We start from the raw sequence: 69,320 nt of genomic DNA, 5'->3' as shown, positions 1-69,320 counted from the left end.
CATGCATTTTTTACAAGTAAATTTTCTTGTGTGCTTTTTAAAGGCATTCCACCATAATTAAGTAAAGAGGGGTATATGGTCCCTCGGATTCGACTTTGATGAATCGTTAAGAAGCAAAATGTAATTAACAGATCACATCACTGTGTTACGCATGTGTGAAAGTGAAACCCTTCGGAGTCCTCCAAATCGAGTATGGTCATCTGTCGTACTATGTTTGGTATGTAAACGGTATGGTATGGAGTATGGTCCTTGAGGTAAAGCAACGGACTTGGATTAGATCATTGTCAATCTTCAAAAATTGGAATCTTATGTTTTTTAAATGTCAAACTAAATCAAATTTGTTTAAATGTCAAACTAACTCAAATTTGACTACCATCAATTGCCTAAATTTGAGATCTAGCTAGGTATATTTAGCTTATACATTGAACGGTTTCCTTCACTTTTAATAAACCACAGTAAATTTGGCTCATCTGTACTATTGTATCCCGGTTGGTCTCTAGTCATAATAAACAAGTGTTGTTTTGGACAGCATGGTCGCCATTCATACTATTAGGATCCTTTTGGGGGCCTCCATGTTAATATGCATGCGGCACACTATAAAAGAATAAGTCATAGAAATTTACACAAAAATTCATAAGCACCTAACCACAAATCCAACATATTATAATCATCTTGGGTAATAATATCCATAGGATTTATTATGTTTTTTTAAAGAATCGACATTTGCCATTATGAAAAACAACCCCTCATCTTATTTTCTTATGTTATTATAGAAAAATAATATAAAATACATCTAAGTGTGTATTAACATTACATACATATTTATTATACTTTAATTATATATTTTTGTCATAGTTAATGTAGAAAATACTAGCATTAGGTATACATGCATGATGTTAAGGATAGATTCAGTATACCGACTTTTGTGTTAAATTCATAATTGTAGTTAAAGATTCAGTCAAACTAACACATGTAAACACATATGAGGTGTGACGAAATATAAAGAAAACTACAATTGTGGATGAAAATTGTATCTAACAAAAGTCTATAAGTATACACACGCGCAGAGAGAGAGAGAGAGAGAGAGAGAGAGAGAGTCTTTTCATGAACTTCTACTACTTATTACTCCCTCTGTCCTTAAATATGTGTTGTTTTAGAAAATTTTAGATACATTACTCATTTTAAGAAATGACTTTGTTACCCCCCCCCCCAATTATTTCTAGCAATTGTGATTAAAAATCGTATTATTTATTTGGTTTTCTAGATCCTCAATAAATGCATATACATTGGAACTGGGAAAGTAACATCTACTAAATATTTGATTGGCTCAATGTGTTTTCCTGTAGAATATTTTCTTGGTATTTGGTATTACTTTAATTAGATGTATCTCATTACAAGCTAAAACAACACCCTTTGTCGGACAATATTTGGAAGCTAAAACAGTAGCTATTTTATGTTTTCTCCAAGTCAAACCTTTTAAACTTTTGCCTGAAGATGGTAAAAAAAATTAAAAATATTAACAACATAAAAGTGGTACTAGTTTATTCACAGTAAAACCAACTATCATAACATGTAACTTTTTGTATTTAAAAGTAATTTTTTGGAGATATTGTTGATAAAAAATAAAAATATTTGACTTTGACCAAGTCTAAAAAGTTGTTATATTTTGAGATTGAGGTAGTACTTTTAAAAAGCCACTGCGCGTCCGTTAAGTGAGCCTTTCAGAACTTTGTACCTAACTTAACGTACCAGCACGCTCAATTCATTTATTTTTCGACTTTCCAATCAGCAAATTTTACAAGACTGTCGAGCAAGCTGACACATGATGGGCATGCAGCACCACACAAGATGAATCCACAGCACGCTAGCTGTACTCCGGGGGGGTCCAAAATAATAGCTTGGTACCAGCAGCAAACATGAGCGCGACAAGTGCCCCAGCCTTTGGCGGCCACACGCTCCAAGAAAAACGCACGAAAAGAGCTGCCACGCCACGCACCTTGCTCGCTCCTTGATGAGCCATGCCGATTGCCGATGCGTGAGCGGTGAGCTGCTCCTCCCTGAGCTCTGATGGATACCGGCCAGAAACTGATGAAGCCGCTAAAGGACGGCGGCATGGTAGGAGTAGCTGATGGCTACTAGGCAGGCAGCGAGTCCATGTCCATGCCCAAGACAACTAGTCTAAGCGCAGGCCGCGGGCCGGCCGTGGCAGCTTTAATTTATGTGTGCCCATATATATCACCACCACAGCCTTTTGTTTGTAGCAGTATGAATGCGTGCGTGCTACTACTCTATACAGTTGGAGCTAGCTAGGACACCACACTACACTACTCATGATGCTATCTCTATCTGTTGTGCACTTAATTACCTGAACATGGCTAGTTAACATGAAGTTAATCTGATGATGATGATGCATGTATCTGAATCTGATTATCTTCAGTGTGTGCCGCGTCAATCGTCGTGTTTTTATCTCATGTCGGCAAGCTTAAGGGATCTCGCTCTCAGCAGCAGCTCGATCACATGGCAAGCCGTGTACTTATATTAACCCAAATTGGGACCGATCCATCCAGCGGCCTGATCTATGTGTCCAATTAACACAGTTGTTTATGTCCCGGTAAAAACGAAAGGCCGCGGTGGTACACGTACGTTACCCAGGAGGGGGAGACGGAGATGATGCATGCACGTAGCTCGGCTACTCTGTACATTTACATTTACCGAACCCAGCCTACGGGCCTGCTGCAGGCAGGGTCGTCCCGATCGATCGACCGGCCGGGGGAGCAGCAAGCTGCAAGCGGTTGAATCCTGACGCGACGGCAGTGCTAGAGACAAAGTCGCATGGCACTGCCGCTGCCGCAGTGCCCTGTCAGGGCGCGCACCCAAAGCCAGCGCTGGCGAACACGCCCGACGCATGCATGCACACGCCTGCGCCGGTCAGGGCCGGACGCATCATCACACAGGAGGAGACAGCGAGATCGATCGACGACGCGGGCTGGACGGATAGCAGGGGATTCCAAGCCCACGCCGCGCAGGGCGCTCTCGCTCGATCGAGTGCTTGTGCTGCCTGGCCTGGCTCTGGCTGTGCAGTGCGGTGAAAAGCTACGGGCATGGAAAGTTTCAGGGAGCCTTTTTGCTCGCCATGGACGGCTCGGCCACGCGCGGGAGGGGATAACGAACGCGGCACGGCACGGCTGCCGATCGAGATTTCTTCCGGCGAACAAGACGAAGAAAAGAGAGAGAGAGATGAGGAGTAGTATAAGTGGTAACAAATTTAAATGCAGCTGCGAAAACGACGGCTCGGGAGAAAGACGGGGGAGGCCGCCAGGTAAAGGCTCAAAGCAAGCTAGATCGAAGATGCCACGAGCAGCAGCTTGGGGTAGCTGGAGAAGAGGGGCCATCTTCGAAAGGCCTAGCCAGGGCCTGACACGTGGGGCCGGCCCGGAGCAGTCGGCGGCAGTGGTCCTAGCTATCTCTCGTCTCTCCTTCCTCCTCGTCATCAGGAAGGAAATTATTGGGGAACGCAAGCAAGACGCGCACAGGCTGGGCCTGTGGGTAGGGAGAGAGTCGCTCGATCCACTCTTGGTCCATGCATGCCATGCGCTGCAGAGATGGGCCAGCCAACACATCATGCTTCAACATGTCAGTATGTGCGGCACTGCATACTCCTGCATTTAATTTAATTTGCGCCATCAAAATTAATTAGTTACGAAAATCCTCCCATGTCACCTGCCTACTGCTTCCCCGCCCATGTCTGGCAGCTAGCGAATCCTCAGGGGAGAGAGAGCCCTGCAGTAGTGCAGCGTGTGCGCAGCAGGAAGCTTTCTCCCAACACCAGGTTCAGACGCGGAAGCAGCCGCGCTAATCGAAGCACTCGCACATACACAGTGCCGGGGCATGGTTACAGGTTGCGGCGACGCCCTTGGCATGCATGCAGCGCAGCAAAGCCATCAGGAACCCGGCCGTGTTTGGTTTAGCCTGAAAAAAATTCGCGAAAATTATTTACATCTTTGACCACTAATTTAGAGTATTAAATAAAGTCTAATTACAAACCACCTGCAGGAGCTCTAGTAAATTCACGAGACCAATCTAACGAGGCATTTGACCGCACGATTAGAGGATGGTTACTATAACATAATTGTAGCAAATTATAGATTAATTACCGTCATTAAATTCGTCTCGAAAAATTACACCCACCTATGAAAAAATTTCGCAAATAAATTTTGTTTAGTACTCCGTACATGCATTCGTCTTTTTGTGAAAAAATTTTCGTTTAGGAGGAGCCATGCATGCGCCGTTGCTTTCATGAACAGGCGTCTCGCCGGCCTGATCCGGTGATCCCCCTCCTGTGCTTTGCCTCCTCTCGCCCCCACCTTCCCCCCTCCCCTTTTCTATTAAATCCGGCCGCTTTTGAGCTGTTCGCGTCGCGGCCGCAGCCCACCACACAGGGGGGCGCCGCGCCGCAGGCTTTTGCATGCCCCGCGCCCGCGCGCGTGGAAAGCGCAGCGCGGCGCGGCCAGCCACAGCCCGGCCAGGCGCCGCGGCAACAGTGCCGGCGTTGCCCACCGGTCCGCCCCCGATCCGCTTCTCCTGTGCGGGGGGCATTCGCCAGCGACCACGACGTACGACGCCTCTCCACTGCTGCTGCTAGGTCATGGAGCGAGCGATGGCCTGCAGCTGCCGGCGGGGCCGGCCGTGAGGGCGACCGGTGCGCGCGCACAGGCGCCACGCCTATCAGGCCAAGTGCGACCGCGACGCCACGCGCGGATGCAAGTGCGGCGTCGAGCTCAATCGGACGCGACCCTAGTGTGGTTCGATCCGATGGTCACAAGACGCGGCCGGGAAGGATCGTCGCCGGATGGGCGCAAGCAAGTGCGGCAGCGAGCGTCCCCCATCCTGGCGGGGGAAAGCAGCGACACCCTTCGCTGTCGTGCCAGGGGATCAGGGGCTAGCAGTGGCGGAGGACGGACAAAAATTAAGGTGTGGCGGAGTCAATTGATTCTCAAATAATAAAACTCGCAACATGTTGTGCGTCATAGTATAAGTGTAGAAGTGAACTAGAATTTACAGCAGTGGACTGCCACGGAAAAAAACAAGGTATGGCAGGCGCCATACCCGGCCACCATGGTCCTCCGCCACTGGGGGCTAGGCTACGCCTATGCAGGGCCAAGATTTGACACGGGGGCAGGAGGGGAGATGTTCAGATGGGATGGGACTCATGGGAGCTCGGGATCGCCGATAGCAACGCGACATTCTCCAGCGGTAGCGTCCAAGGGCTACCAGTTGACGCGTTCCATCGCTGTCCCCGGTCGACGCGGACACGGCGGCGCCATCGCTGTCGTGCTACGCGGCACTGTGTCGGTCTACGCTTGCCACTTGCCCATTTGCCAGGTGGGGGAGGAAGAAGCGGAGCAAACGGGCCATGAAATCAGGCCGGGTTTAAATACGAATCTCTCTATTGCTTTTAAGCCCACAAGGCCCAGTACAAGATGGTCCATGGGGCTCGGCCTGCACGATGCCGTGCCGCCGTGTGGGCCCTGGGCTCTGGCGTCCTGGGTAATACAAGATGTTTTTGCAATAAGTAATCGGTGAGAAATTTTTATGCATTATTATTCTTGAATGTTCCTATCCATGACCTGTTGCTGCACTTGGCTTTTACATTATTCTGAATGTAGGCAGGTATTTATTTTCTGTAGTGCTAGCTGTAGTACCTGTAGGTGATTCAGGCTGTTGGAAACAGATGTTTTGCAAAGTGTGTGACCAAGTCTGGTACAAAGCCTTAGCAGAAGTGAGGGGAGTTGCGTATCCATACTGCATCAACAGGTGCATCGAGGCCACTGCCATTATTAGCCGAGCTTTGTCCAGGCCCCAGCATTATGAAGCCGCAGGGATTCAATTGCTGCACAAGTTAGTTTGCCGAAACGGCGAAACCTGATGTGTTTGCATACTTAGCTTGCAATGCTGGTAGGACTTAAAAGGAAGTGCAGAGATAGATTGCATGGTACTAGTTTAAAACTGGACAAGGTTGATAAGTTTGCTAGTGTTTTTTAGCGCTTTTCTATCTAAATGTTTTTATCTAGAACTATACTGATGTTTCTGTACTGTAAGTTTTGAATGCAAATCTTGTGACATGTTGATTCGTATTACGAGCTCCCTGTCTGTTCTTTTACTGAATCCGAGCACGAATTCCATGAATTTGGTTCGTACTATTGTTTGTCCCATGTAGTCTGAATTATTGTGCACGGTTGTCTCATGCATTTAAACTTTCGCACGAATATTGCAAGTACCTGCACTTGTAAAGACTGCAAGTGTCTGTACTCAATGTCTGTAAAGATTGCTACAGCTGCCTTGCCCAAGAAATTTTTCGCGCGCCACTATGTACAAAGAGCCAAGTTACATATTCAGATGGAAGTTCTTGGGAACCATAAAGATTATATCACATTGACTGCATCGTAAGGCGTCTCCGCAGGCATCACACGGCGTCGGGGTACTGCTCTCAAGTGCAGTAAACATTTGCCAGACGCCCGATTGGTTACACTGTGCCAACCAAACATTGGCACGAAATCATGCACAAGACTCTGAGACAGCAGATGAGCAGAGCTGTTTCAACAGGGGAGAGGGCGGTCTCTCTGAGACCTGCTCTGGGTATTAACAGGTGGATCATCGTTCGCCTTCACGGAAGATGGTGATGCAGCGTGTCCGGCGACATGGAGATCATCTGCAGCAGGCTCGAGCTGGAGAACGTCTCCTCGAGGGAGATCTCGATCTTGCTGCTGCTCCCGTTGTTGTCCCTGAGAATGTGCATCAGCTCCTTGGCGACGGCGAGCATGCACAGCCCGTTCTCGGCGCTGGACAGGCACCGGACGGCGAGCTCGAACACCTTCCTCACCTCGTCGTGCGACGCCGGCAGCTGCTTCCCGGACAGGAGCGTCGGGTCGATGAGCTCGTGGAGCCTCCCCTCCCTCACCTTGGGCGCCACCGAGTCGAACGGGATCTGCTGCCTCAGCCCCGTCAGGAGCTCGATCAGGAGGTGGCCGAAGTTGCAGACGACGTCCTGGTCGTACGACGCCGAGTAGTACGTCGCCGGCCTGGTGAGCTTGTAGCCGGCGATCTTGGCGGTGAAGTCGGCGTCGAGGAAGATCTCGCCGGACTTGAGGTCGTGGAGGAAGGTCGGGGCGGTCTCGTGCGCCTGCAGGTACGTGAGCGCGCTGGCGAGCTCGATGGCGATGCTGACTCGGTGGTACCAGCTGAGGACGCGGCGCTTCATCTGGCGCAGGTGCTCCTCCAGCGTGCCGCCGGCGAAGTGCTCGTGCACCAGCAGCAGCTCGTTGCTGGAGTCGAGGCAGAAGCCCACGACACGGGCGATGTTGGGGTGGGAGATCTCGGACAGGAGCTCGATCCGGTCCAGCACCAGCCTCAGCTTCGCCTGCGTCTCGTAGCCGATCCTCTGCACCGCGACCAGGGAGCCGTCGTCGAGCACGCCGGCGTGCACCGTGCCGTCGACGGTGTCCACGGCCTTCTCGCTGTCGAACCTCTTCGTTGCCTCCTCCAGCTGCTCGTACGTGAACTGCTTCGCGTCGCACACGCTCCGGAGGATCTTGGGGATGCACGCCGGGTCGAGATCCCACCGGCTGTCCTTGGACGGCTGCCTCAGGAACAGCCAGAACGAGACGGCCGCCGCGAGGAAGAACAGCGAAACGAAAAATCCTGTGCACATGCAGCGGAGAAATCGGTTGAAAATCCGGCTGATCAAACAGGGGGGGCAATGTGTATGACGACCGCGTACCAGCAAGAACAAGTGCCTTCTTGGAGCAAAACCGTCCCTGGCAACAAGCCCTGTCGTCACTTGCTTGTCCACCATTGCTGCAGGCTGTGTACACAAATGCACACACTTTTGAGCACTGGTTTGTCGACATGGCACGTCGATCCTACCTACGAGCAGCAGAGATCGATCCAAGCAGCAGTATACTTACATGTGCCTTTGGAGCAGCCTGTGCCCTGTGCGAAGCCGTCCCCGACGAGACCCGCCGCGCACACGCACCGTACGCCGTCGTGCAGCGCCGTGGCATTCACAAGCGCCGCGCCGTCGGCGCATTTCGCCATGGCGCTGCCCCTCGGCACGGCCCACTCGACCTCGATCCCCCTCACAACCCCGGCTGCCGCCCCTGCCGGCGCCGACCGGTTCTTGACCCAGCTCGAGAAGCCCCGGCACCCGTAGTCCGCGAACACGCCCAGCCCATTCCCAGGCTTCCAGACGCTGCCGTCCGACAGCGGGTAGCAGCACCCGGACTTGCCGCCGCACGTCGCGACGTCGTCGCAGCCGGCGCGGCAGAGCGAGGAGTCCTCGCAGGCGTAGAGGCGGAGCACGTTGGCCGGCGTGACGGCGAGGAAGGGCGCGGCGTCGATCGAGGCCGCGGGGGAGGTCGGCCGCGAGAATGGCGCGTACGCCGCGTCGCACGGGGCCGGCGACCTGGGGGCGTAGTCGAGGAGGAGCGACCCCGTGGGGAGGAAGGCGAGGACGCGGAAGACGGCGGAGCCGAGCGGGAGGGTGAGCGTGGCGTTGGCGCTACAGGAGAGGCGGAAGTGGGAGGAGTTGGCGCCGGCGCCCCCGCAGGCGGAGGAGTTGAGATGGAACGGGAAGGGGAGGACGAGGTCGCCGCAGCGGTCGGCCCCGCCGCAGCCGCCAGTGTCGGCGCCCTGCGCGGCGGACGCTGCGCGTGCCAGGAGGACGAGAAGGAGGAGGAGGCGGCAGGGCGGCGGCAGAGGAGGAGCCACCATGGGTGGCGGTGGGCGGTCGCGGACGCGGACGCGCGCCATGCTGCTTGAGCCTTGAGATCGAGTGCTCCGGCGTAGTGTTGCCGGGTAGTAGTTGTAGCCTGTAGGTGGACGGCGGAGCTGGGGGCTGCACTTCGGTTGGCGCGCAGGGCTGAGGGAGCGTGGAAGACCTGTTTCCCGGCTGGAGCTCGAGTGCTCGGCAATCAAACGGCCAACGGCTGCCAACGACTGTTGACGCCGGATTCGGCGCGGAGCCCACGCGCCAGCGGGTGGGGTTGCTTGAGCTTGTTTGGAGGCTGAGCTTGCGCATTTCCATGGCGCCCCGAGATAGGTGCCGGAACAGTAATGGTGGCTTGAGTCCGAAGGTTTTCTTTTTGATCTTTTCTACTGTGTCAGAGTTTTACAATTCTCAATATGTTTCCCCTGTACTCCATATACGAGTTCGAAAAATGCGGAGAGACACATTTGGTAACCCAGCATACAGTACATTGTTCTACATTGTAGCTTAGCTTAGCGCAGTAGAAAATTAAGTCAATTTCTTCAACATATTAATGTAATCCAGCTATGCATTTTCCATGTGCAACGGTCCACACAGAGACGGAAGTGTACATGTATCATGTGTATGTGTTCTATGAGACGTGCAATTCTTCGGCTCTTCGCATATATATGTTTGTTGAGTTCTATTAAAACCAAGGAGAAAGGTATTCTTCAAAAGTTGGAGTTGTCTCATCCAGACGCAGATTCAGTGACATTCCACGGTGACATCTTCGGTGGTGTTGAACCACTGACGTGTGGGATCCGGAAGTGGATCCCACACGTTAGTGATTCAACGTCACCGAGAATGTCACCATGGAATGTTACCGAATCTCAATCCATCTCACCCTATGTTTTTTATGATGCTGATGGTGGCCGGAATCTCCATCTTCCTCGACTCCGGCTCCGGCTCCAGCGAGTTGGGCCATATGTTTGTGACCGAAGTAGATGATTGTGTGTAGGAAATTAAATGTTTTCTCTCACGGTACTTTAGGCAATTCAATCAAGTTTCATAATTGTGCTTAACGAGATGCGCTGCGGAGGTTGGTTATAGAAATTCCATCAACCATATGTTAGAAGGGCCACAGGATCAAATTTGGTTACCTTGCGCCTCATTGGTATGCCCCGGGGCTCCAACTTGCACTTGAAATGGTGGTGATATTTCTAGATCCTATGGAGCACTGTACATCCCCAGGCAACCCTTCTCTCTCCCTCCTTACTAGTATTTCCATTGGTGCTGACCTATTTACGTCCACCCAAGTGCTGTTCGCGTCAAGGTTCCAGGTAGCGCGGAGGTCCGAGCTGGGGAGAACACCGAACACGCCTATCATATCACGAAAAGGATCCCAGCCTCGCCGCAATGATTAGCGGATCCCTTGGCAGCCACAGATGTCGCCGTCGTCCGTCCCGCCGCGCTCGTCGCGCGGTGAGCAACAGCAGCAGCCTCCCATCACGCGAGCAGAGCGCAACGCTTACCACTAGTAGTAAACTCCGGAGGGGGATCGGGGCGCTCTCGTCTACAGGGAGGGCTACAGGGGTAGCGGAGACGACGAGCGAGCGTGTGCGGAGGAGCGAAGCCGAAGCGCGGGCCGAGGCGGGGGCGCGGGGGCGCGCGCGGGCTGGCGTGGGGCATGTCGGAGACCGGAGCCGGAAAGGCTTTTTCTAGCGGCCCGTGCGCGCTTCTCCGAGGGGGCCAGTTCCGGAGCGGCCTCGAGACCGGCACGGCCGCGCCGCGGTGCCGAGGACGACACGTCAGTCAGGGGGGAGCCTCAGCCTCGCGGCGCTCGTGCCCGCCGCCGCCGGTGGGCAAGTAGGCGGAGGTGGGCTTTGGTCCGCGCGTTGTGTGCGCCTCGCGCGCGCGGCAACTTGGTACGGCACCCTTGTTTTTCAATTGATGATGATGAGGAGATGAAATGATTCGTACGCTATCGGGGCGCGGGATCTTTCGGCCACCAAAGACTCAGGCCCAGTGTGGGACGCTTGTGGGCTGGGCTGTGGGCCTCTCTCCCGTGAGAATGAATACATGAGGCCTCTCTCGTTGTTATGTCCGGCGAGACAAAAACGGGCCTGCACTATTTTTTTAGCTTTATGTTCCCGGGCCAGTTTTTTTTCCGTAGAAAAAAGTCATTTTTGTCTCCCTGAATTTTGGGCCGAGTCCGTTTTTCCTCCCTGAACTTTGAAACCGTCGGACCAGCCTCCTCGAACTCCCAAAACCGTTCGCACGACCTCCTTGAGCGGGTTTGAAGGCGGTTTTAGTATTTTTCTTTTATATTTATTTTAATTGAATTTTTGAAAAATCATAGTAAATCATAAAAAAATCATAAAATAGAAAATCCAATTTTTTGGTCTCCATATGAGTAGATATACATAGTAAACACATTATATGGTATACTTTAGTACAAATTTTTTTTGCTATAGCTTTAGATATATACTTTTCTGTAATTAATTTATAGCTACAGTTTTCTTTGTCCAATTATGGTGAAATTTTTATGGCGGTTTAATCATTATATGATTGAGCTGTAGTAAAAATTTTATAATTATTGGATAATTTTTTACTGATATATAGATTTATCTATATAAACTAGAGAAATCTATAAAAAAATTTAGACGGGTCTATAGATAAACCTAGATAAATATATAACTCAGTCATACATGATCCAATAATTATAAATTTTTTACTACAGCTCAATCATATAATGATTAGCCCACCAAAAAAATTTCACAATAATTGGATGACGGAAACTGTAGCTATAAATTAATAATAGAAAAGTATATATCTAAAGATATAGCAAAAAAATTTGTACTAAAATATACCATATAATATCTTCACTACGTATATCTACTCATGTGGAGTCTAACAAAATTAGATTTTCTATTTTATGATTTTTTTATGATTTACTATGATTTTTCAAAGATTTAGTTAAAATAAATATAAAAGAAAATTAGTAAAACTGCCCTCAAAACCGCTTAAGGAGGTCGTGCAAACGGTTTTGGGAGTCCGAGGAGGCTGGTCGGCTGGTTTTAAAGTTCAAGGAGGAAAAATGAACTCGGCCCAAAGTTAAAGAGGTAAAAAAGACTTTTTTTCTTTTCCGTACCATTGCAAGTGGCCCATCTGAGACCAAAGTTCCAATACATTAGGCCCAGTCGACACGCCCTCTCTCTGGGTGAGAACGCAAGTGCACCCGGCGGCCACAGCCGGTCGGTGCCACACTGCCACTACAACAAATGTTTGAAATGCGGGTCACCAACCATCACCCACCGGGGCCACCACTCTCATTTCTAGTTCACATATCAATATTTTTCATTTCATTTTTTTGAGGATTCTTTTTCCTTTCAGCAGAACGAATACCATGTTTTCCTCGGAGCGTTGGGAGTCGGCAGCCAGACCTGTCGATTTCATTTTTATCAGCATTAGTACGAACACAGAAATATTAACCGTCCATTATATTTCACGAAAAGCAAACACAAAGAAAAAGAGAGGCTCCGACGGCAGCGGCACACACCTATCACGTTAGCATTTGTCCATTCTTTTAATTTTGCGATTGATGTTTCTTGAGAGAGCACCGCACACATGTCTGGTCTGGATATGCTGTGCTTTAATTTTTCGTATTCCCTGCGCATGAAAACCTCAAGAAAGGCGCCGATAATTTATATAATATATTATATGGTTATTAAGTGGGTATATCGTCATGAAAGGGAAAGGACAGGCCCTGGCAACACTACTATATGTTCGTTGATCAGGTAGCATGTTTGTACGTCCATCGTGAGGTGCACGGGCCCACCGTAGTACTACAACAAATTGCAAAGCGGACTTGCATGAAACACGGTAGCGGCAAGATGCTTAGGTAAAAGAATCAGCTTATACAAAATCCAATCAAAGAGGAAAGGTAATAATATTTTTTCACAAAAGATGGCTGCCATGAAACACAAAAAGAGAGCGGAAAGCCAAAAGGTATCTCTCTCGCTTTAGCAATCCCATTGCAATTCTCTTCTTTTCAGAGAGTGCCCACTCAAGATGCCACTGGGTATCTATTATCCACAACCGAATCCATATCCGCACTATTTGGATAGGGTAGAAATTATCCATCTAAATGTGGGTATGGGTAGGACATTACTAGATAATACCCATTTTACTCATATCCACCCACAAAATAAATAAAAAACAGCAACCAGTGTCCGTCTCGTCTTCAACCTCCCGTTCCTTCCTGTCCCTCCCTCCCTCTCTCTAGCTTTAAGTCCATCATCGCCATTATTAATTGACTCAACCAGGGACAACTCTGATCCCCTTCCTCCCCCTGTTTCTTTCTCCTTCTCTCTTGGCCGCGATTGATGAGTGCTTTAAGTGATTTAGAAAATGATAAATCGCAGCTGCAGTAAGCTGCTGATGCTGTGCTTCCATGGTGGAGAGGCCTGATGCTTTTTGTGCTGCTTATTAGAACGAGCAGATGTAGGAGCGCAGGAAGAACGGGGAGGGCTGCTGCAGATCCGTTAGGAGGGTGGCCAGAAGACGTGGAACAGATGAAGATTGGCGATTCCGGATGCGGCCGCCTCCTCGTCGATCTCGTGTGTGTGCACACAGCCGAATTACAGCTATACAGTATACCCGTTGGGTAACCCATACGGGTATGGATAAAAACGGGGATGGGTAACATAATTGCAAATGGATATGGACAATTCTGGATATGGGCACGGATTAACCAAATCCTCCTCAACGGCAACGTGAGTGCCCACAAATATAATTATGCAACTGTATATTTGACCTCACAAGTAACGCATGCGTTCGTAATTGTTATCGCTGAATAAAAAGCAATGGCTACTGCTGGTGAGGCAACACCTGACACTTTTTTCCCCCCACAAAGCTGACGTCCCGTGCATTTCTCCCGTGCCGACCAAAGTGCATGATATCCGAGAGAATACGGCAAGGGCACCGCTCGCTACGGGCCTATGACTCTGATCATTCAACCACCGAATAATCCTACGGAACAAAATTTTCGTAGCATCGATCGCTGGGTCCGATCAGCTCTATATCTTTCTCCCCGTCTGCTGAATGACAAGGGAGATTTTTCACGACATTGGAACGATTCCATTCCACGGCCGCCTCCCGACTACCTTTGGCGCGCGCGGAATGGCCGAACGCCGCCGGCGGCGCGCGCGCGGGGTAGGAAAAAGGAAGAAGTGGTGGACCATGGACGGAGCTGGGCAAAGCCAAGCCTTGCTTTGCAGCGCCGGCCCGGCAGCACTGGCGCCCGCTGCCGTAAAATAAGCCGCCGCAATTCGTGTTGGAAAAATAAAGCACGAGGGGGGAGGCGGCCGGTGTTGGTGGACTACTAGAGCCTCCAAGTAATAGTAGGCAACTAGGCATCGGTGGTGGTCTGTCGCGGGAAGGAGAACGAAGGCGCAAAAAAAATTGTTTGTGAGCCATGATGTCACTAGGCAGACGTCACCGGGGCTGACGGCAGCTGGCCAGCATCACACCCTGTACGTGGTCCGGTCTCAACCCGAGCAACCCGTGTAACCGACCCATGTTAAACCGCTTCCGGAGATCATGCACGGGCCGGTTTGAGTCTGGTTTGAACCGTTTAACCCGTTCAAAGCTCAAGTAGCACTAGTAGCTCGTACACAACAATCTGCCTTCGCGAGTTTGTCTCCATGCATGCGGCGCCTTGTAAACACCATATTCAAGTAGCATTATATGCATGTGGCGTCTCGTAAACACCAGTAACCTCACGCCACGCACTTGCGGCTGCGTCATCATCAAAAGATTCGTTCCCCAGTGCAACGGCTGGTGCCGCCTCGCTGCCCCTAGCAGCTATTTTGCTCATGTAATTATGTTTTCTGCAATTAGCGGCGGGTTAAACTGGTAACCGTCCAACCCACCGGTTCGACCGCCAACTGCGCTCCCTCATGGTCTGGGTTGGGTTTTAACCAAAAGCCGGTGAAACCGGACCATGTACAGGGTCTCCAGCAGCATCCACGGAGCTCAGCATGACAGCATCTCCGTCCTTCGCCGGGATGGCAGCTAGCCTGATCGCGAAGCGCCCGGATCCGCCGGGCAACCTCCGTCACACGTCGGCAGATTTGATGTGGGGGCCTCGCCGCGTCAGTTTGCAATCAACCACGAGTAGATGACGCCCTCTGCTTGTTGCCTCCACCTCGGCACCTCCTCCTACCGTCCTGGGGCCGCGAAAGATCGAATCGCGATCTTGAGGCCAGCCGCGCGCGGCGGAATCGGCCGGCCGCCCGGCGCCCGCGGCGCGCCGGAGCGCACGCCCGGCCCCCGCCTCTACCGGCCCTGCGTTTTGCGGCTGCGGCGCGGCGTGCGATGCGTGGCGCTAATTTTTTTTTCTTTTGTCTTTTCCGCGGGGGCGGGCCATATGATCGGCGCCGATCATAGAAAAAGGCCGCTGCAGATGCGCGAGCGGCTACCACGTGAGAACCGCCTAATTTAATATTATTTTAAATAAATCGACAGTTATTATTTTTCAGATGAGAGTTAACACGTGTTTGTCAGAGAGCGTGTCACGTGTTACCTCACATCTAGAGACGCGAATAACCGACATGTCATTCGCCTAAAATAATATTAAATCCGATAGTCGCGGTATGTGCTCCAACATACGCCCTGAATCAGCATATACACATACCGTTTACAATCGAATACATCGCCAATGAACTACAAAGAACATGTTTATATTACCAGAGTTCAAAACTTAATTTTACAAGTTCAACATAGGAAGTTTCAAACTAATCTCCATTACAAGCATTGGGCTCACGGAAGCCATATTATACAGAAACTTAAAATTATTATATTTACGTGTTCTCACGGAGTTCTGTTGCGACGGAAAAACTACGATGATGGTGTCTTGCTCAAAGGCACCATCCCAGCCTCATCGACCTACTCCTCCCCCGCACTTGGATCGGTAGGGTAGAAGTGGCCGAACACCACTTCCGGCTCACCTGCAACTAAGTTTAGAAATAACCTGAGTACAAAGGTACTCCACAAGACATACGCGATTAAACAAACAAGGATCATGCAAAAGGCTCAAGTAAAGGCTTTAGGGTTAAATAATTATTGCATAAGCAGGAGTTGTCTAGACTATCACCTAGCAAACTTAATTAATCTTGCCCAACCCCCAGAATATTTTAGTTGATTAAGAGAGTAACATAATAAACATAAGGTCATTACTATGACATGAATCCAAAGCCAACAACATCGAAACTCTCTATGAAGAATTCGACGAACCAAGAGCTTGCTCATATCCGAGAGCACGGCAATTCGAATTGATTATAACCTTGCAAGGGTGTACTACTTTACCCACACGACGCGAGAACCATGCGACTCACCCAACCGATCACGTCGGGCAAGGGGGTACTCATGTCAACCATTCCCAAAAAGGGTCAACCGTTGAGGGTACGCCCAGCTTGCGCGTGGAGATTTAGTTCCACCGAGGACATCTCTAAATTTTTCTATACATAGTTCCACTCGGGGACACGCTAAGCCTCCCTGCATAGCCCTTGGCCACGTATCTGGGACCGGGCCCCAATGGTTAAGTCAAAGAAGGTAATTGGCTCATCCGTACCATTATATTGGATATGTGGTAGCACAAAAAGGTACTCAAGGCCGATGGCATCCACTCGATCCTTAATCGATCCAAGCGGACTATGCCCATGTGACTTCATTCTCTAGGCCCTACCATTCCGCTCGAATCTCGGTACTACCACTTCACTAACAACCAAACCAAACCAAACCAGTGCGATCAAGGGTAACCGGTAAATGTGATACTCCAGCAGTTCTTTCTAGTAATCAAGATGAGTATTCTAAGCAAAGCTAAGCATCTAGTCAAGTTAAGTAATCATCTGACTAACAAGTGACAAGGACATGGATAAACCAACCAAGGAAGGTCAATGCATTAAAGTGGGTACAAGAATGCAATACGTACATAATTTATATACCCAACATTACCCGATGAGATAACTAAACTAATCAAATTAAATAGGTGCAAGAAATTATGCTTAGCTGCTTGTCTTGGTTAACTTCGGGTCCGACCACGAACTGTACTCCGGGTTCGGGCTCAACGGACTCGGTGGGCTCCACAGGTTCGACCTCCGATGGTTCGGTCACTAAAATGCATGAATGAGATGCATGCATTAGTGCGATGCTATGCTTATGCATAAAATAAAATGCATGAAATGATATGCGCGAAAAGATATACATGAGATAACATTTTGAATATGCAACCCTAACAAAGCCGGAGGTTCCGGAATTTCAAACTGGAGGTTCCGATTTTAGGCACTTGTCAGGCCAAAACCGGAAGTTCCGGTTTCTAAACCGGTTTCAGCCGGACTTTGCCAAGGCGTGCGCGGCGCGGCGTGGGCGCGGCCACGGCGTGCGCGCACGTCGCGCACAACGACGGCGCAAGGCGGTGCGGCGAGGCAGGACTGGAGAGGGGCAGGGGGCGCGCGCACGGGGTGTCCCAGGCGGCGGCGAGTCTCACCGGCGGCGGCACGAGCGGTGAGGAGCAACGGCGGGGCGGCGCGACGACGAACGGCGGCGGCGGGCGGAGGTCAACGCCGGCGGCTCTGCACGGCGAGGGAAGGGGCCGGGTAAGGAAGGAAATCGGAGGAGGACGACGCAAGGAAGCTCCCCTCGAGAGGAATTGGCGCGGCACCCACCGGGGGCGACGAATCAGCGACGACAACGGAGCTCGGGGGCGGCGGCCCATGGCGGGTTGGGGCTAGGGATAGAGTTAGGGTTTGAGGGGAAGGGGCCGGTCGGGCCTTAAGGCGAGGAGAGGAGTGAGGGGGCGGCACGGCAGCCGAGGATGGCCGGCGCGTGTCGTGAGGATGGCCGGCGGCGGTCGCGACGTGGGGTGCGGTGCGATTCGTGCTCTGCCCACCAGAGCAGAGTAAGCTGGGATGTTACGTAGCACCCGCGCAGCGGCACATGCGGGGGTGGGGTGGGCGCCGCCGCGACGCGCGCGTTCGTGTCGGCGTGCCGCGGCATGAGCTCCGCCCGTGGCGCGGCGAGAGCGGAGCTTGTGTGTCGGTAGTGTGTACTTCATATATAGTCCGTGTTTCACTCACGGAAAAAGAAACCGGAGCGGCATACTGTACATACGGTGTGCGATGGAATATTTTCCATCCATCGTACTACTTCAACAATCACTAGTAAGGCGATGCGTGGCACAGATGGCGGGCCCGTCGGGCCGGGTGACGCCGGCCACCGCCTGCATGCGTGTCGGGCTGATCCTCTGCCGGCGAACGAGCTGACGTCCGAGGCACGACGGCGAGCAGTCGTCACCCGCCACGCCCAGGGCGGCTCAGGTGTGGCGTGGTTAGGCGCGGGGAGGTGCTGCCGATTTCTAGTCTCTGGACGGTACGGTGAAAGCTCCAGCGCCAGCGAATCCTGGTCGGCAGCCGACGTCCGGGGAACTTTGGATTTTCCCAGCCTGCCAGGATTAACCCACGCGGCAGTCGGCAGATGTCGATCGATCGAGCCTGATAGAGATGATCCGCTGCATTGCCCGTTTCGTTTCCGCCGGCGATCCGGAGAGCAACAGCTCGATCTCGGCTGTATAGGACAGCGAACGACTCGATCACGACCGGGACAACGCATACTCCGCCCTACAGGAGTAGTAAGTAGTTCGGGTCAATCTAGTACTCCTAGAATAATAATGCGAAAGAAAGCCGCCGCATAGTGGCGCCGGGCCGGACCTTTGGCCCCTTGTCTACCTCTCCCACCGGTTGCCTTGCCTTTGCCTATAAAAGAGAGCGGCGACCGGGAACGTGTAGCTAATTATTCACCGCAGCAGCTAGTAAAAATTACCAGCCATATCCAGCTAGCCTTGTTTACCCTGCGGTAAAAGAACGTTATAACATGGCCCCAACCATCGCCAAGCCTCTGCTCAGCGATCTCGTGGCGCAGACCGGGCAGGTCCCACTGAGCCACGTCAGACCTGTGGGAGACCGCCCGGACCTCGCGAGCGTCGACAACGAGTCCGGCGCCGGGATCCCGCTCATCGACCTCGGGAAGCTCGACGGGCCGGAGCGCCGCACGGTGGTGGAGGCCATCGGCAGGGCCTGCGAATCCGACGGCTTCTTCATGGTACGTGCGATGCTACCTGCTGCCGATGTGGGCAGCGGCGATCAACCAAATTAGCTAGGATCGGCTTGCTTGAGCAGCCTGCAGACTGACACTGGCTAGCGTGCGTCAATGGCGCGGCGCGTGTGGGCACACAATACAGGTGACGAACCACGGGATCCCGGCGGCGGTCGTGGAGGGGATGCTGCGCGTGGCGCGGGAGTTCTTCCACCTGCCGGAGTCGGAGCGGCTCAAGTGCTACTCCGACGACCCCAAGAAGGCCATCCGGCTCTCCACCAGCTTCAACGTGCGCACCGAGAAGGTCAGCAACTGGCGAGACTTCCTGCGCCTGCATTGCTACCCGCTCCAGAGCTTCGTCGATCAGTGGCCGTCCAACCCGCCCTCATTCAGGTGAGCCGCCCCGCCGCCGTAGGGTGCTTCTCCTGCAGCTGCCGACTTCACGCACCAAACCACCATGACTTGACAATCTGTCAAACTGATACTTTCTCTCTCAGTTTTTTTAATAAAGACGACTCGTCAAACTGAAACTTCAACTGAGTACATGGTCGACATTGACCATTCCATTTCAAACGGCTGCTTTGTATGGGGGAAAAACATTGAATGAAAAAGAGTAAAAGACAGGCAATTGAAAACTGTTTCAGAAAGTACTAAGATCATAACGATACAGTATACACCCTTAATTAGGAACTCGAATACCCTAAGGACAAATTGAATAACCCCTGCGCAGAATGGCAAATTGACAAGGTGGTTGCTCGACCCTACAGGCAAGTGGTGGGCACCTACGCGACGGAGGCGCGGGCGCTGGCGCTGCGGCTGCTGGAGGCCATATCGGAGAGCCTGGGCCTGGAGCGGAGCCACATGGTGACGGCCATGGGGAGGCAGGCACAGCACATGGCGGTGAACTACTACCCGCCGTGCCCGCAGCCGGAGCTCACCTACGGGCTGCCGGGGCACAAGGACCCCAATGCCATCACGCTCCTGCTCCAGGACGGCGTCTCCGGCCTGCAGGTGCAGCGCGACGGCTGCTGGGTGGCCGTGAACCCCGTGCCCGACGCGCTGGTCGTCAACATCGGCGACCAGCTTCAGGTACAGAGACCTGCCCTTCTTCCTCGCGGAATCGTCGTCGATCTGGCGCGGCCGGCCGTGCTGAAACGGGCTTAATTATCTGCGCAGGCACTGAGCAACGACCGCTACAAGAGCGTGCTCCACCGCGTGATCGTCAACAGCGAGAGCGAGCGGATCTCGGTGCCGACGTTCTACTGCCCGTCGCCGGACGCGGTGGTCGCGCCGGCGGAGGCGCTGGTGGACGACGGCCACCCGCTGGCCTACCGGCCGTTCACCTACCAGGAGTACTACGGCGAGTTCTGGAACATGGGCCTCGAATCCGCGAGCTGCCTCGACCGGTTCAGACCCGGTTGAGCGCGATCGAGGGGAGCGCCGCGCCGGCCGCGAGCAGAGAACGTGCAGAAGGATGCAGCGCGGCCGTCTCCCATGTGCAATCTGCAATAACCGGACTCGGATCCCCCTCGGATACGTCCGGCTAGATACCTACGTGGGACCTTTGGTAAAATGTCAGATCAAGATTTTGGATGCCTGCGGCGCAAGGCTTGTTGCAGTGTTTCCCTTAGAGATCAGAATAAGGTGTTAGGTTGACAGATTCTTGTGTAAGGTTTGATTCTTCCACATTTTTTATACGGAACACAGTACACATACACGTACATGTTCACGTATACTATAATACACACACATTAACAAACAGAGTCCCCACAAATACTCCACCATTAACGAACACGTTTCTAAAACACTGAAATAATATCGTCATTTATTCATAGGATAAAAAACTCAAGAAAAATGCAAACGCCTGTATTTAGCTAGATCGTTGCATGTCATACATAGCGGCGTCAAACATAATGGCATAATTATATAGTGCCGCAGGTACAAGAAAAAAAAAAGGCTAGGGTAAAAGCACATTCGGGGATGGAATGCTGCCGGCCGCCGGCGTTCGATGTTTTATGAAACAAGCCAAGCAAACTTAGTTCACAAAAAAAAAAAAGCAAAGCAAAGCCTTCAGCAGTGTAGTGCCGAATAGTTACTCGAGCTGCTGGGCGGATCTGAAGAGCTCCAGGCAGTGCTCCTGGTCCAGGTTCCTGCTCCAGAACTTGTTGTAGTACTCGTCGTAGGTGTAGCTCCGGTACACGGGCGCGTCCCCGTCGCGGACGAGCCCCGCCGCCGGGCTGATCACCGCGCTGCTGCACGGGCACAGGAAAGATGCCACCGACATGCGCTCTTGCGCCGCGTTCACCACCGCGCGGTGCCACACGCTCTTGTACGCGCCGTTGCTCAGCGCCTGCGTCCATGAACCCACGCATCGATCAGAATTCAGAACGCATTGCATCGCGCATCGATTCGAAAAACTGCGTCACCATGTTGTATTACCTGCAGCTGGTCGCCTAGATTGATGACGAATGCGTTTGGCCGGGGGTTCACGGCGATCCACCGGCCGCCGTCCTTGAGGACCTGGAGGCCGGCGACGCTGGGGTCCTGGAGGAGGACGGTGAGGGCGTTGGGGTCCGTGTGCTTCGGCAGGCCGTAGGTGAGCTCCGGCTCCGGGCACTGCGGGTAGTAGTTCACAGCCATGTGCTGCTCCTGCTCGCCGAGGGCCTTCTCGATGTAGTCTTCCTCGAGGCCGAGGCTGAGAGAGATCATGCCGAGAAGCCGGAGCCCAAGCTGCCGGACCTCGCGGCAGTACTCGCTGACTATCTCCCTGCCGAGAAATTCGATCGATAGAAAAAGTTATGCGGCATAAATACATCTAATTGGTATTCTTATCTCCTCCATCATACATAAATACATGGTGACACCTATCTTGGGTGCTATTTTTATATAAACAAAAACATAAATAATATATTATAAATAATAAAATAATAATTTAGAACTGCAATTTAATATTTTATTATAATTATATAATTTAGATTTCGATTTAGTGGTTACTTAAACTTTTAATAATAACATAATTGGATAATTTATATACAAATTTAGAAAGTTATTTGCAATATATTTATAATAGCATAGCTATGTAATTTACATGAAGATTAGTGGGTCATTTTAGATTTTTTTATAATGGCACTGGAGGGTAACTTAGATATATGTTTAGGGGTTACTTTAGTCTATTTTCATAATAGCAGAGGTGAGTAGTTTATTAGGAAAGATAACAAATTTAATGACTACTATGATAAGATAAGAGTTGTCGGATTGATGGACGGATGTTTCTTATTTTTGTGAGAATTTTTAGTATTTCTCTACTCCTAGAATCCTAGATGGCTTTACGTGAAGGCATTAAAAGGAGACTCCAATTAGTAATAGTAAGGCCAATCCCAGTGGAGAGTTTCATATTGATGTTTCCAAGATAGTCACATAAGCAAAAAAGACTATGAAACAATGGTTGAAACTACCTCTCCCAATGCATAATTTCATGTTGTGGTTTCCTAGGGTCTATGTTGTATTTAATTTTAAGACTTATAGAGTATTGATATTTGTGTAGAGAGAGTTTCATCTAGATGAAACTGGTTTCTTCTATTTCTTCTTAAATTCTATGCCATGTCATTATATAATCCTATATGACATGCTAATTAATGTGCATGAAACCCCTATAAAATTCCCATTGGGAGTGGCCTAAGATTTGTTGGTTGGTCTTAAATTTATTGCTCTGCAAGGGAATGAATGGACACAAAGTATGAAACTATGAAAGATCCTCTCCCCGGGAAGTGTGGAGCTCCGAGCTTCGTTCTATGCGGGAGTGGTGAAGCATCCGCTCGAAATGTTCCAATGGTTTGGTCGTTTGGATAGGGTTGCGCACTACCTTTTGCAAAGTGACTAAGTGATCGACCTCGCTATCTATATAGCTGCCTATATGCACGTAAGCCTGCAAAATGGGCACAAAACCAAATCATATCCACACCAATCCATTCTCATAAGACAAACTAATATTACCCACACCACTCTAAACCACCACTACCACAAACCAATCCAATCCAAACATTTCAACTCATAATGTAATAAACTATTAGCCAAACTATGGCTACAACCCAATAAGAATCAGTTTCTCCAAAAAAAGTTTATAGTGTAAATTTTGCCACACCATTTTGCACAGAGTAACCGCTAGTTATACCGAGTCATCTCTAACAAATTTCAGTCAATTTCGATAAAATTTTGTAGTGTGAACGCAAGGTTTTATTTCTAGGGTCTGGTTCTTGATGTGGGACCCACGTATAATTCTAGTCACGCTGCTTTGCACATAGTAGCTCCTAGTCATACCGAGGCATCTCTAACAAATTTCAGTCAATTTCGATAAAATTTTATAGTGTGAACGCGAGGTTTTATTTTAGGATCCGGCTCTTGACGTGGGACCAACGTGTAATTCTAGCCATGCTGCTTTGCACAGAGTAGCTCATAGTCATACTGAGTCATCTCCAACAAATTTCAGTCAATTTCGATAAAATTTTATAGTGTGAACACGAAGTTTTATTTCTAGGGTCCGGCTCTTGATGTGGGACTCATGTGGAATTCTAGTCATACTGCTTTGCACAGAGTAGCTCCTAGTCATACTGAGTCATCTCTGACAAATTTCAGTCAATTTCGATAAAATTTTATAGTGTGAACGCGAGGTTTTATTTCTAGGGTCCGGCTCTTGACGTGGGACCCATGTGTAATTCTAGCAACAGTGCTTTGCACAAAGTACCTGCTAGTCATACTGAGCCATCTCCGACAAATTTCAGTCAATTTTGATAAAATTTTATAATGTGAACGCGAGGTTTTATTTCTAAGGTCCGACTCTTACAGACCGACATTTATATATAATCATACTGTTTTGTATAAAGAATCCATTTCAGCCCACCCCAAACCACTCCAATCCATATTTATATAGAGCCCACTCCACCCCACCCCATTAACTAATGCAACCCATTTGAATCCACCCAAACATAATCCACATCAAAACCCAATTCATTAAACCCATTTTAATCCAAACCATTAGCAGGCTTAATGCACGTCCAAATCGCTCGCTGTGTAGTGGGCGAGCATTTCGTGTTCAAGAATCAAGACCGTACTTTGCAGTGGTGTCCACTGTCCAGAGAACCAGTAAAGAGGCCGCACTATATACCAGCAAGTATGACATCCAAAGTGCTGAGCACCGCATGCAGGCCGTCACGGCAGACAGGGAGCGAGCATGTATTCACGAGGAACACGGTGCGAGTAGTCCACTAATTAATCACCTCGATCATCGGCTTTAATTTATTTAATGCTGACGACTGCGATCCGTGACAAATTAAAGCTACCTCGTCCTTATAAACCCGGTGATCGGACGTGCATGCATGTGGCTTTCAGTCACTTAATTGTATGTGTACTGCTTCTCCTGCAGCTGCAAGGGGGTCGTGTTATACATTGCAAGCACGATTTTAGGTGAATTCACATGGAGGCTAAAAAAAACTCTAATTAATAATAGTAATATTAATATATACTATAGAGCAACTATCTTTGATATCAACTTATCACTAAAGTATATCTTGTCTGTGCATATGCATTAGGTTTCTTAAACCGCACGATACATTACTTTAACGACCATAAGAACCAATGGAATTTAACAAGTATGTAATTTAATTAACAAGGTTTATGCTTTCAAAACAAATATTAAAATATACTCCCTCCGTTCTAAAATGTAGGTATTTTTGACTTTTTTAGATTCATAATATTTGTTATGCACCTAAATATAACATATGTCTAGGTACATAGCAAAATATATGAATCTAGAAAAGACAAAGCGACCTACATTTTAGAACAGAGGGAATAGTTATTTTTTTCAAACTCCAAAAATTTGATCAGACTATGATCAAATTGTCAAGTATTTATGACTAGATGGAGCTATCATTAGCGCGCACCAACACTATGATACTCCATATACGATCATTTTTCAGATGTTATGATTTTATATAATCATCTAATCGGGGCAACTTGTTTGCATGGTGTCTTCAGTTCAGAAATGACATGTGTCATATAGCACTCGTACCTATCAATGTTTTAGTCCTAAAGAAATGTTACACGATATGGGTTATTATTGCATATAACACTCATACATGTGTCATATAGCACTCATACCTATAACGCTCTAAACTGTTTATTGTTGATCATGTAAGAGTAACTTTACCTACAGGGTAGCACTGTGTCATGGTGTAGCATAAGGGATCGGAAAGACTAATAATGGAAAGGGTCATACGTGAGCCTATGACCTGTGCCCACGCTTACAAGTCAACTATTATTGTCGGTCAGCTATACAATAATACAAATAGTTAACTTGTGATGCATGCTTACTTGAAGGATTCAGGATTGGTCGGCCATTCCGGCAAGAACTCCTCCAGAGGATGGCAGTGAAGGCGCAGGTAGTCCCGCCAGTTGTGCACCGTCTCCTTGCGGACGTTGAAGCTGGTGGAGAGCCTTATCTTCTTGGAGGGCTCGTCTGAGTACAGCTTCTCCTTCTCCTCCGGCGGGAGACGGAAGAACTGCAGACCCACGGCCATCATCTTTTCCAGCAGCTCCCCTTCTATTCCATGGTTTATGACCTAGAAGAAATCAAGAAGAGCATGTGCACTTACTATGTGAAGACTATTTTCTGCATCAGGGAGCGATCGAGCATGATCATAATAATAAAGTCTCTAATGTTCCAACGAGCGGCAGTCCTGGCTGAACTAAAGGACGTCATATGACAAGCGGCAAATCACACATTTTAAGGTCAGTCTTAGTAGGGGGGTGTCATTACACAGTTATCAAGACCGTGAACTAAGTAACCAAGAGCCTGTTCGGCTGACCGCATGAATAGTATAGGGCTGGTAGAATGAATAGTATTCTGTGAGAGGAAATAAGTCGAAACAAGACGAGACAAGGCAAGACAAGACAAACCGAACAGCCTCCAAGCCGGATCGTCCCTCCGCTCTCTTCGTAATGACTCTTCCATATTAGCAAATTTAATACTTATGATACTCCTATAATACTCTAATTGAGATTGACCTAAAGCTTCTCAAGAAGTTAACAAGCCGCCATGTTTGAACGCTGAAGCACGTCTCCAAAAGAAAACCTAGCTAGAACATTTAAGGCGTAAGAGGCGGCATCAGTGACCTGGAAGAAGCCATAGGTGCGGCAAGCCAGGCCAATCTCGGCGATGACGCGTTGCTTATCCGGCGACGCGAGGTCGATGAGCGGGACGTTGCTGTCCGTCGTCACTTCGGCGAGCCGCGGCCTGTCGGACTCCGGCCGGATATAGCTCACCGGGAGGACCTCGCGACGCTCGACGGTGGACAGAAGCTGGCTTCCCATCTATCGGACTGCAAGGATCAGGAAGATGCTTAATTCCGGAAAGGTTGGCCTTAATTAATACACGGGGAAGCTCCGAAAGAGGATCGTATCCACGGCAGGAGAGGCGGAGACCTGGCGTTGACGCGCGCAGTAACCGGCGCTGAAGAACTAGGTTAAGTGTGCTAGTAACTAAGAGTTGGCTCCAAAGACACACAACAACGAGAGGTCTATATATGAACACACCATCAGTTTTGTATTTCTCTTTCTGTTTATTTTTATCTCCATTTCTCTCTTTTTTTAAAGGAGAGATGTTTCATATATATATGTCTACATACGATGGGTTCAAGACACTATTTTACTTCATATGTTTCTGCCTCGCCTCAATTTTGGTGCATTACTCCATCAACTCGTGCCCCTGCATTTTCCATTAATACTTTTAGAATTGATAAAAAAATCATTTTTAGAGATGTTGCTGGTCAAATATAAAAATGCTTGACTTCAGAAAAATATAAAAGTAGCTATATTCTTCTAGGATAAAAGTAGTCACATAGTCTACACTATTTTTTTATAAAAAACTAGGATGTATTTACTTTTCTAGAATGTCTCATATCTGGAGTCTCAAGTTAATACTAGTAATAAGACTACAATCTAAACGCAACAATTAATGTTTAGAATCTGTGGGAGCCTTAAAAGATGACATATGACGTGTGACGCTAGAGAGTGATTTTTTGTCCTCCAACTTTAGCATAGATATATCGGCAAAAGGTCCTTGTTCTAGATATGACTGCAACGGGACTCTTTAATTTCAGCGCACGTCATCAGCAGCGTAACTCGGAGAACTTTTACAAAGAGAAAGTGCAACGGGTCATGATCTTGCTTGTGAGGTCCGAGCTACTGAGCTAGTAGCGCATGAATGGACATCCACTGGTTTTTGGCACGTCATGATTTAATCAGCTAAAGCAGAAATCTGCGACGTGTAGGGCTGTAATAGTTCCTGGCCTGACTGCTACATTCAGGGAAGATCTTAAGTAAACATTATCTAGCTAGCTAGCGCGTTTGCCTGTCGACTGGACTGCTACTTACTACTACTAATTGTTTTTTTATAAAATTAATTAATATTCTGGTCACTACAAGTTAAGGTGCTAATCTACTAGGAGATGGGGTTTACTCCTAATCGTGCGGGGTGCGTCAGTGATCTGATATATCGTCGTTGTGCAAGTACACTCATTACGTGACAATGCACGCTGTCGTTAAGCGAATTATTAAGCGTCTCTAAAACGTCGAGAGTATTGGGACGCAACGCAAGCAAAGCCATTTTCTGACGTCTGTGGATTCATGATTGTGCTTGCTGGATGTCCCTCGCTCGACAGGCAAGAAGAAAAAAAGTTAGTTCTTCGTGCAGATGCCTCTACAAGAGAAGCTGAAATGCTGGTATGCTAGCTGGGGTTTTCGGTAGCGTGAGATAAAATGTTCAAGAAACTTTCTCTACTAGATTTATACCACTGCAAATTAAATGACGTCTTCGAAAGGATTGGGTTAAACAAAATTCTTTTTTTAGGAGGTGATCGAAATTAAACGAATGAATTCGTTCAGTGACGGCACCGTCCAACAGTCCTGTCTAAAAATAGGGGCTGACGACAGAATACTTTTCTAGCAACCACGGGCCCACCTGTCGATTGAGGGTGTCGACACCCGTCGATTTGATATGCACAATTTGTTACGCAATGGCATCATCTGGTTGACTAGCTCTTGACCTGATGTTGACTTGAAACTCCGTCCTTGAGTGGGTCAACACGCGCAAAATTCATATTCACGCAACATGCTATGTCCAATTTGTTCTCTATAAGTAACAAAATATATACAATGATCCTAACAAATCTATACTATAAAAATTATAACAATTGATATATTTTCTCACCAAGATTAGACTCACCGTACTACTCATTTTTTAATAGAAGAAAAATATTGTAGCTGCCAAAATTCTAATACTTTTTACACAAAACACTTTCATTTACCTACCCATTGTACCCACGTATTACTTTCCACCCATACCACCACCGCAACAATTTTAATTTACTTTCTTTGCACATGCATTCACCCATAATCCATACCATTATTTGTTTTGAAAAGATAATAATTGAAATCATTGTTTTCTGAAACGAAAAAAATATGTATTATTTTTTTAAAATAAATAAATAACATCATTGCTTGATGGAAAGAAAATTAAACATGTGCTTGTGGTAGTCCCTCCTAAAAACACCGATTTCTGTGTTAAATTCCAGCAGCTCCGCCTTACAATCCTGCAGCCATGCCCCCCTCCGATCCAGAGCTCCACCTTTGCCGCGGTCCGAGCTCTTGTCTCTCCACACACTCGATGTGTTGATCTTCTCCTCAAATGAGGAGGCTCCTGCAGCAGATCGACGTGACTCTGAAAGGAACAAGCACTTTTTCCTAGTTGATGAATTTTTTTTGCCTCCACGACCAATAAACAGGCGGCGCTCGTCGGGAAGCTCACCCTCACCAGTCACCTCTTCCCTCTCCACTTGGACTGTTGGACACTTGCTGCGCCCTTCTCTGTCCGTACTAGGCGAGACTGGATCGAAGTCACCGGGCTACGCGTAAGCTTCAGCCTGCCGTGCCAGCTGATCGATGGCTCTGGCACAACACGCAGCTCGTGCCGGTGCTCGCCTCCGAGCACGACGGCATCATGACCTGCCGCCGCGTTGACGCGCCGAATCGAGCTAGCAAACAGGACGCCGCCCCCGCCGGGCCGCCGTCTCCCGCACAACACCCTGGACGACGACGCCAGACGGCCGAAGCAGAGCACGAGCGGGAAAACCAGTGAAGCTGAGCCGCTTGGCTGTGCTCGGACTGCGAGGTTTTCGGAGCCATCGCCGCCGCCCGGGGACCGTGGGCGTGTGACAGCCCGCCCTGGACAAATATAACTGAGAACCGAGAATTGAATTGAAAAAATCGAGAACCGAACTGAAACCGAAAAGTTCGATTCCACTTCGGTTCCCAGTTCTTAGGAACCGAAATACTCGGTTCGGTTCGGTTCGGTTCCTGAGCTCGGTTTAACCGAGCTCATACAAAATTTGGCCCATTAGGCCAAATCCAGCCCATATACAAACCCTAACCCCATCCCAACCCTGAGCCCTCCAGGCCGGCAGCCCCGCTGCCCCCTCCAGGTTCCACCCCGCCCCCCACCGCGAGGCGCGAGCCATGCCCCCCTCCCCCACCAGCCACCATCCGCAGGACACCGGCCGCCACCACGCCCTCCCCGCCGCCACGAACGCCGCCGCTACCCCTCCCGGCCACCGCCGCCGCAGCCTCCCCGGACGACGCCGCGGCTCCTCCCCAGCCGCTGCCGCGGCCTCCTCCCCGGACGCCGCTCCGCCCTCCCCATCGGCCTCCGGCAGAGCCCGCGGGCGTGCGGCGACGGCAGTCTCCGACAGGGCCGCTAGCCAGGCGCGCGGGGCCGACGGCAGGCCGGGGGGGGGGGGCGGAGCGGCCGTCCCATGCAGGGAAGGCGCCGGCGGCGCGCGGCGGCCGTCCCGGCATCCAGGATCCCCACTGAGATCTAGATTTTCTTCCTCTTTCTGAACCAAGCTCGGTTAGTTCGGTTAGAACCGGAACCGAACTAACTGAAATTGAAGTTGCTCAGTTCTTGATCCTGAAATGAAAAGAACTGATCGGTTCCCACTTTTGAAGAACCAAATTTATTTGGAAACCGAAGAACCGAACTGATCGGTTCGGTTAGAACCGAATGCCGACGGCTGGTGACAGCCGACAGCGGATGGACGACGGCCTCGCAACTGCATGGGTCGCGCGCTTGCTTCCAGTGCCCCCGTGAATCACGCTTGGATGCGAGCGGAGTAGTACACTGTCAGCGCAGGGCAGCGCGCGTCCCCATCTACAGAAACGTGCTGATCGATGCCGGGGCTCGTCAGTCCAGTCTGCGCCGTGTACTTTGGGCTCTGCTGGAACTTTGGGGCATACTAGTTTACAGCGTTTCGTCCTGCCCCTGCTAGGTACAAAGTTTCAGCTTGTGTGTGTGCGTGTCATCGCGGCATGGTTGGAGCTAGCTAGCGTCGTCTTTCTCTGAACCAAACCACCACCATCAACGGCGCAATCTCAGAGACGGACCGGCAGAGTTTTCCGGCCAAGGGCTTGAAACTTGCACCGACTGAAACGGAAGAAACAAGTTAACAGAATCGTTCTAAGATCCTCCGCATAGCTTTTATTCCAATCCAACGGCACTTTTACCTTCGACTGAGACAGATGATGTTCCTCTCACGAATTTGCTTTCGGAACTTAAGCCTCGCCTTTCCTCTCGGCGTCAATCTTCTCGGCCGACCCTAGAGAAAACCACTTTAATTTCACCTGATGCTGAGGGCACTGAAAGTTGGACATCACCAAACTCTGACGGTCTCGTCCGGCGACAGTTCGGCACGGCACCGCCCGTTCATTTTCATTCGGTCTCCCCGGCCTACGTTTTCACCGACAGATCTCTTGTTTACCAAAAGAGCCACCGGCAGATCTTCGTGACACGAGACGTACCGCACCCCCAGTGTCCCCAGATCAGTCCCCAAGAGCTTCCCCTCGCTTATGGAAATGGCAACTCACAGACACCCCCATGAGTCAAATGTCGGGGGTGTGGCACTTTTTCAGAGCGCACGGAGTTCAGGTCGCCTCTTTGAAGTCTGATGCCGCATTAGATTTTTCTGGAGGCGATGATGGAGAACCCTTTCCTTTTCTTTTTGTTTGGGGAGATCAACAAACACTCTACGGAGGAAGCAAATTCAGGGCTAGTTTACCCCAGACGCATATAAATAAGCCTCCTACTAGTGTCAGGAACCCAGTATAATAACAGCGGATATGTACGTAAGATACAAGGAAAAAGGATGCAGGTCTGGCCCACCCAACGGAGCATAGAACACAGTTCCTCAAAAAATTAAAAAAAAACGGAGCATAGAACAAACGGGCCACACCTGGTTAAAAGTGGCCACGGATTCTTCTGGACCACCGCGCCGTATGAGAAATGAGAAACCCTGATGAGCCCATTGGGCTTGTTGCCTCAGCTAACCTGAGAGTGGGTCGGCCGTGGGCCGTGTTTCCGGGCTTTTAGGCCTGCTAGAGTTTTTTAAATTTTTAAATTATTTTTTTTCCGATTTATCAAAAATATATGCTGTTTTTTTTTTGCAAAAATATCATCCTGCCGCCAGTTCATCCGGCAGAAGGTAGGTACCGGCGGTAAGGCTACTGTAGCAACGTACCGCCAAATCAACCAGCGGTACTGTAGCAAACCACTGTAGCAATTTTCAAAAAATTATAACAAATTCATATGGATTCGGATGGAGATAAAATTTATACGAAAATTATATACCTCGACGAGATCTACAACTTTGTAATTCAAACTTTTTTCATTTAGAATCATTCTGGTGTTTAAATAATCGACACAACATTTAGATCTAAAAAATCAGATCTAAACAAGTCGTGCTGCTCATCGGGAATGCACCGGGAATTTTTCATCTAAACAACGCTAGACTTGTTGTAATTACAAAGTTGTTTAGATCAGCGATTTTCGATGCATTCCCGATGAGCAGCACGACTTGTTTAGATCTGATTTTTTAGATCTAAATGTTGTGTCGATTATTTAAACACCAGAATGATTCTAAATGAAAAAAGTTTGAATTTCAAAGTTGTAGATCTCGTCGAGGTCTATAATTTTCGTATAAATTTTATCTCCATCCGAATCCATATGAATTTGTTATATTTTTTTAAAAATTGCTACAGTGGTTTGCTACAGTGCCGCAGGTTGATTTGTCGGTATGTTGCTACAGTGCTGCCGGAAGTCGCTAAAGTAGTCTTACCGCCGGTTCATCCAGCGGTACCTACCTTCCGCCGGATGAACTGGCGGCAGGATGATATTTTTGTAAAAAAAAAAATCGGCATATATTTTTGATAAATCGGGAAAAAAATAATATAAAAATTTAAAAAATTCGGCCTGCTAGGTCACACAGGGCAGATCCATCATCATCTATCGGACGGACTTCGGGACAGAGAGAGGTTTAGGCCATTTGGGTTTGGGCCCAACACGTTACGTCTCCATAATGCGCTGATGTCCAACAGCAACTACGACGTCTCTGGTCCAGAGGCTGCCACCACTGCCCGCTACGATTCGAAAACGCCACCACGCCGCCGACGGACAGCTGCGTGGCTACACAAGCCTACAAGGCTACGACGCACGTTTATTATTCGTCTCTCAAATGGTCTTCCTGACAGGCAACTCGCAACCGCCCCCGCGCCATGGACGCACGACGCACCAAACAAGCTCGCAGATCGCAGCTTATAAAGAAACGGCTGCTGCAAGCAAAGACATGTCCACCGTACCCAAGCATCATCGGCCGAGCTCCGCGCAAGCGCATCGCCGGCCGATCGACCCGCTGCCACCCACCCAGGGCCACCACCAGGCCATGATGTCAGCGAGCGACCCCTGCTCGGACCACAGCTACGAGCTCCCGCTGCGACGGAACCTCCTGGTCCTGCGCGACCTCCTCGACGTCCTCCGCTTCGTCGCCGGGGTGCTCCTCGACCGCATCGGCGTCGTGTCGTGCCAGCGAGCGCGGGGTGCAGCTTCCCCGCCAGACCTGGGGCGGGGAGCACGCCGACGACGCGGCCGCGGAGTGCTACTTCCTCCTCGAGGCGACGCTGCGGGCGCCCACCATCAGCTCGCCGCCGGTGACGACCGGCGGGGCGACGCGGTACAGGCGGCGGCGGCGGGAGGACGGCGGCGAGGGCGCGGCCGTCTGCGCGATCTGCTTGGCGGGGCTGGAGGAAGCGGGACCCGGGGGGCAGGCGGTCGCGGAGCTGGGCGCCTGCTCGCACGCGTTCCACGCCGCGTGCATAGACGCCTGGGCCGGCACCGGCGGGGCGGCCACCTGCCCGCTGTGCCGCGCGCCCATGTCGCCCACGGCGTGGGAGGACGCGACGGGCAGAGCGCGCTCGCTCCACGCGCGCCCCAGTGAGTGAGGAGGTCGCCGTCTCCGCTCCCTGTCGCAGTAATGGCCGCCTCGACACGTCGATACATAAACAATAATGTACATCTCATCCATACCTGGAAAGAGGCGAGAATAATGTATGCCGTGCTTACCAATAGATCGTCATTAGTTTAACTCTTGCAGCTTGCTCAGATTTCCCCCCAAAGTGCCCAATACTCCAATGTATCCTGTGCCCCTGCCCCTGGCAGCCATCTCAAGGGCCCAAGAGAAGTAGAGTCGGCACCAGCGGTGCTCTATGTATTCTACCACTTTAGACTCAAAACTGAAGTAGTTTAAACTTGATCAAGTCTGGCTCAAAACAGAAGTATTTTTTATAGACTTGATCAAAACTAGAGAAGTCTGGCTCAAGATAAAAAGATGGTATGAATTGTACTTTGGAATGTAAGAGTATGTAAATACTACTTGCACCTACTTCGCGTGGAAAAAGTGCAGAAAGTCACCAGTGATCTGTCGCGCCTCTTCATTTAAATTGGTCAGCGAACCACTTGATCCGATTGATGAACTTAGCGTGCGTAGGCCGGGCAATTGCCCACACCATATCGACGACGTACTACACTGTTACCCATCGTTAGCCACTCGCTGCACCTGCAGAGTTGATCGCTGCTCGTTGCGACCGCTACCAGAACCGGAAAGAGACCGGCAGTCTGACGAAACCTTTCTTGTTTTTCTACCTGCTGCAACAAAATTAAAGGGCGTGCTAATTCAGCGTCATGATGGCGCTGGACGATCTGCAAGTTTGTCGTCGCCGGACCCGCCAATCCGCCTATACATACGTGGCTATTCGAGTAGAGTCGTCCGGGATTGCCTGACATGCATCTCCGAATTCCAAACGAAGCAGGGGCATGCAAATTGCATGACGTTCATGCGTGCTATCAGCATCACCGGCCGGGGATTTATTTGGCTGGCTCGACGTAGCGATCGGTCATCGGTTTTCTCTCGTCGTGAGATGGCAAATGCGTATCGATCCAAGGGTATGAGGTGGCTGGACAGTGGCATGTATCTAAATCCGTCCTTTTCTGTGTCATGAACAAGTTTTTTTTCAATTTCAGTACTATTCATAAATGGTAACAGCGTTTATGCTACATTTCAGTTCATGCTAATCACACATGTCTAGTTCGATGTCCACATTGAGATCCTTGTCTCGCGAGCTGTTGTTAACTTTATTAGTATTAAACAACGGTCATTGTTCTATAATTATTAGTTGTGACAATAAGAGGGTTTTTTCACGGATCCACTAACTAAAAGTTAATAGAGCGAAAGCGAACGGCTAAAAATGCTATTAATTTGATCAAATTTAGAATGGTTTGAGAGTGTCTTAAAACAAATCAAAATGCCTTACATTCCAGAACCAAGGCAGCAGAGAAGAGCGTGGCACCGTTCTAAATACCCTCGCACGCGCCTTAACGTACACAAGGTTACCATAACTGACGATATGTCAGTATGTCACGGCGACACGGGCGCGGCACCAACCTGAATAAAAACGTACAGTAACATCACACATCAACTCCACACGGCCTGCCGGGAACCGGCCGATCACGCCGAACCCGTGTTGGATGTGACGGCCTACGCATGATCGTCGATCGGGGCCTCCGGTGCACGAAGAGTCCCGTCGGGCACCGGCGGCGAAAGCCGAAATCGCCGGCGCTCGAGCCGTTCGACGACGCACCGGCCGCCCGGCCGGCTTCTCCGAAAGTCCGTGTGCCTGGAGCCCTGGACGGCGACTTTCACTTCACCACTGCGCTCGCGTTTCGCATGAGCCCCGCCGGCCGGTCGGTACCGCCCGCGTACGACACCGGCCGCCGCCCTTGGGCAGAGCCGGGCGCGCCGTGCCAACGTACCCCGCCTAGTTCTAGAGCGACAGGCACGCCGCAACTCCCCGGCCCCCTCGATCAATCCACCAGCGCGCCCCGTGCGGAGCACGGGAGTACGAGCCACTTTTTTTTCTCTCTCTTTTCGGTCGCGTCGTCCCCACTCCCCAGGTCCCCTATATATCTGCACGGACGAACGCCGTGACCCCGTGCCAACCAGCAGACGTGACCACGGCGGGCTCGTCGTCGCCTTGGCGCTACTGGTATAGACGTATAGTGATAGTATAGCCGCGGCCGGCGGCGCCTTTTCCTCTCGTCGTCTCCCCTCCTGCCGGGCGACGCCATGACCTTCCCGCTGGTGAGCTACTGCGACGCGGTGCCGCGCCCGGTGGCCGCGCTGTTCAAGCTCCTCCACGCCGCGGCGCTGACGTTCGTGCTGATCCTCTGCTTCCTCGGCCTCTACGAGTTCCCCTACAACCCGGAGGACCACGCGCCGCTCATCAACGGCCGGCGCCGCCCGCCGCAGGACGCCCCCCGCGCCGGAGGCCGTGAAGCAGCGCCTCCCGCCCGTCGAGTTCCTGGAACTGCCTCGCGCGGCCGCCGGCGTCTGTAACCACGCGGGCCGAGATAAAGGCTAAGATCTACTCTACACGTTGAGTAGACTACACCTACTAATTAACTCTCTTGCGCTTTCGTCCTCGCTTCGCGCAAAAAGATCGATCCGGAATTAACAGCTTCTCGCGACCGGCTATTTAAGTCGGTCTTCGGTTTCCCGTACGGGACTAAACTGGGAATACTGTGCCGGAGCTACAGGTTTTTCGCGCTACGTGCTACAGTAACTCGAATTCAGCCCGGCCCAACTGGCCACGGGCTGTCACAGTCCACCCCCATTGAGGACGTCGTCCTCGTCGAGACATCGAACCAGCTTACCCATACGGGACAAAGGAGTAGGATCCCCTCTCTTGGGCCACGTCCCATACGTCTAGTGCTACGATCCTATGTGCCACGCCCGTGGGTTCACTGCCAGCAGCCCATGTGTGTCCGTCCACATGGTGTTGGCATCTGTGTTTCCACGCGCCGACGTGTTCATGTACGCGCACTTCTGCCCGTACGTGGCGTGAAACCGCGAGAGTATAGCTCTGATACCCCTGTAACGACCCGGTCCGAGATAACGGTTAAGATCTACTCTACACGTTGAGTAGATCACACCTGCTAATTAACTCTCTTGCGCTTTCGTCCTCGTTTCGCGCAAAAAAATCAATCCGGAGTTAACAATTTCTCGCGACCGGCTATTTAAGTCGGTTTGTCTCATGTTCGGTTTTCTGTATGGGACTAAACTGAAATACTGTGACGGAGCTACAGTATTTTTCGCACTATAGTAGCAGTGCTACAGTAACTCGAATTCAGGCCGGCCCAACTGGCCACAGCGTCGGTCGTCGTGGCTTCTTCTTCGTCGTCGTCGGCGGCGGGGGAGCCGCCGACGTACCGGGTGTGCCTGGAGGGCTGGAGGCTACGGACGAGGTGCGGCGGCTGGGCAACTGCGCCCACGCGTTCCACACGCGCTGCATCGACCTGGGCGAGGTGACGTGCCCGCTGTGCCGCTCCACCTGCTGCCGCGCCGCCGCGCCGGCCTACTCGGCAGGCCGCGGTTCGGCTAGTCGTCGCGGATCCCCTCGCCGCGTAGTACTACACTACTACTACACTACGACAGGCGCCTGTGCCTCTCGGGTTCCGGCCGGCGGCGGCCGGTGTCACTGGCGCTGGATGGGGGCGGCCCAACCACGAACTGATTGCGATTAGGATGACTAACTACTGCACTGGTGTTCCATGGATGGCAGCCATCCAAATTGATTGGAGGTTGGCATAAAGTGTACTGCCTGATAGAGGCCGTCATCAGTAGCGATAGATCGGTTGCATTGGGTGCCTGCGTTTGGCGGGCAACAAAGTCCTTGCATTTTCATCCATGCAAGTTGCACTGTTCTGACTTCTTGGGTTGCAAATAATCTCTGATGGATATGGGTGGGCAGAATACCTGAAATCCGAACCCCGAACCCGAAAAACTCGAGCCCGAACCCGATAATCCCGAGCCTAAAAAACCCGATCACTACTTCGGGTAGCAAGTCCCGGTACCCGAAATAATTACGGGTAGTTCGGGTTTTAACAGCCGGTACCCGAATTACCCGATGGACCCGAAATTAAAGAAGCCTACCATACTCACAGCCCAACCAGCCCAGTAGCCCACTACTACCATGCTTTACACGGCCCACCAACAACAATAGAACACCAAGCCAAGCCCCCCGTCAGCCTTATCCCCTCATTCCACCTCCGGTCAAAACGCAAAAGGCAAAAAGAAACTCGTCTCTCTCTCTCTCTCAACACATCTCTGATTTCTCCGCCAGCTTGCTGCCTCCGGATCAGAGCCTCAGAGGCCATCGCCTGAGTGCTGTGGAGAGGATCTGTGGATGTGTGTGCTCCATGTTTGGTAGCTGCGCTGGAAGTTTTGCGACAGCGAGCAGGACGGCGGCGGCCGGCGGCGGCCAGGACTCCTGGGAACCTCAACAACTGGCCCCTCCCCCACGCGATCCGCCCCTGCGGTCTGCGGATGCCTCAATGGCTCGACGCTCGCGCAGGTACACGCGGTGCTGGTCATCCGGTTTGTACTCATCCATCTGCAGCAAGCGTTCGATCCAAAGTCAAGATACATTGTATTTTTCGGGTATTTCGGGAATACCCGAACCCGAAATATTAGGTACCCGAATTGTCCGTATCAATTTTTCAAAACAAATTTCGGGTTTGAGTTTTAAAAACCCGAATTTTAAAAAACCCGAAATACCCGACCCGAAATTTTCGGGTTAGCCGAATGCCCATCCATACTGATGGAGCCTCCCCGTGGAACGTGTGGTTAACCATACTTTACTAATTACACTTACTGATGTGGATATACCGCCAAAATGTAAAGTTAATATAGTATTAAACTACTGCTTATGGATTCCACATGTGTGCTTGGGATATTGATACTTTGTCCAGTGTGACACTCTGATATGGTATTCTATATTTATGGATTTTTCACAATTTTGATATTTTTCTTCTTTTAATGAAATACGTGCTTAGTCACGGTCGCGAAAAAAACAATTTTGATATTTCAATGAGAGTGCAAATTTGGTTGGTTGCTAAGACATGGCTTTAACCTAATTTTTCGTTACTATATCCATAACAGGCAATTACTTATTGACTGACAATTCAGAGAAAGAATAAAGTGGCAAAACAAAAAAAAAATACATTTTTACACATTTTTAACATTTTTTCTTGGTCTATCCCATGTTCATCTTTACAGTAATTTGCTACTAGAAAGGAGAACATTGGTTTAGGATTCAGAATTTGCTGACCAGTATGATGGTGGGGACATTGTAGAGAACACTGCAAGTATATATGTATGACAGTTGACAGTATTCAGGTCCGGAGCAAAGGAGTTGTGGAAGAGATGTTACGTCCATAGCGGTTGCAACAGTGGAGGAGCAGGAAAACATAGAGGACGGCCGGCAAAAGGAGGATGCAACCGGGGTGGTAGTGATAGCTGGTTCTCGTTTTTTTTTTTTTTGCTGAAATGGTTCTCATGCGGGAATAGATGCTCCAGTAGTTTCTCACTACCTCTACCTTTCCCCACTTATTGATAATATTTGACTCCAACTCTCTCCATATAAATGGAGATCAGTTTCCACCCTCTCAATAAAGTAGTTATATTAGGATTAGACTATTGGGAACTGTAACTAAAATCAACTCCCTCAATAAATCATAAAATTAAGTGGTATTGGAACAATCCAATAACATTTTGTTGGAAAAAAAATGTTTATTGCGAAGCTACTAGAGCTGCTCAACAATTGCTTTATGACTAAAGGGTTTTGTTATTGTTAGAGCCTTTTCTTACAGTACTTCAATAAGCGCTAAATTGTACCAGTTGTTGCAACATGAGGAATACCATTTTTTGCTTAATAAAAAAAAGAACCAGCACATTAATTCTGCCGAATCCCGTACATCGCGCTCAAGCCATGGTGCCCAACTGCTCATAAATTAGTGGGATAGATCAAGATCTAGTGGTGGCCCAGAAAAAAAAATCGCACGCAACCACATCTTACACATGCAGGGTATATAAATCTTCAGTTGACGGATCACGCCTTAATGTTGGGTTGGGTATGCCTGATCGGCCTGGGCTACTTGGATCGGCCTGGGCGGGGGCTGGGGTATAGACTGCAGATTGCATCAGAGACCAGATTGCATCAGTTATTTGAGGATGGCAGATTGATCTACATGTGCACGATGAGCCGCGGGTTATGCTGTGCTAACAGCAAGCCTAACTGCCTACCCATCCCTCTGGTCAGCTTCTATTTCGCATCACAGTACGTGTGCACCTGACCTGACTATTGGTTGCAGACTAGGAAAATAAAGCAATCGATTATGATACAAAATATTTGCACTACATATTTTGCAAGGAATTAGTCAATCCCAATATATAAATGGATCATGATGAGTGATCCTCTAACACTTCATTGTCGTATTGAAGGGGGCCCGGGTCACCTTTCAAGCGACGCTTGCTCATAATTGCCTTAAGTTGGCACCTGTATGTCGAACTGATTGAGTCATCTAGCCTTCAGCTCAACTGATAAATCACCTGAATGACGGTGGATGATGGAAGGATTCACAATATATATATATATATAGGACACTCCTATTCCATACCCTGGGTACATAATAATATTCAGTACCCGAGCGCACCCACCATCGCGCCTCCGTCCGAGGCCCCCGCCGGGTTTTCCCGTGTGAGCGCGCCCGGTCCTGGAACTGCTGGGCGCTGGACTCTTCGATCTCGCCAATTTTCCACCAGCAGGCGGTTTCCAGTGCCCGTGCTGCCACGTTGCGTCACCAGATGAATCTGGCAAAAGGCACGATGTGGACCTTTTTGTTATTTGACGCAAATACATGTTTGAACGGTGCTACTGCTGTACATATAAACACTCGCTGTTTTACCAGGCATTGGCATTTTTTGTCCAGGCAACTAGCATTGAATGTAGGACCATGACAGTTTAACACATATTTCCAATTTGAATACTCATTCGTAGTGTAAAGCTAGCATTTAGAAATGTAAATATGATATCTCTGCAGCAACTGGCTCATCTCATTCATGGGTATCCTAATCCTAGTAGAAATTTCCAATTTGAATACAGATGTTTTACGCCATCATCTTCGTGCTGGCATAAACTAGTAATTGGAAATGTAAGTATAATAACTTGGCTACAACCGGTTTATCTTATTCGTGAGCATCCTAAATACAATAGTTTTACGCCAGTCACAACCATACGTCGTCATAAAAATGAGAGATACAGAGAAAGCTCCTTGTCCCTATGAAGGCCCATTTCCTTGTCCAGACCAGCTGTTGATGTCAAGCGTCATCCTCTGGTTCTACTGATCCTTGTCGTCGTCAGCTAGTCGACCTGCTTCATATGGCCTTCAGCTATTGCTGATACTTCATCTGAAATGCAGAAAAAACTGACAAAAAGAGAACTTATACTTGACCTGAAATACAGCACAAAGATCAGATCAGTGGAAAGCATCATTGTGTTGAAGCATTAGCTAAGACAAGCTGAAAATGCATTAGCATGTAATATAGCTCTGGGAAATCAGTAGCATTCACACAAATATAAATCCGGGCTACATTTACTGGGAAATTAAGCAAATGATGTGATACAACCACCTCTGCATCAGGTTTTGCCATAAAAATGAGAAGTGCAAAGTTCAAGAACAGTTTCCAAATGTTACAGAAGAGCTCAAAAATGAATAATCTCCAATATTTATACAACTAGTTCAAGAAATGAAGGTGACATCAATATGAATCTTCTATTTGTAACACAAAATCACACAGAGAATACCAGCAACGCAAAAAAAGACAAAAACATAAGAGATGTACACAGGGGAGATGAGAAAATACCGTGGCATGATGGCAGAAGAGATCATGCGGCCAGCGGCATGTCCTGGGCAGTGGGCACTGCTGGTCGGTGAAACACCCACCCTACGATGTTGCTCCAGTGGTGCTCCTGTTAATCAGGAGATCACTGGTTTGCATTATCAATGTACTCACACAATCAGAGATGCAGTGAAATGAATTAAATTAACTAACTCATGATTGCTGAACCAAAAATTGAATAAACAAAATGAAAGGATAGGCTAGCAAAAAAAAAAAGAGGTGCTGCACACCTGATCTCACCAAATGCCCAAATCACAAGGGAATATATGAAACCACTGCTCCCCATGCACCTTCTGGCCTAATCTGGCCTTCTTCCCTGTATCCGAATCGCTAAATAAAAAACACTGCATCCATAAACAACAAAAACACACACGAAATGATAGTCTAGAATCAAAAGTGCTACAAACAGAACATTCAGATCACACCGAAGAGAAGGTGAAATGAGCAAGGAGTAACAACAAAAGTACGCAGGCTATTTTTATTTCTTACTAGGAGGTCTAGTTCCACAAGACAGAAGCTTCAAAACAATATCGTTCAGAAGGTGAAATGGGCAAGGAGTAAAGAAATTACATGAACTATTTTTATTTCTTACTAGGAGGTTCTGAACTCAACCAGGATAGAATTCTCACTCCCTCATTGTCAGTAAATAGTCAGATAAAAAGATCGTTGAGAAGGAAGAAAGTCCAGACTGTATGTAGCACCATGCCGTTATACATAGCTATCGAGCCTGCAAGAAACCGTAATTATAATAATGAAACAGGGAAAATGGGACTAGAATAGGTGAAAAAAATAGACATGTAGGTGCAGATGCAGTAGTACTCAATATAGCATTATCTTCTTATGTGAAGCCAAGAAAAATGGCAGTCTTGATCTTTACTGGAAAATGAAGTTGCCACAACAAACTGAAAATTTGGTTACATGAATTAATTAGAAATGTCACTGGCCACATCGATTTGAAATTTGAAAAAAGATAACTACAGTGAATTAATTAGAAATGTGGTCGCCACATGTATCTGAAAAATTGGCTATAATGGATTGTTCAGACATGTGAACTCCAATCTAGAGAACTCGATCAATCATCATAACCGTATACTAGTCATTTATATCTCATTTATATGCTGAAATTTAACAGCAAAGGATTGAACGTACCAAGGAAACAGCTATAATCAGCACATAGGAAGTGCTTCGTTTCTGCCCATTATTAGAAGATAGTGAGTCCTAGCTGATGAAATCCTCAATTCTTAAATATAAAAATCATCCTTATTATCTGCACTAGCCCATTATTTTGCGTTGACTAGTGAAGAAATCCTCCATCATCAGCCATCACTATATCAATTTTTATACTGACAAAAGGAATTCTAGAATACAAAACCAGTGACAGCTTAAGTCGACTAAACAGGTTAAGCATTGCTTTGTCTAAATACCTTCAAAATTTTGCTCTGTCTAAGGAACAATCAACAATTCGTACAGTTCCAATTTGTCAAGCTGGTTAAGTGAAAGAAAGAGAATGCCTGAAAGGAACGATACTGCAAAATCTTCTGTCAAAATATCACAGCACTACTTGCCCTCCTGAGCATTTTGTCAAACACATTACGGGCATGGCGGATGGGCTCCCTTGGACGGGGTGGCACTGATCCTGGTGCAGCAGATGAGCTGCCAGGTTCCATCCCTTGGAGACGTGGCTGCTGCGACCGCTGCAAGGTGAGCTGACATGAACTGTCTTGCACTACTGCTTCACAGGCCTGTCGTACCTGAGCTAGAGGAACCTGTACCCTGGAACTGTCTTGCAAGATGGAATTGAATATTAAGAACAAAACTGAAATTGGATAAGAAATGTACTTCTGTCACACTATACGACATCGGAAGCTAAAGTGTGCCGAATGAATCAGATCGGAATCATGTCAGAAAGATAACCTTGGATTTCCACACCCTGGTGTGCTGCTTCATGGAATCAAATGGGAAATAGGAAAAATATCCTGCAACTCCATGATTGCAACAATCGTCAGCCAAAATTCATGTACTATCTGCGTAAATCATTGGCACCACCACGAGAAATCAATCAAATTCAACTAAAATAAGACAGGAAAAGGACACAGGGAACCTTGCGCTGGCGGGGAGAATCGGACCTCATCCATCAGAAGAGCAGATTGCTGGGCAAGGGCCTGGGGATGCTTCTACCGCACATCGCGTGTAGCTGGATCAAAGTGGGCTGCCGTGCCGGATCCGCCCAAATGCTACACCATCGAAGAAGCTCCTGTGGAGCGGAAGGCAGGGCGATGGGTTAGCTCCGCGCGTTAGGTGCATCGGGTTGCAGAACTCTGGCCGGCGGTCGACGGTAACGGTGGCGGCGGCTACTGACCTGTGGGCAATGACGACGGGAGTGGATCAACATGCCGAGCTCGGAACACACGATGGCAAGATGATGAATGAGTTCCCGCGCGTTAGGATTGGGTCGCGGGACTCCGGCCGGCGGTCGACGGCAATGGCGGTGGCAGGTACTGATCTAATCTAGGGGGCGATGGCGACAGAGCGGATCGACCTCGCGGAGCTCGGAACGGGCGGTGGTGCGACTGGCGAATTGATTTTTTTTTGATGAGGGGCGAATTGATCGGATTGGTGGAACGGGGTGATGACTGGGAAAGAAAAACCGCCATTGCCGTCGACCGCCGGCCGGAGTCCCGCGACCCAATCCTAACGCGCGGGAACTCATTCATCATCTTGCCATCGTGCGTTCCGAGCTCGGCATGTTGATCCACTCCCGTCGTCATTGCCCACAGGTCAGTAGCTGCCGCCACCGTTACCGTCGACCGCCGGCCAGAGTTCTGCAACCCGATGCACCTAACGCGCGGAGCTAACCCATCGCCCTGCCTTCCGCTCCACAGGAGCTTCTTCGATGGTGTAGCATTTGGGCGGATCCGGCACGGCAGCCCACTTTGATCCAGCTGCACGCGATGTGCGGTAGAAGCATCCCCAGGCCCTTGCCCAGCAATCTGCTCTTCTGATGGATGAGGTCCGATTCTCCCCGCCAGCGCAAGGTTCCCTGTGTCCTTTTCCTGTCTTATTTTAGTTGAATTTGATTGATTTCTCGTGGTGGTGCCAATGATTTACGCAGATAGTACATGAATTTTGGCTGACGATTGTTGCAATCATGGAGTTGCAGGATATTTTTCCTATTTCCCATTTGATTCCATGAAGCAGCACACCAGGGTGTGGAAATCCAAGGTTATCTTTCTGACATGATTCCGATCTGATTCATTCGGCACACTTTAGCTTCCGATGTCGTATAGTGTGACAGAAGTACATTTCTTATCCAATTTCAGTTTTGTTCTTAATATTCAATTCCATCTTGCAAGACAGTTCCAGGGTACAGGTTCCTCTAGCTCAGGTACGACAGGCCTGTGAAGCAGTAGTGCAAGACAGTTCATGTCAGCTCACCTTGCAGCGGTCGCAGCAGCCACGTCTCCAAGGGATGGAACCTGGCAGCTCATCTGCTGCACCAGGATCAGTGCCACCCCGTCCAAGGGAGCCCATCCGCCATGCCCGTAATGTGTTTGACAAAATGCTCAGGAGGGCAAGTAGTGCTGTGATATTTTGACAGAAGATTTTGCAGTATCGTTCCTTTCAGGCATTCTCTTTCTTTCACTTAACCAGCTTGACAAATTGGAACTGTACGAATTGTTGATTGTTCCTTAGACAGAGCAAAATTTTGAAGGTATTTAGACAAAGCAATGCTTAACCTGTTTAGTCGACTTAAGCTGTCACTGGTTTTGTATTCTAGAATTCCTTTTGTCAGTATAAAAATTGATATAGTGATGGCTGATGATGGAGGATTTCTTCACTAGTCAACGCAAAATAATGGGCTAGTGCAGATAATAAGGATGATTTTTATATTTAAGAATTGAGGATTTCATCAGCTAGGACTCACTATCTTCTAATAATGGGCAGAAACGAAGCACTTCCTATGTGCTGATTATAGCTGTTTCCTTGGTACGTTCAATCCTTTGCTGTTAAATTTCAGCATATAAATGAGATATAAATGACTAGTATACGGTTATGATGATTGATCGAGTTCTCTAGATTGGAGTTCACATGTCTGAACAATCCATTATAGCCAATTTTTCAGATACATGTGGCGACCACATTTCTAATTAATTCACTGTAGTTATCTTTTTTCAAATTTCAAATCGATGTGGCCAGTGACATTTCTAATTAATTCATGTAACCAAATTTTCAGTTTGTTGTGGCAACTTCATTTTCCAGTAAAGATCAAGACTGCCATTTTTCTTGGCTTCACATAAGAAGATAATGCTATATTGAGTACTACTGCATCTGCACCTACATGTCTAATTTTTTCACCTATTCTAGTCCCATTTTCCCTGTTTCATTATTATAATTACGGTTTCTTGCAGGCTCGATAGCTATGTATAACGGCATGGTGCTACATACAGTCTGGACTTTCTTCCTTCTCAACGATCTTTTTATCTGACTATTTACTGACAATGAGGGAGTGAGAATTCTATCCTGGTTGAGTTCAGAACCTCCTAGTAAGAAATAAAAATAGTTCATGTAATTTCTTTACTCCTTGCCCATTTCACCTTCTGAACGATATTGTTTTGAAGCTTCTGTCTTGTGGAACTAGACCTCCTAGTAAGAAATAAAAATAGCCTGCGTACTTTTGTTGTTACTCCTTGCTCATTTCACCTTCTCTTCGGTGTGATCTGAATGTTCTGTTTGTAGCACTTTTGATTCTAGACTATCATTTCGTGTGTGTTTTTGTTGTTTATGGATGCAGTGTTTTTTATTTAGCGATTCGGATACAGGGAAGAAGGCCAGATTAGGCCAGAAGGTGCATGGGGAGCAGTGGTTTCATATATTCCCTTGTGATTTGGGCATTTGGTGAGATCAGGTGTGCAGCACCTCTTTTTTTTTTGCTAGCCTATCCTTTCATTTTGTTTATTCAATTTTTGGTTCAGCAATCATGAGTTAGTTAATTTAATTCATTTCACTGCATCTCTGATTGTGTGAGTACATTGATAATGCAAACCAGTGATCTCCTGATTAACAGGAGCACCACTGGAGCAACATCGCAGGGTGGGTGTTTCACCGACCAGCAGTGCCCACTGCCCAGGACATGCCGCTGGCCGCATGATCTCTTCTGCCATCATGCCACGGTATTTTCTCATCTCCCCTGTGTACATCTCTTATGTTTTTGTCTTTTTTTGCGTTGCTGGTATTCTCTGTGTGATTTTGTGTTACAAATAGAAGATTCATATTGATGTCACCTTCATTTCTTGAACTAGTTGTATAAATATTGGAGATTATTCATTTTTGAGCTCTTCTGTAACATTTGGAAACTGTTCTTGAACTTTGCACTTCTCATTTTTATGGCAAAACCTGATGCAGAGGTGGTTGTATCACATCATTTGCTTAATTTCCCAGTAAATGTAGCCCGGATTTATATTTGTGTGAATGCTACTGATTTCCCAGAGCTATATTACATGCTAATGCATTTTCAGCTTGTCTTAGCTAATGCTTCAACACAATGATGCTTTCCACTGATCTGATCTTTGTGCTGTATTTCAGGTCAAGTATAAGTTCTCTTTTTGTCAGTTTTTTCTGCATTTCAGATGAAGTATCAGCAATAGCTGAAGGCCATATGAAGCAGGTCGACTAGCTGACGACGACAAGGATCAGTAGAACCAGAGGATGACGCTTGACATCAACAGCTGGTCTGGACAAGGAAATGGGCCTTCATAGGGACAAGGAGCTTTCTCTGTATCTCTCATTTTTATGACGACGTATGGTTGTGACTGGCGTAAAACTATTGTATTTAGGATGCTCACGAATAAGATAAACCGGTTGTAGCCAAGTTATTATACTTACATTTCCAATTACTAGTTTATGCCAGCACGAAGATGATGGCGTAAAACATCTGTATTCAAATTGGAAATTTCTACTAGGATTAGGATACCCATGAATGAGATGAGCCAGTTGCTGCAGAGATATCATATTTACATTTCTAAATGCTAGCTTTACACTACGAATGAGTATTCAAATTGGAAATATGTGTTAAACTGTCATGGTCCTACATTCAATGCTAGTTGCCTGGACAAAAAATGCCAATGCCTGGTAAAACAGCGAGTGTTTATATGTACAGCAGTAGCACCGTTCAAACATGTATTTGCGTCAAATAACAAAAAGGTCCACATCGTGCCTTTTGCCAGATTCATCTGGTGACGCAACGTGGCAGCACGGGCACTGGAAACCGCCTGCTGGTGGAAAATTGGCGAGATCGAAGAGTCCAGCGCCCAGCAGTTCCAGGACCGGGCGCGCTCACACGGGAAAACCCGGCGGGGGCCTCGGACGGAGGCGCGATGGTGGGTGCGCTCGGGTACCGAATATTATTATGTACCCAGGGTATGGAATAGGAGTGTCCTATATATATATATATATATATATATATATATATATATATATATATATATATATATATATATATATATCAAACTACCCAGGATTAGGTTGACATTCGACGTCAGCTTCAGTTGTTGGTTTCTTACAGTGCATGATTTCCAATATCGAATTTAAACATGGAGTTCTCAACAAACATATTTCAATATTTAATTTGGTCCGTGCCTTTCAGTTCAGGTTGGCTCAATGCAAGCATGCCTTTCCTATCCTAGTTTCATAGTCCTTTGACGGTCCAATCCACAGTTGGCCGGTTGAGGTAGTACGGTGGAGGCACACTATGAATAGAGAGAGTACAATTCCTTCAACTGGATGGCCTTCAACTCAAGCGCTGATTCTAATCCAAGAATCAAGTACTAGCAGAAGGCTACCTAGCACTGTTTTCTGAAACTACAGCATGGAGCCATCATATAATTGGTAGAGAGAGTACAGTACGTGCAAGCTTACAGCTAGGGCATACATACCCTCAGCAGCTACAAATTACAGTAGTGATACGTCTAATCGATCGCTTGCTATACGCGTACATACGCGCACGTCATAATAATTATTTGCTTCCATAAATCGATAGCAGCTCAAAGGGCCCAACCGAGCATGAAGTGGCCGTTCTGCTCCCCTCCTTCGGTAGTGCTGCTTCTTGGCATGGCTGCTGCCTCAGGGGAAGCGAACTGGTGATACCTGTAGCATGCAGAGATAATAGGAGTTCGATTAATTACTGCCCGTGCTTTCAGATTCATTATTATGCATTAAGCATGATGGTTCTTGCTTTATAAGCTAGCCGTACCCGATTTGCAGAGTGGGCTCACAGTCCATAGCAGCTGCTGGTTGAGCATTTGGGGCGGGGAGTGCACCGCCGTCGGAACCCACGACAGCGTCAGTTGCCCAGGAGGTTTGGACGACGACGGCCCTGTAGTTGCTACAACCTTCCGCTTCAAGCTGAAAGTATTGGAAGATATATATCTAGTAAGATTTCAATAAGCTTTCTATAGGGTTGTGGACGAATTGACAAGGGTATATATACATCTGTAGCTAGGACAGTTACTATCTAACAAGCAGACCTTGTTTTTCAGTTGCTTGTTAAGCTCGCCAAGTTGGCGCTCCTGTGTGCAGTTCAAAATGGATGTTAGGTGAACAATCATGTGAACCTTTATTAAAGAGGAAATCTCAATCAATTGATAAAGTAAAAATTCTAGTAGATGCAATATGTAGTGTTGCAAAGACGTACTTCAGCAAACTTCATGAATCATGGTGCTGTAAAAGTGTGTAAGTAATGATTTGATAACACACGTGTGGTTGGTACGACCATTCTAGTGACATTTGTAATAAACTAAGCTGGCAATTATCGTGCAGAGTACAGATACTTGAAAACAGTCGTGCCAATCTTGCAATCTGCAGCTATATGTGCCAATTATTTTTATATGGTGATTTGTGAATTGAAAATAAAATAATGTTTTGATAGAACAAAATTCCTCCTTTTTAGCATCACTCATGCATAAACACAATACATACATAATTGTAATAAATACATGATGCAAAACAATCGATCTTGTGTACTTTCTTCCAGAGAAAAAAATATATATTGGAATTATGGTCTATTATTAAAAAATCATGCATGATGTACTTGTCTTTTTAAATAGATATGACTGCCAGCATGGGTAGAACCTTAGATAAGGCTGGATTGATGTACCTTTCGGCGAAGCTCATCCACCTGTTCCATCATCATTTGAGTCTGAAACAAACATAGTGGATATTCAGGTACAATGCTTAAGGATGCATATTAGTTACTATACATTTTAGTACAATCCTTGTATTTGTAATATTAATATTTAACTTACTGAACCCTCCTTTGTTGTCAATTCACACACTATTATGTTGTACATAGAATTAATTAAACATAACAATATTGTGTTGTCGTGACAAGTTAGAGTATTAATGTACATGATGTGAACCTTCCGCTGTCGAGCCTGTGACAGTGCATATTGAAGCTGTTTTTCTAGTTGCTGCAGCTCCTTTATGCTCAATGGCCCAAGGTCCTCACCAAGCATATGCCTTAGAAACAAACACTGCTTTTGTGAGTGTATACTTGCATGGAATGGTAAGTAATTTGACACGATCAGGCATAATTAGGAAATGGGGAATACAACCATTTGTTTCTGTTTTTATTTTCAGAAACTTTTGTCTTTGAATATGTATAGCAGTGGCCATATAATCGATCATGTTTATGTGGATAAAAAAAATCTGGAGTGAAGTAATATTTATACCTTTGAGAGCGTTGGAGGGATTCAAGCTTAGCCTTGAGTCTTGACATTTCTTGGTACCAACTCTGATGCTCAATTGAAAATATATTAGCTAGAGAGATGGTTATACGATGATGAAACAACAAAGCAGCTATTGTCCCATTGACATAGGCAGCACAATGATCATCAATGCAATATAATACATGTGCATTTTGACCTATCAGATTAAATATAATATAATTGACCTCAATGACTGCTATATATATGCAAATTAATCTTTATATATATAGAAATGCCTGGCTAGTCCCTCAAATTTACTACTATCTCTAGTGATTTTATTAGAAGTCCATACAAATTGAAGGGTGCATTTATTATAAAATAAATCATTTTTCTAGGTTGTGGGGGTGGGGGGGGGGGATGAATCATGAGTTATTTGAGAAAATAATGACATCCAGAGTGAATACTTATCACTAATCAAAAGTTTAGATAAAAACTGAATTTTTACTTTTTTCTCATCATCCCAGATTTTGTTTATAATTAAGACTTTACTAACTAAATTATTGATCGTGACTTGACTCATATTGTTAAGGGAAATTGTTATAAACAAGATGTCCTTTAAACATGATCATTGTTATTGCTGTACATGGAACAATTGGGGTATTTTTAATGTCCGAAAATAAATGTTGCCACTTTTTTAAGAAAGTACAAACTATATCATGTCATGTTAACAAGAACAATAAGATCTTTAATTAAGAAATACAAGAGCCATCACATTTCTCAAAGTCTGATCTCTAGACTGAAAATACATGGGCAATATTGCAAATCTAAAAAATTGGATAGGTTATCAGGAATGCAGCTAACAGTACCTGAGGTTCACCACCAAAATCATTGTTGGAACCATGAGCATTGTAGCAACAATTATGATACTTTTCCAGTGTCTTGCTTACTCTGCACAAAGAAATTATACAGAATTGAATATAAATAGATTATATGTAAAAATGCATATACTTGCTAAAAATAAAAAATACATATACCTGATATAATTATATAATACTCCCTCCATATATATATATATATATATATATATATATATATATATATATATATATATATATATATATATATATAGACACACACGACATTTAGTATACGCTAATTAGTTCAGTAATTATCTTGTACTAAATGTTGTATACTTGAAGATGGAGGGAGTACTTGAAAATTAAATTAAAGGCTTGTGCATGCAGGGATCAAGGAAATATGAGCATTGGCTATATCATCAAGCGCTTGCTTTATCATCAGTATATTTCATGCCGAATTTTGCTTTTAAGCTGTATAGCCATTTGATAATGCTCAATTCTCAGTATCAACTAGATAAAAATACAAAATGTGTTCCTTAATTATAACCATACATATAATTGTGTATGGTGGAATGCAGTGTGTGTCTAAATCATAAAAATTAAGCAAAGCAGTTAATGGTTGAGAATTAATCAAGAATTAGGAAAGAGTGAAGTATGTATGTCTTTCATGTACCGCTGAGAAACTACTCACAACAATACTAACACAAGAGTTTTGTCTAGTGTAGAATAGATTAATGCATTGTGGGGACTAATTAAAGAGTTGAACGCAAAAAACTAATTAATCCTGGAGGTGTAAACTGATGATGCCGCCACTCAAATGCTTTTGGAACAAAACCCTATATATTTTAGTTTGAGGAAATGAAGTTACAAACTAACAGCAAGATGGAAGGAAAAAATCGAAAAATTATACAAAGTGCTCATGGAATATACAAACCCTAGGACCTCAACACTCGGTACTACTGGAACATCAAGTAAGTATGATATTGTCCTTTGAACTGATGAGACCTCTAGTGTTTTTTTTAAAAAATAAAATAAAATCGTAAGATTAAGGAGCATTATTCATACCACATGAATGATGGCAAACAAAACAACAAAAGAAAAACAAAAAAAATGTGAGAAGAAACAAATATGGAATTTATTACATGAAAGAAATGGCAAAATGATGTACTAGAAAACGCAAGTATAAATTCAGTGGGCATAAAAGCAACAGCTGCAAGCAAGACTGACATTAAAACTACTCTTGAGCCGTATCTAAACGGAAAACTCACTCCTTTCCCCTTCAAGCCCATACTGCCACACACAAAATTGCACTCTATAGATCCGGCTTGTATTCTCCTAGCTATCAGACACAAACAGACACGTCTGAGCCCCAAAACAAAGATCAAAAGAGTGCTACTGCTGTCCACAAAAAGGTTAGTGCATGAAAATTTTGAAGAAGATTCCCCAAGCTAGCATATGTATAATAAAGCTAAGGTCTTCATCCATGTACACACCCTCACGGGAGCTAGTAGTAGGACACCTAAGCCTAGAGTTCGCTGCAGGTACTACTACACAAACACAACGGAACAAAATAGATATCACGATACAGCCGATCCAGGTAGTTAGATATGTATGCAGCATATGGAAATTGTTGCCAAAATCAGGACAGAACGAAGACGAGATTTAAATCTGTGAGGTCGAAAGGAAAGAAACAAAAAAGCAAGGCTGAGGACCCAACAGGAAATTAAACGAAAGCGGTTGCGGAAGCAGATCTGCAAGAATTGCATATGATCAGGGGACGGGAGATGGATATACCCTGCGCTGCCGAACTCGTAGAGCTTGCCGCGGCTGGAGAAGACGATGAGCGCCACCTCGGCGTCGCAGAGCACGGAGAGCTCGTAGGCCTTCTTGAGGAGGCCGTTGCGGCGCTTGGAGAAGGTCACCTGGCGGTTGATCTTGTTCTCGATCCGCTTCAGCTCGACCCTGCCCCTCCCCATCTCGCTTCCTCCTGCTGTCCCCACAGCCCCAGTAACACACAAGGCCAGCCAAACTGACCGATCTTCCTCCGCTACCTTAACCTCGCAGGCGAGCGAGAGCTACCCACCCCTTCCTTTTTGCTTTTCTGCAATGACGCTAGAGCTGCCCCCAGAAGCATTATAACGAGCTGGCTTTGCTTGCTGCTGGGAGCTGAGCTGAGAGAGAGGAATCTGTCTGCCGGAATGTTAGTGGAGACAGTGCAAGGGCCTACTCCGGATCGGAGTAGCTGGTGGTGTGGTATAGTATAGCCGGAACTGTTCCGGCGTTTAATTGGCTGCTGGTTTCCTGCGTCTTTTGGTCCGTCATTTCCTCCTCGTCCAGCTGCCATCAGAGAGCCAGCTTTATGCACTACTAGAAAACAAGTCTTAGGTCCACCCCAAAAGTACCGGCATGGAGATGAACCGGTACATGTTTGGTACCGGTTCATCTCCATACCGGTACTTTTGGGGTGGATGAAATCTTTGAATGAGCCTTAGGTACCGGTTGGTATTATCAACCGGTACCTAAGGCTCTCCATAGGTACCGGGTGGTAACTTTTATATTAATACCGGGTGGTACCACCAACCGATATCTTTAGACGAGCCTTAGGTACCGGTTGGTAACACCAACCGGTACTTTAGGCTCATCCATGAGTTACTTCAAAAGAAAAGTATCTCCTTCTCAATCAGAAGAATTGTGTAGCTGAGATGGTAAAGGAGCAACGCGCAAGGCTAGAGGTCACGAGTTCAAATCCCAGTAAAAAAGAATATTTTTGGTTCAAAAAACCAGTACCAAAGAGCACCTGCAACCGGTGCTTTAAGGCATTTTTCTAGTAGTGAGGGGGTAACTTGGGACGAGCCATGGGCAGTTACTACGAGTTTGCCCTACCTGGGAAGCTCTCGAGCCCAAACGGGGCCGGTCCAACGCCACACGCCTCAGACTGCTGCAGGCCGAATGCTCATCCAGATGGCCAGATCCGGGTGAGTCATCACATGCCTGTCATAAAAATCCATCGACGTGTACACATACGTGTGCGCACGTACACTAGCAGGTGCTTTAAGGCATTTTTCTAGTAGTGAGGGGGTAAAACGGGGCCGGTCCAACGCCACACGCCTCAGACTGCTGCAGGCCGAATGCTCATCCAGATGGCCAGATCCGGGCGAGTCATCACATGCCTGTCATAAAAATCCATCGACGTGTACACATACGTGTGCGCACGTACACTAGCAGTGGCGCTGGCCCATGGACACGCGTAGGTCGTATATATACGTCTCCTAGAACTAACGCGAATCCTGCCCTAATAAAATGTTTGTATACTATGGCCACCTGCTGGTCATGCATGCAGATGCAGGCAGGCGGTTAGCTACCTTCAGGTAGAGGCGTGTAGAGCGGCCAATGCAAGGAGTAAAGACCTTTCTGCAGCTGGAACCTGAGGATTTCCGGTTTTGCTGCTGCTCGCCATTGATTGATCGAGCTCTCACGGCACGTCTTGGAAGCGCTCGTATTGAATGGCAAGTGTAGGAAGAAGTGAGAGGATTGTAGTGCAGGCTGCAGCATACAAGTTTCGCGGGATTTGACCGGCCGGTGTAGTGTCGTCGCTTTAATTTAAATTTGTGCGTTCCTACAGCTAGGCAGCATCGTCGTACTGGCGGGTCAGGGGCAGATCGACTCGAAGAGAGATATCGACGTCTTGTTACTTGTTAGTGCTTCGGTGGTGTTGTCGGCATCTGCTAGCACAAACCATGCATATTTGGGAGATGAAAAAATTGCCGATGCACTAGTGAAACCCTAATACCAGAACGCAACATTGCATATACCAAGATTTTATCAGTATAAAACATTGCATAACCAGCTATAGCTCTCCTCGATGAACCCTTTCTGCAGGAGGGCAGAGCCATATGCCAAGAGCAGGGGTCAAGTCCCTCATTTCCAGGAGGCAATCTACTGCCATGATGCGCATGAATTCTTGGCACGGCACAGTGTAAATGTCAGCGGCTATAGCTACCTACTAGCTTGCCGCTGCATCCTATGACTGTGATCGCCTGCCCGAGCAACATCTTTCACTTGCTGCGATCGCTAGCTCTTGCATGATTCTGTAGTGGTGGTAGTGCAGTGCAGACACGCGCAGCCTTTTTTGCTGCTAGGCTCATCGATCATGCACATCCGTCCAGTCCCATGAAACCGGGAACAGGGCAGCAACAATGCAAATTTTGTCTCTTTGTCTTTTTCATACTTGATTCCATATACCAGTCCTCTTTGTTTTTTCTGCGCGTTCTGAAACGCCCACTTGAAGTCTTGAAGAGGCCCATGCAAAGTTTGTTTTGAAATATGCATAGCAGTCCATTAGATCCTGTAACGTATTCCACATGTGCAAAAATTAATATATGCAGATGTTAGTTTAATTTGAATAAGTAAATATGTAAAATATTTTTCATGAAGAATGTACAGTAGCACATATCTTGCATTGTTTATCCACGTACACATGCAGGATTGCTGGATCATAAGGTAAAAATAAAGTTTCATCAATAGATCAAGTCCTCAAGTAAAACTTAATTTGAATATAATGAAAAGAATATTACCGGTTACCCTTCTATCTAGGAAGTCATGTTGACATGACTAACCAATTCTTTTCCAAGGCGCGAGGACCCTTGCTCACTTGGATATTCAAGAAATTATATGCGTGCAGATTGGTGATTGAGGGACCTATAGGAAGAAGTTTGTGATCTGGTATGGCTAAGAGCGAGTATTATAGAGCCGGCGGAGAGCACAACCACATCACAGAAATCCAAACTGGCGGAGAGAGAGTGGAGTGGGCATTTAGCGAGACGCCGGCTGAAGCGGGCGCACGAGCATTGCAACTTTCATTGGTGCGCTGCTGCGGGACTAGCTGCTCATTTGTTGCTGCTACCTCTGTTGTATTAAATGTGGCTCCACGCTAGACTTTATTCAGCCGGCAGCCGGCTCAACCATAAGCCCTGCTCTAAGTAAGAAGGCCAGCAAGCAAGCCTTCTACATAGTGGGTTTGGAGGGTGTTGACAGCACCACACTGTTGGATGGTACAATATATAGACATAGTGCCCTTGAGTGGTGGCAGATGTGCTGTCGAACACTGTTAGTGTTTGGCTCATCCATCGGTTCTTTTGCAGTCATATCTGAACTTTCAGCTCGAAAAGTAAGGTCATCCACATACTATATATAGTAGAACTTGTCGTCATTGATCACTCGCTCCTCGGAGATATTTTGGTCTTTTGCATTGCCAACCGAGCTTAACGGCAAGCTTCCGCAGGACTGCAAGAGTAGTGCTCTCTTGAAGACTTCGCTAGAAGTTTGTGAATTGTGATCTAGTTTGGATTATCTAGGCGCGAGCAGGCCCGCGCTCCACTGTGCTAAAGGACGACGACCCATGGAAAAAAGGCTAACTATACTAGTGTTGGTCAAGGCTAGCATGCATGATTGCGTGAAACAGGAAAAACAAATAAAATTTTGTTGGTGTTCGTGATACAGTTGATTGGTCGATCAATACATCCGTTCCGTATGATTGTGTGATTCCGGGCTTACTCTCAATTCCAAAATTCCGCATGCTCTTACAACAAGGTAATTCCGGTTCGATGGAACAGCGCCGGGAGGGACGCACGGCGCGCCACGGCCACGCCGAGACGTCCTTCTCCGATGCACTATTCCGGCGCGGGGCCTTCTTCCTCGGGCCCGACCACAGCGCCCATGCATACAAGTATGGAGTACTGCTAGTATGCAGCAGCAACACACCACCGCCATGTGACGGGACTTGGCTGCAGCAGGGAAGCTATACGCAAAGTCCTGTGCTTGTACTGCAACTGCAGCCTGCATTCACCTGTTACAAAAGCAGCACTGACGCGCGTACGAGCAGAAGGAGATCGATCGTCGAACTCGACGGCAGCCGCCGCCATGAGCGGATCGTGCTCGGCCTTGGCTGATGACGATCCGAGCAGAAATGCACAAGACTTGGGCTATAGCTGATCGGGCTTGCAGATTCGGGCACGCTGCATCCATGCATGGGTGGTGCCTGGTGGATGCCCGCCGGGAATTCGGGCATGTTGTCCCTGTCGCTGTAACAATCCAAACATTAGAATCCAAATAAATAAATAAATAAATAATTCTTACACGTGGACCCCACCTGTCATACGCCATCCTCCCTCCCATGCTTCTCCCTGTGCTGCACAGTGCCGGTAATGAAGGCAGACGCCTCCCGAAGCCGTTGCGTGGCTGTCGAGGAGCGTCGCCGCGTTGCTCGGCCGTCGGACGTCGCCAAATCGACCACGCCCCTCTTCCCAAGCTCGCCACCTGCCTTCATTCCTTCCTGCGCCCTCTCATCTACCCCCAAAGCTCGAGAACAGAGCAAGCGGGCTACTCTATTCGATCCAAAAATCCGGCCACCAAATCGCCATGGATTTCAAATCCAGCGCGCCCAAGGCTCATTCATCTTTCTAGCTTCCTTCCCAGCTACTCCAACATCAGCCCCAACCCCGGCAGACCCTGGAATCGCGGATTTCCCCTCCGTCCAAGCCGCCATGGCGCCGCCGTGAGCCGCACGTCGCCAGACCGCCACCGACCATCCCCGCCGCAACCAACTACACAAATAGAGCCGTGGTAATCTCGTGATGCTCATGCCCCTCTCCGCGCCGCGCGTTCGTCGAGTTTTCGTGCGCGTTTGCGCCTTGCCGCCGCCGGCCGACCCGCCCGCCGCCGTCGTACGCCGCGGACCGCGCTAACGCCGCCCCCACGCCATGTTTGCGCGCGCACCGGAGTTGCCCGGCCGCGCTGGCGCTCCCCCGCGCCGCTCCGCCGCCGCTAGGGCACCACCACCGCCGGCACGCGCTGTGCCGCCGCTTCCCCTGTTCCGCGCCGCCGCCGCTAACCCTCGCTGCTGCCTAGGGCTGCGCGCGCGGGCCCCACCACCGAGCCGCTGCTGCGCCGCCGCGCGAGCCGCCACCGACCACCGCCGCCGCGGGCCGCTCGGCCCGGCGCCTGGCGCGCCGCCGCGCGCCGCGGCGTGCTTTGCCGGGCGGGGAAGAAGCCCCTCCCACTGACCAGTGGGGCCCGCTGGTCAGTGGGGTAAGGGGGGATTTCTTTTATTTTGTTGATTTATTTCGGCTGTGATTTGTAAAATCCATATAAAATCAAGGAAAAATGTGAAAAATATGAAATAAATTTTGTTAGATTTGTTAGAGTAAGATCTATAGAGGAAAAATATCCATGATGGCGAAATGACCTTTTTACCCCTGCAAGAATTTAAATTGTGTTTAGTCTTAATTAATTAGTTTCTATAGATCTGTTAATCTAAAAATTGTGAAATTTTTGCAGTAGCTTACTTTAAGCATGAGTGGTCCACCATAAAATTTTCAAACTCATAGGACCTAGTTTATTATATGAACTTAAAATGTAACCAAACTTAAATATGTGTATAGGAATAATAATATTTTTACATGTAAATTTTTATACAAATTATAAGAGGCAAATAATAATGTCTTTGCTAGTCATATTTTATTTTATAGTAAATCATGCTCTAGTTGATAATTTGGCCTCTAATTATTTCTAGCACTAGGGTTAAAGTTAATTATCACCATACTTGCATCCTTTTGTGTAAATTGTTAATTTGTTTAATGTTTATCATCTAATGGAAAAGTCATGTTGGTATTTACTCATTGTCTCATATGCATACATATAGAATCCGCGACCGAGAAAGTCGTATACGAGGTGATCGCGGAGCCGCAGGAGCAGACGGAGCCAGCCCCGCAGGAGTTTCGTGACGACCCGGCCCAAGGCCCAGTGGACACTAGCTCTGAGCAGCAGCCCGCAGGCAAGCCCCGGTGCACAACCTATTGTTTCAATTTATGACATATTTATATGTTTTTATTACTTGTGCATTAGGTTTAGGAATTGTTTGGAACTCTAGTTGCATGATCCCTAGGTTCCCTGTAGTTATACTAGTATGTATAGGACGATAGAAATGCTATGCTTAATAATATCTCGGTAGAAGTCGAGTGATTTCTGGTCACTCGCGAGATATAGGATGTATCGTTATTTTGAGTATATGGAATAGTGGAATAAGTTGGAGAAAGAAAAGAAAATGGAGACCGGGCGGGGAAAGGCTAGCCCGTCTGTGTCGATTAAGGACCGTTCGTTGTCTGGCCCTGTGATCGAGTTTGAATTGTACTAACTGCATGTCGGGAGTAGGAGGTAGTCGAAACCGGTAAGCCGAGTACTGTCTTGTTTCGAAAGTACAGAACTTCATCACCACCCCTTAGGGCGAGTCGGGTAGTCGCGGAGAATTGGGATGCATATGTTTACTTTTGGTGGTCTCTCGTTGAGCCCGGCTGACTATATGTAGGTGGGTGAAGCGTCCCCTCATAAGAGAAGACCTAAATGTGTTACAAACATCAGTCCCAGGAGGCTGATGGCACATTTATTACATCAGATGGTTCATTACCGTACAACCCTACGCGGTAGTGAGCAGAGAAATGCCACTATCGCGAGGATTACAATCCACACACATGCGACGATATTAAAAACAAAGAGAAAATCCTCAAGGTCTTGCGCCATGCGGAAACTCTTGCGGGTGACCCAATCCACAGGCAAGGCTGGGTGCAGGACGGTAACCCTACTCGGCGTCGTCTGGCACAAAGTCTGGATCTTCTTCTGTAAGAAGGAAAATGGGGTGAGTACAAACGTACTCAGCAAGTCCAACCACACCCACGGAGGGGGGGTATAACAGAAAATATGCATAGGTAAATCAAGGATAAGGTTACGGCTTAATTTGCAGAAAAACAACATTTTATGCAGGGGTTTATTTTATAGAAAACCTTTTAGAAATCAGTTTTTGTTTTAACACGGAGTTCAGGTTTTAAAACTGCTACCGGGCTCCCCGTCCGTCGTAGCACACGGCACAACTGCCGGAACTAACTCCAAAACAACTCACGCCAGCCCATCCCAATGAAACACTAGTTATGTGACCACACCGTAACTCGCCCAATACCGTGGGCACGGACTATTCGAATAGATTCTTAACTCTGCAGAGGTGTGCAACTTTACCCACAAGTAGGATACCACAACTCGAACACCGTCGTGTCAGTGTAGATCCCAACATAGCCATTACCCACCATAGCTAAGCCTGAGTAGCCATCACGGGATGCACCAAGGGGTCATTGACCGCTCACTTAGGTATAACCGGGCATAAGTCACTCGGGGCTTATCCCTTTTCCTTAGTCACCCGTTGCTCCCAGCTCTCCTGATGGCTATCACACCAACTAGTGGGATTTATGCTACGCCGTTGCCCATACAACGGTCGAGTGGTTTGCACGATAGTGGAGTTAGGTGAGATGACACACCAACTCGGTCCTTAGACACAACAAGATGGATAACTCCCTTCTTTGCCCTGCCACACAGGCATAAGCACACCAATCGGCAATTCACACAGAAATGCCGTCCATCTCGCCCATAATCATCTTTCGAAAATCCACATTTTATCCCTTCCCACACGCACACATTTTCTTTATCAAATAAATCATATTAAGGGTAAAGTCCTAAGCGTTCTAATATCGATTAACGTCCAAGCAAAATCAGACATTAATCTAGGTGGTCAAGGAATGGTCATCACAAATCAAGGGGTGGCTATCCAACCGGGTTTTCATGCAAGTAAAACATATGCAACTTTATAAAACAGGCCATTTGGTTGTGTTCATAAAAACTAGGACAGAAACATGCATCAAAGGATGGGATTGAACTTGCCGTCTTCGTAGCCTTCGGGGAAGTCCTGTCCTTCGGGCTCGGGGTCGCGGAACTGGCCCTCGTTCTCCTGCTCACAGAACTGCTCGTTGACGGGCTCTCCTTCGTTCACTCCGCGGTCTACAGCACACACAACCAAGCGTCCAATCAAAACAAAGATTCTATCGTTGAGCTCGAATCGGAAGCACATAAAATATAGAGTACAAAGTATTATTTTCGAGTGGTTTCCTAATGGCATGGCCAAGACTTGGTTAGGAAAGGTGTGATAAAGTTTCGGGTTGATCAGAGGTCGTTTGTTACATGAAATGATAGGTTTTAGTAAAGGTTCGGGATCGGATAAAGGGGCAGGGGCCTAGTTGTAAATAATTCGGGAAAACTCGGGGCCTGTTTACGATTTCTAAAAGTATTTGGGCCTAAAAGGGAAGTGCAGGGACCTAATTATTATTAGGTTTAAATAGTGGAGGATTTGTTTGCAAAAATAGAAAAATAGAAGGGCCTTTTTAGGAAAAAGCCCATAAGGAGTGGGGGGTTCTTTATGGAATAAAGGGAAGGGGGAGGGCCTAATGGCAAAACTGCCATCTCCCTCCTCCCCCTCGCACTGGGAAACAGGGGAGGCGGGGGCTCGCCGGCGGCGGCCTTGGGCCGGTGGCTCAGGGCGCTAGGGCGGCCGGGATCGTGGGGGAAAAGGGGCAGTGGGATGTGGGGGATTGATTCCCCCACTCACCTTGGCCCGGGGCGTAGCGAGGAGGCGGGGCGGCGCGGGCCGGCGGCGGCGGCGCTACTGGAGCGGGGCGGCGGCGCTGGCGCTGAGGAGAGGGAGGCGGTGGTGGCTGTGGCAGCTTGGGTTGTGGAGGAGCGGCGCCGGCGGGTCTCTTTATAGCTGTGGAGAGGCGGTGGCAAGGCCGGGGGTAGGTGACGGCCGGCGAGCCGCGCGGAGCGCCATTAATGGCGTCTTGGCTCCTTGCGGGCGTCGCGGAGCGAGGCACAGGCGGCAAGGCGGCCTCAGTTGACGGGACGCGAGCGGCAGCGGCGTGCACAGGGCGGCGCTGTGCGGCCCAGGGCGGTGGCGCTAGCGGCGAGGCCGCGGCGAGCACAGGGCGTCGCAGTGACGGGCGGCGCGCGGCGCGCACGTGGGCAGGGCAGGGCGTGCGCGTGTGCGTGCGCGGCGGGGCAGGGGGTCAGCGGCGTGCGCGGGACTGGGGCAACGCCAGCGGCAGGTGTCGCAGCGTTGGCGCGGGCGGCGAGGCTGCGGCGTGCGGGAGCGGGCAGCCTGGCGGCGGTGTGCGCGCACGCACGCGCGTGCTTGGTCCGGGGTTGGCGTGGCGTGGCGCGGCACGGCGCTCGGCCAGTGCGCGGGGTGCGCGTGGGCAGGCGGCTTGGCACAGCCGTACGGCGGCCGGCGCCGCGGTCCGGGGCTCCGCGGCACCGCGAGCGCGTGCGCACGGCCCGGGTCGACTTGGCGTGGCGAGCTGGGCAAGTGGGGTGAGCGCGCGCGCGCGAGAGCGGGGCGGGGCAGGCTGGGAAGCGGCGCTCGGGCGGCCGGGCTGAGAGAGGAGGGGGCCAGGCCAGGCGGAGCGGGCGGTGCTCAGGGGCCGAGCGCGCGGGTAGGAGAAAGGAGAGGGAGGGAGAGGGAGAAAGGAAGGGGGGAAGAGAAAAGAAAAGAAGAAAAAGAGAAAAGGGGGAAAAGAAATGGGAAAAAGGAAAAGAAATAGGGAAAAAGAAAATGGGAGGGAGGGAAAGGAAAAGGAGGGGGGCGGTGCGCGCCAGCGGCGACCGCGACTGCGGTCGGCCACGCGTGGCGTGCGGCCGCGGGAGGTGGGGCACGCGGTCGGAGGGGAGAGAGGAAAAAAGGAGGGGGCGGGATTCGCGGCGGCTGGTCACGACGCGTCGCGTTGGATGGGAAAGAGATGAGACGTGGATTGAATTCTGGTGTCGGGTCAGATCTCCGGGGATCGGGAGATCGGAGCAGGAGGGTTTCCGGGAAGTTAGGGTTAGGGTTTGAGTCGAGCTCAACAACAAAAACAAATTTAGCGCATGATTTATTTTGGTGAGTTTTCGGGATGTCACAAACCTACCCCACTTAAAATGAATCTCGTCCTCGAGATTTGGCTGGTTCCTAAACAGGTGGGGAAACTCCTTCTTCAGAGCGTCTTCTCGTTCCCACGTCGCTTCTTCTACTCCGTGTCTGCTCCACTGGACTCTGCATATCCGTACTTCAGAGTTTCTGGTCCTTCTGGTGACCATGTCGAGAATCTTGACCGGTACTTCTTGATATCGTAGGTCTGGCTGTAGATCTATCGTTTCTACTGGCACGTGCTCTGCCTCGGGTACTCTCAAACATCTTCTTAGCTGTGAGACGTGGAACACTGGATGTATATCTGACATTTCTTCTGGCAGTTCCAAACGGTATGCTACTGCTCCAACTTTCTTCAGAACTCGATATGGTCCAATGTACCGAGGGGCTAATTTTCCTTGTACCTGAAATCTTCGGGTTCCTCGAATGGGTGATACCTTGAGATACACAAAATCCCCTAGACTGAAACTTATTTCCCGCCTTTTCTTGTCAGTGTAACTCTTCTGTCGGGACTGGGCTGCTTTCAGCTTTTCTCTAATCTCGGCCACCCTTTCTTCTGCTTCCTTTATGAGGGCGGGCCCGACTAGAGCACGTTCCCCAACTTCTGACCACATCAGAGGGGTTCTGCATTTCCTTCCGTAAAGAGCCTCGAACGGCGACATGCCCAAGCTTGCTTGATACCCGTTGTTGTATGAGAACTCGGCATAGGGTAAACTCTGTTCCCAATCTTTGCCGTAGGTGAGAACACATGCTCTCAACATATCTTCCATAATCTGATTCACCCTTTCTGTCTGACCATCTGTCTGCGGGTGATAAGCGGAACTAAAGTCTAGCTTGGTGCCCATAGCTTTATGCAAGCTTTTCCAAAATCTAGAGGTGAACTGGGTCCCTCTATCTGAGACGATTCAACTGGGCACACCATGCAACTTTACTATATTTTCCACATAGAGCTTGGCTAGCTTCTCTCCGCCGTAGTTGGTCCGTACGGGTATGAAGTGAGCCGCTTTAGTGAGTCGGTCCACTATTACCCATATGGAATCATGTCCTTTCTGGGTTCTGGGCAGCCCTACCACAAAATCCATTCCTACTTCATCCCATTTCCAAACTGGGATGGGTAGGGGTTGCAATAATCCTGCCGGCTTCTGGTGTTCAGCTTTAATTCTCTGGCAAGTATCGCAATGGGCGACAAATCGTGCAATATCTGCCTTCATCCCATTCCACCAATATTTCTGTCTTAGGTCCATATACATTTTGGTGGATCCTGGGTGGATGGAGTAGGCCGAGTTATGAGCTTCGTCCATGATTATCTGTCTGAAGTCTCCCTTCTGGGGCACACAAATCCTATCTTTATACCATAACGTTCCCTTATTATCCACTCTAAAGTCTGGTGCCTTATTTTCTCCGGTCTGCCTCCGGATTTCCATCAGTCCCTTGTCCGCTCTCTGGGCTTCCCTGATTCGTTCTCCTAGAGTGGATCGAACGTTCAGCACTTGGCTGGAGCCTCGAGGGACAATGTGCACGTTTAATCGCGCCATTTCCTCTTGTAAATGGTCATTCTTGGGCCCATAGGATTTCCGACTCAAGGCATCAGCTACTACATTTGCCTTTCCCGGGTGGTAATGAATTTCCAAATTATAATCCTTGACTAATTCTAGCCATCTTCTCTGCCTCAGGTTTAAGTCCGGTTGGGTGAAGATATACTTCAGACTTTTATGATCGGTAAAGATTTCGCACTTATTTCCAATTAAATAATGCCTCCAAATCTTAAGTGCGTGCACTACGGCTGCAAGTTCCAAATCATGAGTTGGGTAGTTTTGCTCATGGGTCCTGAGCTGACGGGAAGCATATGCAACGACTTTCCCATCTTGCATCAGCACACAACCCAATCCTTGTCGGGACGCATCACAATAGATGACAAAATCCCGATGAATATCTGGCAGGGTTAGCACTGGGGCTGTCGTCAATCTTTGCTTCAACTCCTGGAAGCTTCTTTCACACGACTCCGTCCAGGTGAACTTCTTCTCTTTCTTGAGCAGCTCTGTCATGGGCCGGGCTATCTTAGAAAATCCCTTAATGAATCTCCGATAATACCCAGCTAATCCGAGGAAACTTCTGATCTCACTGATATTAGTTGGTTGCTGCCAATTGGAGACTGCTTCAACCTTCTCGGGATCCACTGCTACTCCTTCCGCGGTCAAGATATGACCAAGGAAAGCTACTTTCTCCAGCCAGAACTCACACTTGCTGAATTTGGCGTATAGCCTGTGCATTCTCAACTTCTCCAGAACTACTCTCAGGTGTTGCTCGTGCTCCTGAATACTCTTTGAGTAAATAAGTATGTCGTCAATGAAGACTACGACAAACTTATCTAGCTCGTCCATAAACACTTTGTTCATGAGGTTCATGAAATAGGCAGGTGCATTTGTCAGTCCAAAAGACATCACCGTAAACTCAAACTGACCATACCGGGTGACAAAAGCTGTTTTCGGGATGTCGCTCTCCCTGATCTTGAGCTGAAAATAGCCAGACCTCAGGTCAATCTTGGAGAAGTATCTGGCTCCTTTTAACTGGTCAAAAAGGTCATCGATTCTGGGTAGGGGATACTTGTTTTTGATAGTGACTTCGTTTAGTGCCCGGTAGTCTACACATAACCTCATACTTCCGTCCTTCTTTTTGACAAATAGAACCGGGGCTCCCCAAGGCGACGAACTTGGCCTGATGAAGCCAATCCGTTGCAACTCCTCCAGTTGTTTCTTTAACTCCGCCAACTCGGAGGCTGCCATTCTATAAGGTCTCTTGGCTATAGGGGCAGTTCCAGGGACAAGGTCAATAACAAACTCTACATCCCTATCTGGTGGCATACCAGGAAGTTCTTCCGGGAAAACATCTGGATACTCGTTCACTACTGGGACTTCTTCCAAGGACTTGGCTTCCATGCTGAATACCATCGGGTTTGCTCCACTTTCCCGGGTATGACAAGTCACTCGGACTCCCTCTGGGTTTGTTAGATGGACTACCTTGTCCGTACAACCTATGAGGCCATTATGTTTGCTCAGCCAATCCATTCCAAGGATCACATCTATCCCTTCTGACTTAAGTACTACTAGATCTGCTAGAAACTCTACCCCACTTAAATTAATCCTTACCCGTAGACAACCCAGTTGACACCTGATGTCTCCTCCGGGTGTCCGGGTTAATAGGGGTGTCTTTAGTAGTACTGTAGGTATTTTATGTTTCTCCACAAAACTCGAGGATATAAATGAGTGTGACGCTCCAGAATCAAACAGTACTGTTGCAAGAGTTGAGCTGACTAGGTACTCACCGAGTACTATGCCTTGAGCTCCTTGAGCTTCCTGTGCGTCGATGTGGTTAACACGGGCTCGTCCGAAAGATTGCTGGGATTGCCTCTGCTGATTGTTGTTGTTGTTGTTGCCGTTGCCACGGAGGGGCACTCGGTTGGCACCCGTCAGAACTGGCTTGGGTCCGTTCACCGTGTTGGAGAAAGCTGAAGTAGCCGGCTTGTTCTTGGCATAGGGGCAGTCGGCGATGAAGTGACCCGTCTCACGGCAGTTGAAGCAGGCCCTCACGTTGCTGTTGTTGTTGGTGACCTGGCTTGCATTACTCTGTGGGGCCCTCATGGTGCTCTAGCTTCTGGGCTGGGTGTTAGGGGCTCGTGGTCCTGTCACTTGCGACTGAGTTCTGTACTGCATTGGGGCTTGGGACCTTGGTGCATTGTAGCTGAAGCTTCTGGCCTTCTGGGAACGATCCTGCTGGCGGACCTTGCTCTCCAGGAACTTGCGCTTGTTATCCTTTCTTTCATCACTCTTGGCCTTCTCAGTGAGGATTGCCTTGTTCATCAAGGTGTTGAAGTCAGGATAGATCTGAGGGGTGAGCAGGGTCCTGAGTTCTGGATTTAGTCCCTTCTTGAACATGTCTTGTTTCTTTTCGTCGTCGTTTACTTCTTCGGGCGCATAGCGAGCCAGCTCCATAAACTGGTGTGTATATTCTTCCACCGTCATATTCCCCTGCTGAAGTGCGCGAAATTCATCTGCCTTGCGCTTCATGGTGGCCGAGGGGATGTGATAACGGCGGAACTCTCTCACGAATTCATTCCAGGTGATGGTGGAGGCATCTCTGGCAGCAGCGCAGTAATTTTCCCACCAGGCTAAGGCAGTCCCGGTGAGTTGATGTGCTGCCAGGAGGACTTTATCTCGATCCTGGCACCCAAACGGCTCGAGCTTCCTCTGGATCACACGGAGCCAATCATCTGCGTCCAAGGGGTTGCTGGATCCGGCAAAAGTGGGTGGCTTGGCCCTCAGAAAAGCTGTCAGCTTGTCATTAAAGGTCTGCTCTCATGGCTGCCTATTCATCAGAGCATTGGCCAGTGTCTCCAGTATGAGAGTCTGGTTATGGATTATTTGTGCCAGGTCCACGAAGGGTGGTGGTGGTGGTGGTGGTGGCAGCTGTGCATCATGATTTTCTCCTCTGCCCTGACTCACTTCTTGTTCTTCCTGAGGATGGTTCTGCCCGTTAAGGCGTACTCCTGCATCAGCGGCTGCAGGGTCCCTGACACGGGAGGCCCTCGTGACGCTTCGGGAAACCATCTGCAGATTTGGTAGGGTTTTGTGAGATTGGGATTAGGTGATGTTTAAGTTATTTAATTCGTATTTTGAAACAAACAGAATTAACCTTCTGCCGAAAGGCACACACACAACAAACACACAACAAGGCAAACAAGCAACTTTTACTAAAGCGAGGTAGGGTACAATATGGGAACATGACTAGAACGCGTACTACACGTCCGGGTACAGGTTCAAACTAGGAATACAACTTAAACTGGAAGGGCTAGAAGGGTACAACAACAGGGTAGGGTTGGACACTCTACTCGCGGGGCGAGTCTTCTTCTGGGGTGGTACGTGCTTCCGGGGAAACAAACGGCTCGTCGTCCTTCGGGTTCCCGTTCTCTTGGGGCTGAGCAACAACTTCTCTTTCTCTGACAGCAGTAGACCCTTCGGGGTTCTCGGGTGTAGCTCGAGGGCTTCCAAAGAGCGTTCCCCATCCTATGACGGGTGTCCCAAGTAGAACATGGTCTTCTCCAACGGCCAGAACTGGGGTCCCACTTCTAGTCCATTCTTGCATGCGCCGGTCTCGGGCCTGTCTGAGGCTCTCCTGTGCAACTGCTTCACTGCTGATCGCGGCTGCGGCTCTTGCCTCGGCTTGGGCTACTCGGACCTGTTGGAGCCTCACCGCGAGTTCAGCTTGCTCGGCACGATTGGTCTGCTCCCTCAGCAGGTGGGCCTGCTCATCGAAGAGTTGGTCCAAAGCAGCCAGATAGTTAGCCACTTGGTTCAAAGGGTCTACTTCATGGCGGCGCCGTTCCAGGCTTCTCATGCGGGCTTCCCAAACAGGGGTTCTGATGGCCGGCGGAAAGAACCTCATTGGCGTGGGTGCTAGGTGTTCTTCGAAAATCCGGCATAGGTACCGAAGTGCCTTTCTGACAGCCAAGGGATAGGTGTCTTGGTGCCTGAATCCCGTAGCGGTCGCTCGCCACGACTGGATGTTGGGGTGGCGCTCACTTCTGGCGATGACTATGATCACCCTGCAGCGGAGAGTGCCATGATGCTCGTACTCTCTGCTGTAGTACCTTGGGCGTTCCGTAACGCCAAGGCTTTCCAGGGCGTTGATCAACAGGCTGGGGAAGCCAGGTGCAGCTTGGCAGTCGCCCTGGGTCCATCCTTCCTCAGCCATCTGAAAACAAAGATAGGGTGAAGATCTTGCACGAATATTTGCGGTACACAAAGGGGTAGATGGTTTTTATTTATGGCATCATGGTGGGGTACAACTTCATGGGTACATGATTATTAGAGCAAAGGTTCTAGCTTAGAGACCACTCCTATCATGGGGATTCTTCCTCAATACTAAGGGAGCGCTTCTTCAGTGGAAGATACTGATTCGTGGTATCATCGGTCTGAGTACCCTTATCCCAATGGGTTTCCTCGGGCTCTTCTTCCTCTGTCTGAGTACCTACATCCCAATGGGTTTCCATGGGTTCTTCTTCATCTTCCTCTATCCATCCACCTATTCCCCAGCGAGCCTCGTACCTCCGCATCTGAGCTTGGAGAGCGGCTAGCGAGTTCTCGGCACGTGCGGTTCTTGCCTTTTGCTCTTCCAGTTCCGCCTCTTTTTCATCCATTTGGACTTGGAGGGCAGCCAGGGAATATTCGGCGTGTACGGTTCTCGTCCGTTGTTCTTCTAGCTCCTGGGTTGCCTTTTCTGCTCTGCGGACTTGTTGCTTTAGTTGTGCTGCTTGCTCGCGGTAGAGCTCATCCAGGCCGGTGAGGTAGATGGACAGGTGGGATACAGTGTCTTCCAGATCTTCTTCTTCCCTCCCGAGTCCTCTCATTCGGGCGATCCAGGTGCATCCTCTTCCTTCAGTTGGCGGGAAGAACCCCATAGGAGTCCGCTGAAGGTGATGCTTGTAGATCACTCGGAGCCGTCGCAGGGCTTTACGGGCGGCTTTCCGATAGGTATCCGGGAAACGGAATCCAGTGGTGGAGATGAACCAAGGGTCCAGATCAGGATAGCGGGTGCTTCTTGCTATGAAGATCATCAGGTCACACCGAAGAGTACCCTTGGAGTCGTACTCCCGATAGAGAAACTCTGGTGGATCCACAACTCTGATGCGTTCCAGGCTGAGTATCAACAACTTGGGAAGGCCGGGCTCTGCGAAACAGATTCCGCCAATCCATCCATTGTCAGCCATCTGGAACAGGGCAAGAACCAAAGGTAAGTGTTTGTGTGAGGAAA

The 69,320-nt window shown here is 48.6% G+C and overlaps 4 protein-coding genes, 6 long non-coding RNA genes and 2 pseudogenes across 12 annotated transcripts; 6 read left to right on the top strand and 6 right to left on the bottom strand.

Moving 5' to 3' along the window:
• Positions 1-6,503: 6,503 nt before the first annotated feature.
• Positions 6,504-8,989, bottom strand: LOC120641555 (probably inactive receptor-like protein kinase At2g46850). The gene is made up of 3 exons (XM_039917720.1): positions 7,965-8,989; positions 7,778-7,861; positions 6,504-7,698 (listed from the first exon to the last, which is right to left on the bottom strand). Exons 1-3 carry the CDS (start codon positions 8,806-8,808, stop codon positions 6,665-6,667), a joined length of 1,962 nt encoding a protein of 653 aa, XP_039773654.1. The 5' UTR covers positions 8,809-8,989; the 3' UTR covers positions 6,504-6,664.
• A 7,735-nt stretch (positions 8,990-16,724) lies between these two features.
• On the bottom strand, positions 16,725-17,816 carry LOC120643091. Its single transcript, XR_005662846.1, has 2 exons — positions 17,292-17,816; positions 16,725-16,917 (listed from the first exon to the last, which is right to left on the bottom strand). It is a non-coding gene; the product is annotated as an uncharacterized LOC120643091 (long non-coding RNA).
• Positions 17,817-18,570: 754 nt separating this feature from the next.
• Positions 18,571-20,656, top strand: LOC120641553 (protein DMR6-LIKE OXYGENASE 1-like). The gene is made up of 4 exons (XM_039917718.1): positions 18,571-18,901; positions 19,041-19,288; positions 19,663-19,984; positions 20,072-20,656. Exons 1-4 carry the CDS (start codon positions 18,674-18,676, stop codon positions 20,315-20,317), a joined length of 1,044 nt encoding a protein of 347 aa, XP_039773652.1. The 5' UTR covers positions 18,571-18,673; the 3' UTR covers positions 20,318-20,656.
• Positions 20,657-20,734: 78 nt separating this feature from the next.
• Positions 20,735-26,459, bottom strand: LOC120641554 (flavanone 3-dioxygenase 2-like). The gene is made up of 5 exons (XM_039917719.1): positions 26,372-26,459; positions 26,063-26,268; positions 25,262-25,509; positions 21,335-21,662; positions 20,735-21,245 (listed from the first exon to the last, which is right to left on the bottom strand). The coding sequence occupies exons 2-5, from the start codon at positions 26,258-26,260 to the stop codon at positions 20,988-20,990; spliced, it is 1,032 nt and encodes a 343-aa protein (XP_039773653.1). The 5' UTR covers positions 26,261-26,268; positions 26,372-26,459; the 3' UTR covers positions 20,735-20,987.
• A 6,064-nt stretch (positions 26,460-32,523) lies between these two features.
• On the top strand, positions 32,524-33,685 carry LOC120641552 (annotated as a pseudogene).
• A 1,654-nt stretch (positions 33,686-35,339) lies between these two features.
• On the top strand, positions 35,340-36,915 carry LOC120643090 (annotated as a pseudogene).
• A 462-nt stretch (positions 36,916-37,377) lies between these two features.
• LOC120641551 lies at positions 37,378-38,969 on the top strand. The gene is made up of 2 exons (XR_005662307.1): positions 37,378-37,738; positions 38,563-38,969. It is a non-coding gene; the product is annotated as an uncharacterized LOC120641551 (long non-coding RNA).
• A 1,287-nt stretch (positions 38,970-40,256) lies between these two features.
• On the bottom strand, positions 40,257-42,556 carry LOC120641549. 2 transcript variants are annotated; one of them, XR_005662305.1, is made up of 4 exons: positions 41,944-42,556; positions 41,355-41,851; positions 41,089-41,194; positions 40,257-40,676 (listed from the first exon to the last, which is right to left on the bottom strand). It is a non-coding gene; the product is annotated as an uncharacterized LOC120641549 (long non-coding RNA). The 2 variants fall into 2 exon arrangements; XR_005662304.1 differs by lacking the exon at positions 41,944-42,556 and having other exon boundaries at positions 41,355-41,909.
• Positions 42,557-42,637: 81 nt separating this feature from the next.
• LOC120641550 lies at positions 42,638-43,311 on the bottom strand. The gene is made up of 3 exons (XR_005662306.1): positions 43,251-43,311; positions 43,039-43,148; positions 42,638-42,903 (listed from the first exon to the last, which is right to left on the bottom strand). It is a non-coding gene; the product is annotated as an uncharacterized LOC120641550 (long non-coding RNA).
• A 460-nt stretch (positions 43,312-43,771) lies between these two features.
• LOC120641548 lies at positions 43,772-44,747 on the top strand. The gene is made up of 4 exons (XR_005662303.1): positions 43,772-43,901; positions 44,007-44,134; positions 44,237-44,346; positions 44,482-44,747. It is a non-coding gene; the product is annotated as an uncharacterized LOC120641548 (long non-coding RNA).
• A 27-nt stretch (positions 44,748-44,774) lies between these two features.
• LOC120641547 lies at positions 44,775-47,127 on the top strand. Of its 2 annotated transcripts, none has more exons than XR_005662302.1 (4): positions 44,775-45,441; positions 45,534-46,030; positions 46,172-46,295; positions 46,708-47,127. It is a non-coding gene; the product is annotated as an uncharacterized LOC120641547 (long non-coding RNA). The 2 variants fall into 2 exon arrangements; XR_005662301.1 differs by having other exon boundaries at positions 44,777-45,441; positions 46,190-46,295.
• Positions 47,128-47,735: 608 nt separating this feature from the next.
• LOC120641545 (MADS-box transcription factor 17-like) lies at positions 47,736-52,882 on the bottom strand. Its single transcript, XM_039917716.1, has 8 exons — positions 52,478-52,882; positions 50,693-50,774; positions 49,851-49,912; positions 49,539-49,638; positions 49,277-49,318; positions 48,648-48,689; positions 48,374-48,525; positions 47,736-48,267 (listed from the first exon to the last, which is right to left on the bottom strand). Exons 1-8 carry the CDS (start codon positions 52,657-52,659, stop codon positions 48,165-48,167), a joined length of 765 nt encoding a protein of 254 aa, XP_039773650.1. The 5' UTR covers positions 52,660-52,882; the 3' UTR covers positions 47,736-48,164.
• Positions 52,883-69,320: the final 16,438 nt, after the last annotated feature.

Source organism: Panicum virgatum, chromosome 7K, assembly GCF_016808335.1.
Source record: "Panicum virgatum strain AP13 chromosome 7K, P.virgatum_v5, whole genome shotgun sequence".
Classification (NCBI taxonomy): Eukaryota; Viridiplantae; Streptophyta; class Magnoliopsida; order Poales; family Poaceae; genus Panicum; species Panicum virgatum.
The sequence above is the reverse complement of the archived record's forward strand: the minus strand, read 5'-3'. Positions and strand labels throughout refer to the sequence as shown.

Bases quoted from the DNA above. Each gene is read 5' to 3' on its own strand.
- LOC120641555 (XM_039917720.1), bottom strand. From the start codon at position 8,808: ATGGCGCGCGTCCGCGTCCGCGACCGCCCACCGCCACCCATGGTGGCT. The intron at 7,862-7,964 runs GTAAGTATACTG...TTGTGTACACAG, and splicing joins AGGCTGCTCCAAAGGCACAT to CCTGCAGCAATGGTGGACAA. The intron at 7,699-7,777 runs GTACGCGGTCGT...GCATGTGCACAG, and splicing joins GAAGGCACTTGTTCTTGCTG to GATTTTTCGTTTCGCTGTTC.
- LOC120641553 (XM_039917718.1), top strand. From the start codon at position 18,674: ATGGCCCCAACCATCGCCAAGCCTCTGCTCAGCGATCTCGTGGCGCAG. The intron at 18,902-19,040 runs GTACGTGCGATG...CACACAATACAG, and splicing joins AATCCGACGGCTTCTTCATG to GTGACGAACCACGGGATCCC. The intron at 19,985-20,071 runs GTACAGAGACCT...TTATCTGCGCAG, and splicing joins ACATCGGCGACCAGCTTCAG to GCACTGAGCAACGACCGCTA.
- LOC120641554 (XM_039917719.1), bottom strand. From the start codon at position 26,260: ATGGGAAGCCAGCTTCTGTCCACCGTCGAGCGTCGCGAGGTCCTCCCG. The intron at 25,510-26,062 runs GTCACTGATGCC...GATTTCTTCTAG, and splicing joins GCACCTATGGCTTCTTCCAG to GTCATAAACCATGGAATAGA. The intron at 21,663-25,261 runs GTAAGCATGCAT...ATTTCTCGGCAG, and splicing joins ACCAATCCTGAATCCTTCAA to GGAGATAGTCAGCGAGTACT.
- LOC120641545 (XM_039917716.1), bottom strand. From the start codon at position 52,659: ATGGGGAGGGGCAGGGTCGAGCTGAAGCGGATCGAGAACAAGATCAAC. The intron at 50,775-52,477 runs GTATATCCATCT...TTCTTTGTGCAG, and splicing joins TACGAGTTCGGCAGCGCAGG to AGTAAGCAAGACACTGGAAA. The intron at 48,526-48,647 runs GTCTGCTTGTTA...CAATACTTTCAG, and splicing joins ACAAGCAACTGAAAAACAAG to CTTGAAGCGGAAGGTTGTAG.